This window comes from Rutidosis leptorrhynchoides, chromosome 8 (genome assembly GCF_046630445.1).
Source record: "Rutidosis leptorrhynchoides isolate AG116_Rl617_1_P2 chromosome 8, CSIRO_AGI_Rlap_v1, whole genome shotgun sequence".
NCBI classification, from domain to species: Eukaryota; Viridiplantae; Streptophyta; class Magnoliopsida; order Asterales; family Asteraceae; genus Rutidosis; species Rutidosis leptorrhynchoides.
This window is the reverse complement of record NC_092340.1, coordinates 125,057,278-125,129,366: the sequence shown is the minus strand read 5'-3', so window position 1 is coordinate 125,129,366 and position 72,089 is coordinate 125,057,278. Positions and strand designations below refer to the sequence as shown.

Here is a 72,089-nt window from a genome sequence, read left to right as displayed (position 1 = left end):
AAGATGTTGTTAAGAAAAAAATTATTAAACTGCTCGATGCAGGTTTAATTTATCCAATATCTGATAGTCCATGGGTAAGCCCAGTTCAATGCGTACCTAAGAAGGGTGGCATGACTGTCATCACAAATGAAAAAGATGAGCTTATTCCTACTAGGACTGTAACAGGATGGCATGTCTGTATTGATTATAGAAAATTAAATGACGCCACTAGAAAAGATCACTTTCCCTTATCTTTCATTGATCAAATGTTGGAAAGGTTAACTTGGAATAGTTACTATTGTTTTCTTGACGGTTTCTCCGGATACTTTCAAATTCCAATCGCACCAGAGGACCAAGAGAAAACCACATTCACGTGCCCTTATGGTACTTTTGCTTACAAACGCATGCCATTTGGACTTTGCAACGCCCCTGCAACCTTTCAAAGGTGCATGATGGTGATTTTTCACGACATGATAGAAGAATGCATGGAAGTTTTCATGGATGACTTTTCAGTCTTCGGTGATACTTTTGAAACATGTCTAGTTAATCTTGAACGAATACTTATTAGATGCGAGCAATCAAATCTTGTACTTAATTGGGAGAAATGCTATTTCATGGTTAGAGAAGGCATCGTTCTTGGTCATAAAATTTCAAAGGAAAGAATTGAAGTGGATAGAGCTAAAGTAGATGTAATTGCTAAACTTCCACATCCCACCAATGTTAGAGGAGTTAGGAGTTTTCTAGGGCATGCCGGTTTTTACTGACGTTTCATAAAAGATTTTTCTAAAATTGCCACTCCTATGAATAAACTCCTAGAAAAGGATGCTCCATTAATATTTTCGGATGAATGCATCAAATCTTTTAATATTCTTAAAGAAAAACTCACTAATGCGCCAATCAAACTCCAAATTGGAATCTACCATTTGAACTCATGTGCGATGCAGGTGATTTTGCAATGGGAGCCGTTTTTGGAAAAAGGATTGAAAAATGATTTCAACCTATTTATTACGCTAGTAAGACATTACAAGGAGCACAAACGAATTACACAACTACTAAAAAAGAACTCCTTGCTATTTTCTTTGCTTTTGACAAATTTCTTTCATATCTCGTTCTAGCTAAAACGGTGGTCTATACCGACCATTCTGCTCTTAGATGCCTATTTTCGAAACAAGATGCCAAACCACGATTAATCCGTTGAATCTTACTCTTACAAGAGTTCGATATCGAAATCCGAGACAAAAAGGGAGCAGAAAATCTCGCCGCTGATCATCTTTCTCACCTTGAAAATCCCGAATTAGAAGTTCTAAATGAATCGGCTATACAAGACAACTTTCCTGATGAATATCTATTGAAAATCGATTATAATGAAATTCCATGGTTTGCAGACTTTGCAAACTACTTAGTATGTGGATTCCTTGAAAAAGAGTTGTCGTACCAAAAACGAAAGGAATTCTTTAGTGATATAAAATACTATTTTTGGGAAGATCCACATTTGTTTAAAAGTTGTCCCGATGGAATAATACGCCGATGCGTATTCGGAGATGAAGCTAGTCAAATCTTGAACCATTGTCACACAGGACCAACATGAGGGCATTATGGGCCTCAACTCACAGCAAGAAAAGTCTACGACGCTGGATTCTATTGACCTACAATTTTTAAAGACGCACACCTTCTTTGTAAATCCTGTGATGCTTGTCAAAGGGCCGGAAAAATAAGTCAACGTGATGAAATGCCACAAAATGTCATTCAAGTATGTGAAGTATTTGACGTTTGGGGTATTGACTTTATGGGTTCATTTCCAAAATCTCATAATAATCTCTACATTCTCGTTGCCATTGATTATGTATCTAAATGGGCGGAAGCATAAGCTCTCCCAACTAACGATGCACGAGTTGTAGTCAACTTTTTAAAATGTCTTTTTGCAAGGTTCGGAACACCGAAAGCTTTAATAAGTGATCGGGGTACTCATTTATGTAATAATCAACTTGAGAAAGTTCTCAAAAGATATGGAGTAACTCTTAAAATCTCAACCGCTTATCATCCACAAACAAGTGGACAAGTTGAAAATACCAACCGAGCATTAAAACGTATTCTAGAGAAAACTGTAGGATCAAATCCGAAGGAATGGTCCATGAAATTGGAGGATGCACTCTAGGCTTTTAGAACAGCCTACAAAACTCCAATTGGAACCACACCTTTTAAACTCGTTTATGGAAAAGCATGTCACCTTCCAGTAGAAATTGAGCACAAAGCATTTTTGGACTTTGAAGACATGTAATCTTGATTTACATGAAGCTGGACGTCTACGGTTAAGTTAACTAAACGAATTAGAAGAATTAAGACACGATGCATATGAAAATTCGTTAATCTATAAGGAAAGGATGAAGAAATGACATGATAAAAGAATCAGAAGTTCAAAAGAATTTAAGGAAGGAGACAGAGTTCTTCTTTTCAATTCACGATTCAAGCTATTTCCTGGAAAGTTGAAATCAAGATGGTCTGGACCATTCATAGTTAAAAGAGTTTTTCCATATGGAACAATAGAGTTAATAAATTCAAATGGGATTGAATTTAAAGTTAATGGTCACAGAGTTAAACATTACATACATGATCCAATGGAAATTGACAATGAAGTTAATCATAATTTCACCACCCAAGAAAACCCTCAGAATGAAAACATAAATATGTTGTCAACGACATATGAAAAGCCAAAATTGGAAGACGGGGGAGGCTTCAAATCGGAGTGATGAAGAAGAATTTCTATATAAACCTCCCATTCTAAGAAACGAAGAAAAATGTGAATAAGAAGTTCAAGTAGAAGTGAAAGAACCAAGAAAAGATCACCCGGAAAAGGTTAACAAACCAACTCTACTTACTAAAGTAGGAGATCCAGGTGAATTTATCATTTCTTGTTTGCTTAATGATGGTGCTATGTATAATGGGCTCGCAGATTTAGGAGCAAGTGCAAACGTTATGCCTCTTTCCTTATACAAAAGATTAGGTGCGGGTAAATTAAGACCAACCAGAATAGATGTTCAATTATTTGATCAAACCATTAAACACCCAGTTGGAATAGCCAATAATTTACTTGTTAAAGTGGAAAGTTTGACCTTTATTGCAAATTTCATAATTATTAATATGGAGGAAGACCTTTATGTTTCTCTAATTTTAGGTCACCCATTTTTAGCAACCACTGAGGCATTCTTTGATATAAGAGAAGGTAGAATGACACTTAGGGATGGTGATAAATCGATCACCTTTGTGAATCAAAAGTTTCAATCTTCACCAACCAAAACTGTTGAACCAATAAAAACACCTAAGTGTGGGGAAGATGAAGAAACACCCAATGATGACCCGATAACAAAGAACCCCGTTGTTGATACAAAATTAGATGACCTGTTTTTAACAGTTCAACGAAGAAACTTTATAAACGGATTCAAGATGCTAGGATTAAGGGGAACTTTAAGTTATGTAATCGATTAGTATCCAATTTGTCGCCTAAAGAAAAGGCGATGTTAATTGAATTTGTGAATGTTACAGAGGAAATCAACAAATGGCTTGAAGCAAAAGTCAGAGATATACAAGTTGTTGATGTTCCAATTGAAGTTAATAATGAAGTTAATCACAATTTCGATACCACAGCTAACTAAGTGTGGGGAGATTCAAATGTTTTATAGGATAATATAATGCTGTCTAGGGTTAGATTTTCTGTTTTCGTGTAGTTCTCGAGAATGAAATCCGAATGGTCTTTCCCTCGCAGACCCTAAAGAACTAGTCTTCTCCCTCCATTCTGAATTTTTATTTCTTTTAGGTTTTACGAAATGAAGAATTCCTTTAATCTGAACCATGGTCTACTACTACACGCTATGATTACTAAACGTAATAATAACATCTTCCCGAGTGAACTAGTATCATTCATAAGAGGCAAACTGGACGAAGTAAAGAGAGAACTCAGGAAGAATCATCATAAGATACATTTTGGTAAAGGAAAATCGAAATCCGCAACAAAAAGAAGAGCACGACACCTTGAAAGATGTCATGAATGCGGAAAATGGTCACACGAAGGGAAATGTTCGAACAATCAAACACATTCCAATACAGAGTTCGTTACTCTATGCAGAGAAGGACCATTCATATGTTTAGAAGAAAAGTTATTGAAAAATCGAGGTTACGCTTATGTAGCTATGGAAAACTAAATCGAAAGACTCTCCTATGAGTCGACTAAAGCAGGTCTCTAAGAATTCTTTCTCATAGGTAAGTATGTACAGTTTTTATTTTATTGCTTTTAACCTTTTGATAATAAACGCTGAATCGTTCGCTATAAAGTATTAAATTGATATTCAATAAAATTAGGTATGCGAAACCGAAATTATTGATATCATACAAAAATTTAATGCATCACTGCGAAATTTACCGTTTATTCATAAGGTATAAATATCTTTAATCAATCAATTCGAAATATTTCAGAAATTCGTCAGGAGTAAAACTAGGTAATATAGCCGAAATTACTTTACCCAAAAAGAGGGACATATATTTTTGTAAATATTTGATTGATTAAAGTGGGGTAAAAGACCAAAAATATTTTTATTTTATTTTTACCCTGTTTTTAAAACCAATATATAATTATAATATTTTAAATGAAAATTTGTAAAATTACTGTATATAAATATTATTAATATTTATATGAAATTTTAATATGCATTTTAAATTTAAGTTTGGTGTGAATTTAAAAACAAAAATGTACTTTATTTCATTAAGTTAAAAATATGATTTCTAAAATTCATCGTGAGTTGAAGACTAGGTCGTTGAACCGAAATTGCTTTACCCGAGGGCGGGGCGACCAATTTTGTTGTCATTATTTTTAATTTTATTGATCTAAAGTATGTCAAAAACATTAAAAAAAACCTAAATACCTTTGCCTTTAAAACAATCGTTTTGAAATTGAAAATTTTAAAATTTTGGCGAGGGACGAACTAGGTAAACGTACCGAAACGACCTCATTCTAAATATCAAGGAACACAAAATTTTAAAATTAATTAATTAATTGTTTTTATTAATTAAAGATTTATATATAAAAAAAATAGACCCCATGCGATCGCATGGGGTTTACACAGCCAACCCATGCGATCGCATGGGCTGGGAACCCTGGACAGGTCAGGATTATAAAATTCAGTCGACTGCTTCTGCTTCCACACAAATAACACACACACAAACATGAAAACACCCCAAAATTCTCTCAAAAATCTTCATTTTTTTCACCAAAATCATCGAAATTTCTTGCTATAATCCGTTCCAATCATGCCTTTCTTCAGATGGGGAAGCAAAAAGGTAAAAATTTCACCCCTAAACTCCTAAATTTCCTAATTTTTGTGATAATTATAATTAATTGTCCTAATTTAATTTTGATGATTACTAGCTTAATTAGAGTTAAATTGTTAGTATATTATACTTTTATAACCTAGATTGATGCTATTTGTCATGATTTGAAGCCTTAAACTTCAAATTTTTTAAAAATCTAGGGTTTGTGTTCTTGAGCAATTTAGGGCTTTTTGATATAAACAGGTTATGGCCGATTTTTGTCATGAATTATTGCTAAATTAAGTAGTGTAACATGTTTAGGTTGCTAAATGATCCAAACTTTAATCCTAAACATGATTTTTGAACATCAAAAGTGGACTTTTTAAGTCTAAAATTCTTGAACTTGATTAAATTGATGAAATTGTCATTTGAAACTTGTTTAATTGCTAGTAATGGTTATTTTAACATGTTATTTGAGTTGAATGCTTATGAACTTTGCATACCTTTTCATATATGCTTATTTGAAAAATTGTAGAATTGATAAAAATATGAAAATGAGTATAAGTTTAATATGGATTAAACATGTTATTGTAATTATTTTAATTTGTTATTTTGCTAACACTAATGCATATTTGGATGCACAAATTTTGTGTTTAATGTGTTTTGCAGAGAAATACAGATACGGACGGTGCATCATCGTCTAGACAATATGAACAAGAATCTGAACAAGAACCTGATCAAGAACCACAACCGGAACCACAACCTGAACAACAACGACATTATGATCAACACATGCTATATTATGAGCCGGAACCACTGTTTTATGCTCATTATCGTCAATTTCAGCCTCACTCGAGGATTATGCACCCACTTATCGATGACCAACAGTTACATCCCAACCTAAGATTCGATCGTTATTGGATAGAATACCCGAAATTTCAAAAGAACTTGCACATTCTTTACCGCAAAAATATTGAAATGCCTCCGGTAATCGATTGGGAGCCTTTGGAAGCAGTTCACCTAGCCGAACCGGTTAGGGATTTACTAGTTCAGAGGTATGGTAACTCTGCATTTAACGATTGAATCCGCTTATTTACTACACGTAGAACTATATATAGAGAATGGTGTGTTGAATTGCTTAGCACTATAGAGTTAAATAATGAAGTTACTATGATAGGAGATAAAAGTTTTATTAGATTTCTTTTAGGAGGTACAATGTACAAAATGTCCATGTTGGACATGGCTAGAGCTCTATTAATCTACACCCCCGCTAAGATTATTATACCTGATTGTAAAAGTTTAATTACTGAAGGTGAAAGAGTAGATAGGAATTTTGATGCTAACGCCATATGGAGGCGTATGTCCAGATTTAGGGAATTTACGCGGGGTGGAAGACACTCCTACTTAGATATTGATAGAGCAGAGCTCCGGATAATACATAGATTCTTAGCTAACTCGATTACACAAAGTGGTAGAAACAAGGAAAAAATGACCCTAAACGATTTATTTTACCTTAAGTGTATTCGAGACCCGAGGAGCTTTGTTAACATTCCTTATTGCGTAGGCCACTATTTATCTAAAGTTGTTGAGGGTATGCAAGCAGGAAGCATTATAGGGGGAGGTATTTTTGTTACTCCCATTAGAGAGTACTTAGGTGTAGATAAAGAGCATGGGGGTCCGATGGTAGAAATTGAGGAACAAGCCGAGAGCATAGGCTTGCAGGTTTATCAGGGTGCAAAGGTACTAAAACAGAGGCACAATATACCAATACCATATCAGGGCACCCATCCACAGGTAGAGAGGGGTTCAGATGAGGATATGGAGGAAGTAGATGACATTAGGGATGTCATTAGGGATAGTTATACTGATGTCTTCCAGCATGTAGATGAGGTGGAAATGAATAATCAGGCTAGGCATCATCAGTATGAGTAGTGGAGAGCCGCGTATGAGTATGAGCAATCCAGGCAATGCTAACACAATAGCTGGCAAGTTCATCAGCACCAGATCATGAGCCAGCTATCATATCAGGTACCACATAACTACATCCCGACTCGGCCTGCTTTTTATCCATCACATCAGCCCGACATGCGACCACCCTTTGACCTGTACGACCCCAATCAAGCCTACCAGGACACCTATCACCAACCATGGAACCCGAGCGATGATATGAACTGGAATCCCAATCCAAATCAATAGTGTTCCATTGGTGATTTCTTATCTTTTATTATTTTTATCTATTTATGTTAAACATTTAATATTTTGATACTTTTATGTAATGTTTAACATTTTTATTATTTTGTACTAATATTTCATTTTTGTAATTTGAAAGTGGGATATTAAGTCCCATTTCAAAATACCATACATGTTTATATTTGTATTGTATGTACACAACAGAGTAAAACAGCGCATTTTCAAAGACTGGCATTAAGTTCAGCAAAAACAACTAATTTTGACGACAAAATGCAAAATATATGTGAAATAACAACTGCAGGAATGAACAAATAATGTGCACCATTTATCATTCAAACAAACAACAATATGTTTGGAAACTTTGATAAAATTTAATCATTTTTCTACGCTAATCACCCTCAATAATTTAAATTGTTACCGATTTCTTGCAAATGAGGGCATTGCAAGATCTTAAATGTGGAAAGGGATTAAATTCTTTTGGTAATTTTTTTTTTACTTATACACTTGGTTTAATAGCCACCGTTAAACTTTACTAGTAACGCAGTAGTTGTATTAGAATCTAGTGCTCTCTGATAATAAAGAACAGCCATAGTCTTATATACTGACTACCACTTCTAGTAAAATTTTTAAAATTTTTTCAACTAAATGAATTCAAAATCATGTTTATACATATTTATGAACGATAAAACTAGGTGTTAACACCGAAATTATTGTTACCTCGGAAAGGACATAAATTGAGAAACAACCCAAAACGCTTAAATTCATTTAAAATGGAATAGAAGAGAATAAAAAGGCAAAGAAAGAAAAATAAAAGCCAAGTGTGGGAAAAATTTACCAAGTTATATATATCACATATTTTTGTACAAATAATTGAAGATACTTTTATTTTGGACGATATTAATCAGTTTTACCCAGTTTATTGTAATATAAATAATATTTAAAACGAAGTAAAGTCTTCCGAGAAAAAGACACGCGCTTCTTGATTTAAGTCAGGAAGTTGTCGTCCAGACCAGTTGTAGAGTCTACGAAAAACCTTGAAAAGTTTTCTCGAAAATCAGCTGGAAATTCACGGACCTCAGCATCGAACAGGGTCGCCAAGTGGTCAGACTTATCCTATCCATGAGAGGATCCGTCTCGTACAATGGGGGGCACCGTGCAAATTAGCTTATAAGACTAATGAATCAGATCCCCACAAAGGATAATCTCCTTAAAGATCAAAAATTAGCTTTTAAGCCTGATATTACTCAATCCTTGAGATTGACTTTAAAGATTGAGAATTACAAACTCATGGAATTCGATGATATCTAAACTCGAGCTTGAACGAGAAAATATTTTGATCAAATTACAAACTGATTTGTTTTCCGAAAACCTATTTTCAATGCGTTCATTACCATTGAACGTAAAATCCTAAGAATTCACCGGAATTTATTAGGTCACCTGAACCAAATCGGGTGTCAACCGTAAGAATGGTGGTTGCATAGCATGGTCGAAGACAGGACCTTGTGCTAGACCGAAAAACTATAGGGTGATCTTTATTACTGCTCCTACAAAGGATAGTAATTGCATCCGACACGTTATGGACCATGAACATCTGCATGTCATTAGACATTGCCTTAACAGTTGCTTGTTCAACGCTTTCCTTTACAACCGGACGGTAGTTTACTGAAAGGTAATATACGAAGCAAGTATACTGGACGTGTTGCTTTCTCAATACAAGGTTAGCAAGTGGGTGACACAAAACCGCAAGTTTTGAGCTAAAATTTTCAAATCTGAAACCCACAAAACCCACAAAAACATTTTGTAAACACCAGTGAAGGGTTATTCCGGAAAACTTATCTAGGGTAAACAACTAGATTGAATTTTCAAAAGATCAAATGTTTTCATAAAGATCCAATTTCCTAAAGGATCTAAATTTTTATAGTCATGTGGAACTGTAAACCACATCGTTACTATCATTGTTCATACCGCCATATTAAAGTCACTGATGTACATAGTGTGAAGAATAAAGAAGTGATTCTAGTAAAGCTATATTCAAGTTCTATATTGCTTGAGGACAAGCAACGCTCAAGTGTGGGAATATTTGATAATGCTAAAAACGAACATATATTTCATAGCATTATCCTTCAAGAAAGACAAGCTTTTAGTTGCAATTGTTCTATTTACAAGTGATATTCGTTTAAATAATAAAAGGTGAAGACAAAAGACAGATTCGACAATTTGAAGACGCAAACGACCAAAAAGCTAAAAAGTACAAAGTACAATCCAAATGGTTCAATTTATTGATGAGAAACGTCTAAAAATTACAAAAGTACAAGCCGTGAAACGCAAAGTACAAGATATTAAATCATACGAAAGGACGTTCGAAAATCCGGAACCAGGACATGAACCATATATCAACGCGCGACTCAACGGAACTGAAAGTACAAGTCAAGTATGCACATGAATATAATATAATATATATATAATTATATAAAATTATATATATTATATTATATTATTAAAAACCGTCGGCAAACAAGAAAAAACAAAAAAGATGTGAGCTGTCTCAGGTGGCCATGCGATCACATGGCCTGGAGGAACAAACTCCATGCGATCGCATGGAGTAAAAAGTTAGGCCAAGTGCTATAAATTGCAAGTTTGGGCGACAAGTTATTTACACCTTCATTCACTGATCTCTCACTCTCTCAATATATATTTATATTTATTTTAATTATAATTTTAATATTAAGTTAATAATAATAAGGTTATAGTGGCGAATGTTCTAAGTTTGTAAGTCAAAATTCTGTCCGTGTAATACTACGCGATTAATACTCATTGTAAGTTATGTTCAACCTTTTTAAATTAATGTCTCGTAGCTAAATTATTATTATGTTTATTTAAGCCGAAGTAATCGTGATGTTGGACTAAATATTAAGACGAGGTTATTGGGCTTTGGACCATAATTGGGGTTTGGACAAAAGACCGACACTTGTGAAAATTGGACTATGGGCTATTAATGGGCTTTATATTAACTAAATGATATCTCGTTGATTTAATATATATATTTATAATTTGACGTGTTTATATATAACTACATACTCTTGACTGGGTACGGTGGGCGGGATATCTATAAATACTAATAATTGTTCATTTGACCGGATACGGGGATGGATTAATAGTCACTGGACTCATTAAAACAGGGGTGGATTACATTCAAGGGTAATTGGTGTAATTGTTAACAAAGATTAAAACCTTAGATTACACGTAGTCGATAACCTGGTGTATTCATTAAACAAAGTATTAAGACCTTGTTACAGTTCGAACCCCCAATCACTAAACTCCCATATGGGAAGTCTAGTTACCACAATTTTAATTCAATACTTTCATTATTTATTATGGGGTTCCATGTAAATGAATGAAGACATGATTTCCAATTTTAATGGCGGTTTTGAGTGATTAATAGTGCTAGAATGAGAAGTAATACTGGAAGATCCAGGCCAGAGAAGGATAACAACTATTATTTGAATTATTGAAAAATCTCTTGGCTCAATTAATCCCAAACATTAAGTTCCAAGTAAGAAAGGTCACCGCTGACTGAATAATATGCCCAAAACAATAAGTCCAATTAAAACATAAGTAAACAAACCCTTAGTTTCATAGTTGGTGTGCCAAAACCAAAAAACAGACCCTCTCACTCGTTCTTCAAATCTGGCTTGTTTTTGTTTCCTTCACGGCTTTCTTTCTTCCCTTTGGTTCTTTTCTGGCAGTGAAGGCCTTGTGCCATTTCCCTCCATCTCGAACTCATCTCTGGTTCTAGAGCTACTTCTTTGTTCCTGTTAACTTCTAGGTTGTTGCTCATAACGGTTCAAGGTGTTTGACACATGTACAAAATGGCAGTGGCGGAGACAGTAGGGTGGCTTCGGGGTGTTCTACCACCCCTAACTTGCTCATTCGAAACAGATATTTAGTATCTTAATTGAAGAAAATTATCTTAACCAATCAGTCCAATAGTCTATGAGTAATCTTTTTTTTTTATATTATGAATTAAGCCTCTTTTTATAAAAGAAATGAAAGGAAAACTCAGGGACACACAATTAAATGAAAGGAAATAAAAGGAAATGAAAGTAAACATTAGGAAAATGAAAGTAAATATTATGGAAATAAAAAGAAATAAATGGAAATTAATAATATTTTGTTTTGATACGCAGAAACAACCCAACCCGTAATCAACCAAAAATATTTTTTTTTAAATTAATCAACCAAATACGCCCAAAATAATTGGTTACATAACGTAAACCATTTCATACAACCCACTTGAACGTATAATATGTTTAAAGTTTACATCACGGGCACGAAGACCCTTAATCAAAAGTAATACAAGTTCGACCCATATTTGATAGTTTTAAACCAAACGACACTCGAGCATGGTTTGGGGCTAAACTACCCAAAACGCTAGGTCGACTTCCAAAAAGCTTCCACAAGCATCAATATTGGAACATCTAATTCCCGGCAACCCCTTTCCCTTTATCCGCGTTCGAACCTAAAAAGTAAACAACGAGAGGGGTAAGCAAAGCTTAGTGAATGCAATAATTATACATATACGTATATAACTTACCCACTTGCAAACACTTACACAAATCCGCATACATACGAGCATTTCAATTAGCATACCATCTTAAAGTATAACGCTAAACCTCCGATAACACACGCGAGTATAGCAATATCATATAATCACACGCAATATAATATGCTATAACACAATACACAAACATTGATGTTCACAACATCCATTAGTACTTAAATTCCAAGGCTAGCCCTAAGAATGGTATCGTCAACATCGAACTTAATCCCTATTCGTCCCAATAAATGTGGTATCGTCGACATCGAACTTAAACCCACATATGAGGTATCGTCAACATCGAACTTAAACCCTCATCAACTAACGTCACTACAATAGTGGTATGACTTTGTCAACATCGAACTTTAAATCCATACATGAGGTATCGTCAACATCGAACTTAACCCTCATCAAAATGAACAAACAATATACTCTAGGATATGGTATCGTCAACATCGAACTTTAACCCATACCCACAAGCAAATAAATCATATACCTACATATATAATTATTCCACTCACCTAAACACATCGGTGGTGATTTAACACTTTCGTATGATTCGAGCAAGGTACCTAATATATTAAGTACACATTCAATACACAACTTGTGGAACTAACCACATTACTTACACTTGAGCATTTAATGACCCAATTGCATTAAATAACTCAACTACACCAAAACCGCCCATAAATGGCCAAGACTCATCTTAAATCACTAAATGTGACGACCCGAAAATTTCCGACCAAATTTAAACTTAACCTTTATATGTTTCCGACACGATAAGCAGAATTTATAATGTTGAATCTTAAAAAGTTTGGAACTACATTCATGTAATCAATTACCATTTGACCGTGTTCGACGATTCACGAACAATTATGTGTATATAGATATGTATATATAATATATAATATTAACTGAAAACATTAACAAAGTATTAGATATATGATACTTTACATGAACATATTTGTTTTGATATATTTATCGACAGAATTAAGAGATAATATCAAATGATTGAATTATCATATACATTATGATATGATTACGGGCCTATGTTATGAGGTCCACTGTGATTTAAGAAATCTATTCTTTTTGACAACTCATTACTTAACCAGTATGATAAAGATAACGATATTTATATTTTATTTTATTAAATATATATAACGATTTAAATTAATATTATATATTTTTATACGCGTATTATACGTACATAGTTTTATACTTTTACTATACTTTAACTTTACCTTTACTTTACTTTTACTTTACTTTAACTTTAATAATTCATACTTTAATAATTCACTTTAATAATTCATACTTTAATAATTCACTTTAATAATTCATACTTTAATAATTCACTTTAATAATTAATACTTTAATAATTCACTTTAATAATTCAAAAATCTATTATAAATAGAATTCAATAGGTTTCATTATTTCATAGAAACTTGAAAATATATTTCTCTAAACTCTCTCAATCGAATTACATATATATATATATATATATATATATATATATATATATATATATATATATATATTTACTTAGTACTATTTCAAGATATTATTAGTATACATAAAATACTACGACGGAGTTATATTCAGACGATTTCAAAATAAGTTTTTAAATTGGATATAGCTAAGGAAATTATGGGTTATGGCTATGAAGGTTATGGGTATTAATCGAGGGTATTGCTCGTGAGGTCAACCTAACGTTTATCATTTTCGTTGCGTCTACGTACTTTCCTGCAATATTGAATCACAATATTGATACGTGAGCATTCATATCTTATCTTTTATATATTAATAGTGTATCCCTGACTAGTGCTCGAGTATATATGATTATGCATGTTTGTATGCTTAGTTTCGTCGTTAAATAGTTTATGATAAATCACGAATTTGATACATATGCTACTGAGATAAGTTATATGATATGCATGTCGTTGAAAAGCTAAAGAAAAAAATTAATAACTTTTCATTTAGAAATCGTGTGGTTTCGATGAACGGATTAAAAGATATGGTCAACTGAATTATCATTAATTTTAATATTATTATTAAAACGATTATTATAACTGTTATCAGTTGATGTTATTACTAAAATTATCTTTATTACTAAAAATTAATATTTTTATTGAAACTATCATTTTATTATTTTTATCATTATTATTATTATCAATATTATTTTATCAAATAAATATGCGTATAAAGATATTTTTACCACACGTAATGTAATTACATTAATAATACATACCACTATATTTTTATGATATTAAGTGAATTTTATAAATTTTATTACTTGAGATATATAAAAGTATATTTTTATCATATATGAATTTTAATATAAATTTTTATTTATTAATAAATGACTTGTATTATTTAGTATAATAAGATCTGATAAATATATTTAAATATATAAATAAAACTACTATATATAAGTTATATAATAAACATGTATAGATTTTGAAAGTCATTTTGGGTTAAGTTGACTTTTGTTGACTTTTGTATGTCGGTCTCGAGCATTAGGATTGTGATACACTACGACTTGACCTAAATTGTTAGACAGATATTGACCAACATTTAAATATATATACTTAATATAGGTTCGTGAATCCGAGACAAACCCTGCACTTGTTCAGTGCCGTCATATACATAATTGCTACGAAATACAGTATTGTGAGTTTCATTTGCTCCCTTTTTATATATATTTTTGGGCTGAGAATACATGCGCTGATTTATAAATGTTTTACGAAATAGGCAAAAGTACTAAAACTAATTCTATGTGGGTTTAAACCAGAAATATACCCTTAGCTTGGTAACATTAAACTACTTGTCTACGTACGGTAGGCGCGAATCCTAAAGATAGATCTATTGGGCCTGACAAACCCCATCCTGACTATGGGATGCTTTAGTACTTCGAGGTTATTTTAAACACACCTGATCTGGTGTACTTCAGAGGGTAAAACATGAACGTTAAGGCTTGTTACCGGGTGCCTACAACTTATAGAATACTTTTATACACTTGCGAGTGTACGGATATTTATAGAAACTGAAATCTTGTGGTCTATTACTATTACGGAAATGATGGATTATGATAAACTAATGAACTCACCAATCTTTTGGTTGACACTTTAAAGCATGTTTATTCTCAGGTATTAAAGAAATCTTCCGCTGTGCATTAGCTCATTTTAAGGATATTACTTGGAGTCATTCAAGACATACTTTGAAAGACGTTGCATTCGAGTCGTTGAGTTCATCAAGATTAATATTAAGTCAATTATAGTTGGATGTAATATGAAATGGTATGCATGCCGTCAATTTTTGATGTAAAGAAAGTTTGTCTTTTAAAAACGAATGCAATGTTTGTAAAACGTATCATATAGAGGTCAAATACCTCGCGATGTAATCAACTATTGTGAATCGTTTATAATGTATATGAACGGGTCCTTTCACTAAAGCAAGTGATTTAAAGTCTACTAACCTTAGCTAACACAAATTTAGAGTATTTCATATCCATTTCACCCAATTAGGTCAACTATTACTCATTTGACTCATTTTGACACTTACTCTTGCAATTTTAGTCAAACATGACCCATTAACAATTCTTTCATCATTTACAAGTGTATTAGTGACTAACAACACCATCTAACACTTAAAACCTCAAATCATAAGACCAAACCGTAGATTATAGCTATTTAGGGTTTCCATTCGTCATTATAACCCAAATTCACCCATTTAACCCCCAAATAGGTCTTACAAGTCTTAAATGGCCCAAACCCTAGCCATAAATTAACTAAAACTTAAAACATGGAGTTAAGACTTACCAACACTATTGGGTCGTAGCTAAGAACAAGGAGAACAACTTTACTTCTTGCTCCAAAGATCGATTCACAATTCTTCACTCTCAAATCTTACTTTTAATTTAAATAGGTTTTATGTTTTGAGAGTAAATAGAAGAAGAAAAGAGAAAAGAAATTGAATAAATGAGATAAGTGGTTGAGGTTTAAAGCTCCAATCAGATTCATACGCGAAAAGACAAAAATACCCTTGGACCACCCCTTTTTAAATAGGAAAAACGGGTCAGATCTGCAGCTTTATCGCGTCGCGACCTCAATTGTCGCGGCACGGCAATGCACTGAATTTTCGAGCTGTCTTAAACCACTCCTGACTTTAATTTGCTTTATTTGTCGCGGCGCGCCCAAGATCTCCACGGCGCGGCAATGGCTTTAAACCACTCCTGAATTTCCGACCAAATTTAAACCCTAATCTCTATATGTTTCCGACACGATAAGCAAAAACCCTAATATTGAGTCTAGAAAGTTTGAAATCTATATTTGGATGATTAGATACCCTTTTGACCAAGCCTGACGATTCACGAACATCTATGTGTATATACGATATGTATTAATAGCGTTAACAAAGTATTAGATATATAACACTAGGTTTCGATATCAGATTATTATATTTATCGGCGAGGGTAAAAGATAATATAGTTTTATAGATATCTAAAAATCTTTTTGTCAATTATCAATGAGTCATTGTAATAAAATAAAGGTTTTAACGTTATCTTAAAAGTTATAATTTTCTAGAAACCTTTTGACAAATTTTAAATGTTAACGGTCCGTGATTTTTATAAGGATAAATATTTAAGTAAAACGTATTCATTATATATATATTTATTTTACAAAATGATTAAACATATTATTTAATTAAAAACATTTTGGATATAAATACACTTTGAAAAAAAAATAAAGAGACATTGAATTATAAAAGTAAACGACCACAACACTCAAAAGATTAAGTTACATTTTGAGTGGGTTAGTTTTCTATAAATTTAGATCTAATTTTTGACAATGGTACGAGTCACTAAACTTAAAAGGGTTAGTTTTTTTGACGTACGAAACTTTATTTGGAAAATCGGAACCGGGACTTTAGTTGAGTGACAACGTAAAAGTAAATTTTGTAAAAATTATATTTTTACCATTACCGTAAATATAATATAATATTTAATTAATTATTTAAATTTAATAAATAAATATATATAAAATTAAAATCTTGTGTCGGTCGAGAAAGACAAAATTTGAGCTGGAACCAATCATTTTCACAAACTCCCTATTTAATTCGATGTTTCTGTTTTCTGATTTAATAAAAAAAAACACACATGCATACATGTTGTAAACTTACTCCGTATTACCAATTCCTATTACTATTATTTATATTAGTTATAAATATTTAGATTAAAGATTAATGTTATCATTAATTTTAAGATTAAGAGTGTTATAAGCACTAATTAATCATAAAATACTAAGACGAGGCCCTGCCCAAACATTTCCAAAAATGGTTCCATGAATGGGATAGAACTAAGGAGATTATGGGTTATAGCTATGGAGGCTATGTGTAATGCCCAGGGGTTTTGCTCGTGAGACAAACTAGTGTTTATTATCTCTGTTGCGTCTCCTTATTTTTCCTACAATATTAAATTTCAATATTTATACGTTCGTGAATCGAAGGCCAACCTTATAAGTGTTCAATGGTGTTATATGTATTTTTACTACAAAATACATTAGGTGAGTATATAGTTCCCTTTTAAACTCTAAATATTTTTGGGCTGAGAATACATGCGCTGTTTTTATAAATGATTTACGTTATGGACACAAGTGATCAAAAATATAAATTCTACGTTGAGTTGTACCATGGCATATCTCTTTATACTTGGTAGCTAATATTTACGTGAGGAATCCTGTTGATAGATCTATCGGGCCTGACAACCCCAACCGGGCTGGACGACCAGCATTTAACGGTTGCACAGTACTTCGTTTCATTACTACACTTGGTACGGTGTAGGGTTTATTTAAGAGTATGCTGCTGTGATTTAAATGTTAAGTATGGTTACCAAGTGCTCAACGTCTTTTCTATACACGAGGAGTGTATTATGTATAAACTTTAAATCTTGTGGTCCATTGTTATAACGCTGCTAGCATCAAACCTATATATCTCACCAACTTTATGTTGACATTTTCAAGCATGTTATTCTCAGGTACGAATTAAGTCTTCCGCTGTGCATTAGCTCGTATTAAGGACATTATTTGGAACCATCTAGGCCATGATTCAAGAACGTTGCATTCGAGTCATTGAAGTTTGTAGAGATTATTATTAAGTAAATGGCAAATTAGGTCATTTGGATGTTATGAGATGTTAGGCGAATATGAAAACTCTTGATGTAATGATAGATTGCCTTTTAAGTATAAATGCAACGTTTGTAAAATGTATCATAAAGAGGTCAAGTACCTCGCAATGTTATCAACTGTTGTAATTCGTTTGTAATCGATATGGACTTCGTCCGGATGGATTAGTTTGGGTTTTCACAGTTGGTATCAGAGCGTTGGTCTTAGCGAACCAGGTCTGCATTAGTGTGTCTAACTAGTAAGTTGTTAGGATACATTAGTGAGTCTGGACTTTGACCGTGTCTGCATGTCAAAAGTTTTGCTTATCATTTCTAGTCGAAAATCATCTACTTATCATCCTTAGGGAATTACCTGCTTATCATTCTTAAGTCTAGACACGTTTTACTGCATTTAGTGCATCGATAGTGTATAGACAAAATTCGTATCCTAGCGTATCCGTTACTATAGACATTGCCTGACGAACTTCAAAGATTCTCCGCAATTCATGGGATTTTGAGTATTATAAATACATATGTAAATTATGTATTGAAGAATACCAAACCCAACTCCTATAATCTATTCCAAACCAAAAATTCATTTCCCCGACTATACAAGATGGATTCTTCATCCAGTTCGAATTCCTCCGACTTCGATAGCTACGCCGATATGGATTTCCATTCGAGCTCCGAGAACAGCATCACCGGAATGGATCAACCAATTTCCCATCATCTATTCTGGATGAATTGGGGATGGGTTTGTAATATACTAAATTTCTGGAGACAAGAAGAAGGTGATCCATTCCATCCACCAAATTGTCCTCTTAACGATGAACCTGAAGCACTTACCGGCGAACCTATACGAAACACCATTTTCTCGCTCATTTCTAGAGTATCTCGTCATGATTACATACTATCCCATATTTCAAATCTTGTTCATTCGCTCGTTCCAACCGTCAATCATCCCGGTATAATAGAAGAAGTCAACGAGCTTCGCGCTCGGGTAGTGGCTTTAGAAAATACGGTGCGAAGGTTACAAACACCAGCAGCACCAGCAGCAGCATAATCTGTATCACCATCATCAACGTCGACAGTACTTTTATCACCCCCAAACCACAACCACACCGTAAATCTTAACATCACAAACTGTATCTCGGATATCAACATCACATACCTCAAAAACCTCATCGGAACTTCTAGTATGATCTTCGTTCTATATATCGTTCTACATCGATTATCTTCGATTTATGTATCGTTTTACCTCATTTATCTTCGTTCGACCTGGCGATTATGTAATCTCTAATGCTTTAGAAATTATGTAATCTAGTATTAACGATAAATCAAATGAGTTTAATATCTTATTGACTCATTAAATCTATGATTACATCTGAAGAAAATATATATGCAAGTATATTTTCATAAAGATTGTAATTAAAAAAAAAAAATAAAAAAAAAAAAATTTCCTTCGTACAAACTATTAATGATGAAAATATTTTAACGGGTGGGTAGTACCCGAGGAATATTTAGAATTCACATTAATAAGTTATACTGTACATTCTTCGAATCTGATTCAACGATCATTCACTATCCGATATACGTATCCGTTCACCACAGAATAACCATTTCTATTCAAAATTTCATATTTGGATTTTGACCTATCAGAATCTAACAAGTGGCGTAACGAAGAAAACATTGGACAAAAATAAAAAGTATTAGAAACAAACAAATTAATTAATTGAAATTGCGATAGGATTACACGCTAACTGTTCCGGCTAACTGTTCCCAACTGACTGATTAACATTTAATTTATCGCAATTTACATTCTCGCAATTTTAATTTCTGCACTGTACATACTGTCGGGACACATGTACAACAATACGTCGGATTAATTCTGAGACAACACGTTGTATAATGGGTCATGATATATATTTATTTATTTTACGCATTTTAAATAACGGGACACGTATACAAGGTTTCAACTTATCATATTGACCCATCTATATATATATATATATATATATCGGAACAACCATGGACACTCTATATGCGAAGGTGGGAGTTGGCTATACAGGGTTGGAGTTGATTCCAAAATATATATATGGTTTGAGTTGTGATCGACACTGAGACCGGTACACGGGTCACGATACGTATTAATTAATATTAATATATTAATATATATATGATTATATTGAACGATTGAACAATTGGACTATTGGACTGCTAACGTTGGACAATTAAAATGAATTAAAATATTGATTATAACATATGGAACTAAACAATTCTTCAAGTTTGCCACTTGAATTCATCTTAAACCTCATTTGTACCTCGACAATTATAATCCTCGTTCAAATCTTTTCATGATTCTTGAAAACACCTCGATCGAGAAGTTGAACCAGCCGCACCTCGTCTACGGAAGAAAGATTTATGCATACAATTATGCACCTGAAAAAAAAAAAAAAACTTTCTAAACCAAAGTTATAGTCTAACACGTATTTGTGTCAGATCCTTTGGCATTTATTAGCAAAAACAACCTTATGACTCCTTTTCAAAGTAGCCAATTTTGTCACAGCTCCACTTCAACTTCTCAGTAAGATTACTCTTAGTATAACCTCAATATATATACATTGTTCTTTCGCTATAGTTACCGGAGAATCTTTTATATCCCATCATATTACCATCAGTGCTTAATCATCTAAAAATACAATCCTCCTGAAATCATCTTGGTTTGATAACCGATGATCCAGATCCGATAACTTTGAAAATGCTGATGAAGCAGCATGTTGTAGATGGTCTTAATGACCAAAAGTTGATGATAAAAGAAGGAAGTGTTAGGAACGCTTGATAGAAAATTTGGTACTGAAAACCAGATTGAGCAAACCGTGAAGGAGACTCTGAACAAATTACAAGGACTAAACTTGTACATAAAGAATCATGACGATTCTGTAGCAAACACATTGTTTCTGAATCTAAACCCTTACAGGTCAATCTTCATCATCATCCTTCGACATTAGAAATTTCAAGATATTATCATATCTTTCATGATAAATATCCTCAATATTTCTGAAGATATTTTCACCACTATCCTTATCTGAAATCATTTACTTCTCCGTAATATCAGCGTTACAATATAAAAGAAACTGTGTTAGTTTCTAAGTTCTAAAACCTTCGAGTTTAAAATAGGAATGTTCTGAAGCAGTGTTGGGAACTGATGCATGAATTAGTATAATATAATGAAACTTGATCAACTTCATTATATTACAGTAAGTCATGTTAAGTTCCTAATGGAAGGTGATGATTCACAGTACCGTCATCATGTGCCATGTTACATGACTCTTACATTCTATTCAACCTCCAAACATATTAAGAACATATCGTCTTAATAGCTCAATCTTTTCCAGGATATTCCGGTAATTTGACAAATCAAATCGTGCCATTACCAATTCTTTCTGATAGCATTAGCTATGTTCATTTCAAATTTCATACATACGAACTCTGGACCATTACTCGCTTGGCTCGAGGACAGGAAGAAACTCGCTTGGCTCGAGGACAGGAAGAAGAAACGAAGGGACAAAACCCCAAAATAGAAATTGGAGTATAAACTACAGCAAATTGGAGAGAGTATTAGCTGTGGATGACAATAATTATGGAAGACAGACATAGGGACATCGAAGTATAAGGGAAGATATAAAACCCAATAACAACCCTGAAACTACAAACCGTGCATATCAATACGTATTGCCACGTAAAAGCATGGGAAGATTAAAAACACTATAACCCCAAGAAAATAGTAGAAGTAAATAAAATCTTCCGGTGGTAGATGGAAGAGAAGAATGACGGATGTAAAAATTAGGAGTATATCAAGAATCAGAATTGGATGAAGCATATCAACGAATGTTTTAAAGTAGAAAAGTAGAAGATGTGAGTTGTGAAAAATAAGGAAAACGAAGGAGTTGATTTATAGCAAAGTATCTGACAAAGAAATTGAAACAGATTTGCCACATTAATCAAAGAAGATTCTGATTTTCTAAATCGCCGAAGAACCAAATCTTATTATGTAAGATTTTCTTTAAATCCCTTAAATCCCGGAAGTCAATAATAACCACGTCATCGGTTAAAACGAATATATTTATTTATTCATTTCACTCTTTTGTGATAGCATCACTCGTTCGCTTCACATAATCGAATCGTCTTATCCATATCTTTCAATAATGATAAAACTCTATTATTGCCTTATATTCGTCATGAAAAACATTCCTATTGTTATTTATGACAACCTCTACCAAATTTCGGGGACGAAATTTCTTTAACGGGTGGGTACTGTAACGACCCGGAAATTTCCGACCAAATTTAAACCCTAATCTCTATATGTTTCCGACACGATAAGCAAAAACCCTAATATTGAGTCTAGAAAGTTTGAAATCTATATTTGGATGATTAGATACCCTTTTGACCAAGCCTGACGATTCACGAACATCTATGTGTATATACGATATGTATTAATAGCGTTAACAAAGTATTAGATATATAACACTAGGTTTCGATATCAGATTATTATATTTATCGACGAGGGTAAAAGATAATATAGTTTTATAGATATCTAAAAATCTTTTTGTCAATTATCAATGAGTCATTGTAATAAAATAAAGGTTTTAACGTTATCTTAAAAGTTATAATTTTCTAGAAACCTTTTGACAAATTTTAAACGTTAACGGTCCGTGATTTTTATAAGGATAAATATTTAAGTAAAACGTATTCATTATATATATATTTATTTTACAAAATGATTAAACATATTATTTAATTAAAAACATTTTGGATATAAATACACTTTGAAAAAAAAATAAAGAGACATTGAATTATAAAAGTAAACGACCACAACACTCAAAAGATTAAGTTACATTTTGAGTGGGTTAGTTTTCTATAAATTTAGATCTAATTTTTGACAATGGTACGAGTCACTAAACTTAAAAGGGTTAGTTTTTTTGACGTACGAAACTTTATTTGGAAAATCGGAACCGGGACTTTAGTTGAGTGACAACGTAAAAGTAAATTTTGTAAAAATTATATTTTTACCATTACCGTAAATATAATATAATATTTAATTAATTATTTAAATTTAATAAATAAATATATATAAAATTAAAATCTTGTGTCGGTCGAGAAAGACAAAATTTGAGCTGGAACCAATCATTTTCACAAACTCCCTATTTAATTCGATGTTTCTGTTTTCTGATTTAATAAAAAAAAACACACATGCATACATGTTGTAAACTTACTCCGTATTACCAATTCCTATTACTATTATTTATATTAGTTATAAATATTTAGATTAAAGATTAATGTTATCATTAATTTTAAGATTAAGAGTGTTATAAGCACTAATTAATCATAAAATACTAAGACGAGGCCCTGCCCAAACATTTCCAAAAATGGTTCCATGAATGGGATAGAACTAAGGAGATTATGGGTTATAGCTATGGAGGCTATGTGTAATGCCCAGGGGTTTTGCTCGTGAGACAAACTAGTGTTTATTATCTCTGTTGCGTCTCCTTATTTTTCCTACAATATTAAATTTCAATATTGATACGTTCGTGAATCGAAGGCCAACCTTATAAGTGTTCAATGGTGTTATATGTATTTTTACTACAAAATACATTAGGTGAGTATATAGTTCCCTTTTAAACTTTAAATATTTTTGGGCTGAGAATACATGCGCTGTTTTTATAAATGATTTACGTTATGGACACAAGTGATCAAAAATATAAATTCTACGTTGAGTTGTACCATGGCATATCTCTTTATACTTGGTAGCTAATATTTACGTGAGGAATCCTGTTGATAGATCTATCGGGCCTGACAACCCCAACCGGGCTGGACGACCAGCATTTAACGGTTGCACAGTACTTCGTTTCGTTACTACACTTGGTACGGTGTAGGGTTTATTTAAGAGTATGCTGCTGTGATTTAAATGTTAAGTATGGTTACCAAGTGCTCAACGTCTTTTCTATACACGAGGAGTGTATTATGTATAAACTTTAAATCTTGTGGTCCATTGTTATAACGCTGCTAGCATCAAACCTATATATCTCACCAACTTTATGTTGACATTTTCAAGCATGTTATTCTCAGGTACGAATTAAGTCTTCCGCTGTGCATTAGCTCGTATTAAGGACATTATTTGGGACCATCTAGGCCATGATTCAAGAACGTTGCATTCGAGTCATTGAAGTTTGTAGAGATTATTATTAAGTAAATGGCAAATTAGGTCATTTGGATGTTATGAGATGTTAGGCGAATATGAAAACTCTTGATGTAATGATAGATTGCCTTTTAAGTATAAATGCAACGTTTGTAAAATGTATCATAAAGAGGTCAAGTACCTCGCAATGTTATCAACTGTTGTAATTCATTTGTAATCGATATGGACTTCGTCCGGATGGATTAGTTCGGGTTTTCACAGTTCTAATTATTAAATAAGTACCTTAAGACACGTGTAAAGAAAATGGGATGGTACAACTCTCCCCCACTTGAATCGGAGCGCGTCTTCGCGATCCAAGCTGCATGACAAGCCGGAAGATACACCAATACAAATTCTTCGGGTTCCCATGTAAATTCAGAACCTTTACTACGACTCCATTGAACTTTAAAAGTTCTCACCTCTTTCTGTCTCAACCTCTTTACTTTTTCATCGAGTATAGCAATCGGCTTCTCAACATACTCTAACTTGTTGTTTAGCTCAATCTCATCTAATGGTACCCATGAAGAATCATCCGCAAGACACTTACGGAGATGGGAAACATGAAATGTATTATGGATCCCCGCAAGCTCTTCGGGTAATTCCAAACGATACGCAACTTCACCAACATGAGCTAAAATATTAAACGGACCAATAAACTGAGGAGCTAACTTTCCTCGTTTTCGAAACCGAATAACACCTTTCCATGGCGAAACTTTAAGCATCACCATGTCGCCTTCTTGGAATTCGATCGGTCGCCTTCGTTTGTCGGCATACGACTTTTGTCTTTCTTGAGCCTTTTTCAAATGAGCCCGAATCATATCAATCTTACTATTCGTCTCTAGAACCAAATCGGTACTCCCGATTTCTCTCTGACCCACTTCACCCCAACAAATGGGAGTTCGACACCTTCGCCCATAAAGCATCTCATACGGTGGCATTCCAATACTAGCATTATAGCTATTATTGTAGGAGAATTCCACCAAAGGCAAGTGCTCATCCCAACTACCACCGAAGTTGATAATACACGCCCGTAACATATCCTCCAATGTTTGATTCGTACGTTTGGTTTGACCGTCCGTTTGAGGATGATACGCCGTGCTCAATTTCAATTGTGTACCCATATCTTCATGAAACTTTTCCCAAAACCGAGATGTGAAACGGGTATCTCGATCAGAAATAATAGATATAGGAACCCCATGCCTTGATATCACTTCCTTGATGAACAACTTAGCAAAGTCTCCGACGATATCACTTCCCGAATGGGAAGAAACAAGGCACACTTCGTTAACCGATCAACTATCACCCAAATCGAATCAAATTGGGTTCTCGCCGTCCTTGGTAACTTTGTAATGAAATCCATGGTAATGTGCTCCCATTTCCATTTCGGGATTTCTAACGGTTGTAACATACCATACGGCTTTTGGTGTTCGGCCTTAACTTGCAAACACGTGACGCATTGTTCAACATACTTAACAACATCACATTTCATGCCCGACCACCAATACTCCTTTCTTAAATCAAGATACATTTTCGTTGCGCCCGGGTGAATGGAATACTTTGACTTATGCGCTTCATCAAGTAGCACTCATCGATTATCACCCATTTTAGGCACCCACACTCGTCCTTGAAAGGATAACAAACCATGCGGGCCTAAGGTAATGAAATCCGTTTGGCCCACGATTCGCTCCTCATGTTTGTTGTTAACAAAAGCTTCGATTTGAATCTCACCGAGCTTTACAAGAAAATCGTTAGTAATAATCATGCGTAACGATCCTACTCGTATCGCCGGATGTTGACTCTTTCGACTCAACGCATTCGCGACTACAATCGCCTTGCGTGGATGATAAAGTATTTCACAATCATAATCTTTTACTACATCCATCCATCTACGTTGACGATAATTCAAATCTATTTGATCAAAAAGATGCTTCAAACTCTTATGATCCGAATAAATCGTACACTTAACACCATACAAGTAATGTCGCCAAATTTTCAACGCATGCACAACCGCCGCCAACTCAAGATCATGAGTCGGATATCTCGTTTCGTGTTCCTTTAATTATCGAGAGGCATAAGCAATGACTTTACCTCTTTGCATTAGAACGCACCCGAGCCCATTTAAAGAAGCATCACAATAAACCGTCATGTCTTTTACCCCTTCCGGCAACACTAACATCGGAACTTGACACAACTTCTCTTTTAACAATTGAAAAGCAATTTCTTGCTCGTTCTCCCAATTAAATCTCGTGTTCTTCCTCGTCAACTTCGTCAATGGAGAAGCAATTTTAGAAAAGTCTTGGATAAACCGACGATAATAACCGTCCAATCCGAGAAAACTTCGGATTTCCGTAGGCGTAGTCGGTTGTCCCCAATTCTTCACCGTCTCTATCTTTCCCGGATCTACTTGAATACCATCTTTGTTCACAATGTGGCCAAGGAATTGAACTTCCCTTAGCCAAAATTCACATTTGGAGAATTTAGCATACAACTTCTCCTTCCGCAATGTCTTCAACACACCCCGCAAATGATGTTCATGTTCCTTCATACTCTTCAAATAAACAAGTATGTGGTCAATGAACACAATTACCGACTTGTCCAACATAGGTTAGCACACTCGGTTCATAAGATCCATGAATGCCGCCGGTGCATTCGTAAGACCAAAAGGCATAACTAAAAACTCAAAATGCCCATAACGCGTTCGAAAAGCCGTTTTCTCAATATCTTCCTCGCAGACCCGCATTTGGTGATAGCCGGACCGTAGGTCGATTTTAGAGAAATACGTTGCACCTTGGAGTTGGTCAAACAAATCGTCAATCCGAGGCAATGGATAACGATTCTTGATCGTCACTTTATTCAACTCCCGATAATCGATGCACATCCGCATACTACCATCCTTCTTTTTCACAAATAAAAACGGAGCGCCCCATGGCGAAGCACTCGGTCGAATGAAACCCTTCTCAAGAAACTCTTGAGTTTGATTTAACAACTCTTGTATTTCCGTTGGTGCTAAACGATAAGGATTTTTAGCAATGGGGGTAGCCCCCGGAACCAACTCAATACGAAATTCAACTTATCTTTCCGCCGGAACACCCGGTAACTCATCCGGAAAAACGTCTTCAAATTCACTTACCACCGGAATTTCACGAATGGATGGTGGTTCATCTCGCGTATCAACAACATGGGCAAGAAAAGACATGCCACCACTAACAAGGAAACGACATGCCCGTGCAAAAGTGCATATCGGCACAAGTCTTCTTCGTTTATCACCGTGAATAATTAACTCTCCCCCACTTGGGGTTTTTACCCGAATAAACTTATCATGGCATGCAATATCGGCTCTATAACGATCGAGCCAATCCATACCAACGACGATATCAAAATCACCCAAAGTCATCGGAATGAGATCGATTTTAAAACTTTCGGCACCAAACACAACATTACAATTTTTACACACATCAACCACTAGCGCCGTCTTGCCATCTGCTATTTCAACTTTTATCGGATAACTTAACTTGACTATCAGTTTATTTAACTTAGGCACAAATCTTGGAGAAACAAACGATAAATTAGCACCACTATCAAATAGGATCCGTGCCAGATTAGAGTTAACCATGAAAGTACCTGAGACAACTTCGTTTGATCGCTTGGCTTCATCATTCGTCATCAAATAATTTCGTCCTCTAGCCGTACCTACCACCTTCTCTAACCATTTAACATGGTCGGTGTTCAAGTCGGGACACTCCGACTTTCGGTGCCCTTCTTTGTTGCAATTAAAGCAAGTGAGCTTGTTTGTTGAAGGAGGCTTTGTATAATCCCGAGCCAAATGACCTCGTACCCCACAATTGTAGCAAGTAGGGATAAAGTTCCCGAAACCTCCTTTCTTCACACTATTTACACTTTCGGAACCTTTCTTGTTTTTCTTGTTTGAAAAGTTCGATTGACTCGAACCTTCGAATTTTCTCTTCGAGAAAGAGAAGTCGCTTCTTTTTGGAACCTCCGGATCAAAACCCCGAGCCAATTCAAATAAATCATCAAAAGACTTAGCCATTCCCCGACTAATCTTACCCTTCAACTCATCGTTCATGGTACGGTAGAAATCTTGCATCAACTTACGATCGTCACCAACATACTCTGGATAAAAACGAGTCTTTGCCAAGAAGGTAGACTTGAGAGTAACCAAGTCCATTGAACCTTGTCGCAAATTGTGCAACTCGTCCTGGATTTTATCAAGGTCGGAAGGAGTTCGATATTCTTTGAAGAATTCCTTTTTAAACTCTTCCCACGTCAAGCTCATGCATTGCTCCTCCCCATATAATTGGATTTTATCATCCCACCACATCTTGGCCTCTTCACGTAACATGCTAGAACCGTACCTCGTCTTCTTCTCGGGAGGACATTTCGCGGTACGGAAAGCCCCCTCAATATTGGAAATCCAACACGTGCTTTTCAATGGATCCCTTACCCCGTTAAACATAAGAGGTTGAGCATCCTTGAAGTTTTTGTAATGGAAGTCCCGCCTTCCATTCCCACGGTTACCATCACCCCATTCACCACGAGGATGAATGTTTCTAGCTTCTAATGCCTCCTCGATCGCGACATTCATTCGCTCATTTATCATTTCGGTTACTTGCCCATCAACCGATTCTTGGAAAACCTTTCGGACATCGTCAAGAAATTCCGTTTTTAGCCTTTTAAAGATGGCCTCAACCTTGGCCGTGAGTTCAACGTGCTCGCTCGTGCCTCCTTCATTGGTATCATGTCCATTTCTCATCTTCATTCTATAAAACGAAGTAAATTAAATAACGAACGAAAAGACATGACACAATATACATGAACACCACACCGTCCCATCTTGCTCAACAATCATCGTACATCACTTGTTCGACACGATTTGAACCCGTAACAATGGTAGCTAATCATTGTTACGCGATCACGTCGCATTAACTCGTTAGTACAACGTCTATCTCGCTTGATGATTGCAAGACACAACACCAAAACAATAATCACATAGTTAGTTCACCTAAAACTAGGCACTAACCAATCCCCGGTCCGACCTGTCTCCTACAAGTCCCGCATAACGCGCATACACAATAAAGTCTAAGTCTAGGCACCTATCTCAAGTCGCCTAAATCCCTTAGACCATGCTCTGATACCACTTGAAACAACCCAACCCGTAATCAACCGATTTTTTTTTAAATTAATCAACCAAATACGCCCAAAATAATTGGTTATATAACGTAAAAAATTTCATACAACCCACTTGAACGTACAACATGTTTAAAGTTTACATCACGGGCACGAAGACCCTTAATCAAAAGTAATACAAGTTCGACCCATATTTGATAGTTTTAAACCAAACGACACTCGAGCATGGTTTGGGGCTAAGCTACCCAAAACGCTAGGTCGACTTCCAAAAAGCTTCCACAAGCATCAATATTGGAACATCTAATTCCCGGCAACCCCTTTCCCTTTATCCGCATTTGAACCTAAAAAGTAAACAACGAGAGGGGTAAGCAAAGCTTAGTGAATGCAATAATTATACATATACATATATAACTTACCCACTTGCAAACACTTACACAAATCCGCATACATACGAGCATTACAATTAGCATACCATCTTAAAGTATAACGCTAAACCTCCGATAACACAAGCTAGTATAGCAATATCATATAATCACGCACAATATAATATGCTATAACACAATACACAAACATTGATGTTCACAACATCCATTAGTACTCAAATTCCAAGGCTAGCCCTAAGAATGGTATCGTCAACATCGAACTTAATCCCCATTCATCCCAATAAATGTGGTATCGTCGACATCGAACTTAAACCCACATATGAGGTATCGTCAACATCGAAATTAAACCCTCATCAACTAACGTCACTACAATAGTGGTATGGCTTCGTCAACATCGAACTTTAAATCCATACATGAGGTATCGTCAACATCGAACTTAACCCTCATCAAAACGAATAAACAATATACTCTACGATATGGTATCGTCAACATCGAACTTTAACCCATACCCCACAAGCAAATAAATCGTATACCTACATATATAATTATTCCACTCACCTTAACACGTCGGTGGTGATTTAACACTTCCGTATGCTTCGAGCAAGGTACCTAATACATTAATTACACATTCAATACACAACTTGTGGAACTAACCACATTACTTACACTTGAGCATTTAATGACCCAATTGCATTAAATAACTCAACTACACCAAAACCGCCCATAAATGGACAAGACTCATCTTAAATCACTAAAGCAAGTGATTTAAAGTCTACTAACCTTAGCTAACACAAACTTAGAGTATTTCATACCCATTTCACCCAATTAGGTCAACTATTACTCATTTGACTCATTTTGACACTTACTCTTGCAATTTTAGTCAAACATGACCCATTAACAATTCTTTCATCATTTACAAGTGTATTAGTGACTAACAACACCATCTAACACTTACAACCTCAAATCATAAGACCAAACCCTAGATTATAGCTATTTAGGGTTTCCTTTCGTCATTATAACCCAAATTCACTCATTTAACCCCCAAATGGGTCTTACAAGTCTTAAATGGCCCAAACCCTAGCCATAAATTAACTAAAACTTAAAACATGGAGTTAAGACTTACCAACACTATTGGGTCGTAGCTAAGAACAAGGAGAACAACTTTACTTCTTGCTCCAAAGATCGATTCACAATTCTTCACTCTCAAATCTTACTTTTAATTTAAATGGGTTTTATGTTTTGAGAGTAAATAGAAGAAGAAAAGAGAAAAGAAATTGAATAAATGAGATAAGTGGTTGAGGTTTAAAGCTCCAATCAGATCCATACGCAAAAAGACGAAAATACCCTTGGACCACCCCTTTTTAAATAGGAAAAACGGGTCAGATCTGCAGCTTTGTCGCGTCGCGACCTCAATTGTCGCGGCGCGGCAATGCACTGGATTTTCGAGCTGTCTTAAACCACTCCTGACTTTAATTTTCTTTATTTGTCGCGGCGCGCCCAAGATCTCCGCGGCGCGGCAATGGCCTGTAACTGGCCATTTTGACAACTTAACACAACTATCAATTTATTCGACTTGTACACCTCGTTCACACTTCCTACATACGTTTAAACTTTGTCTTTAAGTCTCAAATGACTTAACACTATCAAAACCCATGCATATACTTATACATGCATACATTCTCAAACATATACATATGAATATATCCCGTATACATCGAGTTAACACTTTATATCGTTTAATCACATAAACAAGCGAAATATAAACGGTATAACGATTAAATAAGTACCTTAAGACACGTATGAAGAAAACGGGATGTTACATACGCTACATCTAATAAAAATAAGTCAACTAGAAAGGAATACTATGTTATTTCAATGTAGAATATAATGTTTATTGTTATTCTTTATAAATAAGTCGAGCATCCCTTAATTTCAAATTCTAGTTTCGCCTCTGCAAAAGGGTTTTTGGGTGATTGTATACATTTCGGCGACGTCGCTTTCCTTCTGGCATCCGGTGTGGGCCAACTTTGGGGTGATTGCAGGATCAAAGTGGTGTTTTTAGTGGCTTTTTCAGGCGATGATCGGGTGATTCCTTGTTCGTATTTGATTGCGGTTTGCGGTGGTCTAGTCGTCGTGGGTATTACCTTTCGGTTGTTTCATTGGATGTCGTTTCATGTGGCGATTGTAGATCGGGTCTTAGTTTAGAGTGTTGCACGTGTTTTATGTTTGTTCAATTGGTGTGTCTCGTCAATAGAATGATAGATGGTCTATTAGTGTGTTTCGTTCATTAGAACGTTTAATGGTGTAGATTGATGCAATGGCTTGTCGTATGTGGTTGTTTTAGGGTCTAGGTCACTATGGATACACGCACACGAGATCGTTGGATCTCTCAATCAGATATTGGTCTGACTTATCTATAATGTTTTTAGATTTTCTGATCTATTTTCAATTTTAATTATCGTATTTTGCCAATAAAATAATAATAATAAGTAAGAGTAAATAATAAATGAAACAATGTTATCTCCTCATCATTTTCACCAATTATCATGTTGTTATATCAATGCTTTACTTCTCAATAGGTTTGCAATCACACACTATATAGTTTAAACCCAACTCTCGAGTGATTATTTCTTAAAACTACGCTAGTTAGTTAGTGTGTTGCTTAACGTTGAGTCTTGACTCCCACGCTGATTTATGCAGAGTTCCAGCGTATGAATGTATTATTAGATCATTGTATCCGAGCTTCTATTGTTGAAATTTACAGAGGTTCATTGATAATTTGCCCAACACTACACACCTAATAAACCAACTAAAACTGATTTTATTAGAGCTAAATTTGTTCAACATAGGATAAGTACGTTTTGGCATAACATTTTTGATTTTGGTTAAAAGACACCGAAACTTAAAAGGCTTACGTCGCCCAACGGATTAATACTTGCAGAGGTTTAGATCATTGCAGAAACTGTTGAACTTCAACAAAACAACTGAATTTTATTATATTAATAAATAGATATAAATAGTATAGAGACACAAGGACATATCTTGTTTATACTCTTTCAAGCCCAAACTAGCCAGAAACTAGGCCATTAACTGGTATTAGTAAAAGGCCAAAGTGATACCGTCAATAGGCTCATTTTTGTAGTCAAATCACACACAAATTAACAAATTAGGGAAAAATTGTGGAAGATATTGTCTCTGAATAAATTTGGTTCTGAATGAGAATACTTTGTTTAATAATTATTTTAAATAACGATATAAATTAGTAAAATCACCTTATTAGCGTGTTAAATAACTAAAAATCAATATGCTTTTTGTTAAGTGTTTTGGATACATTACTGAAAATTCTGGTGCTTAATGGTTAAGTGTTTTCAAGCTCTAAATTGCTCAACACTGAATGATGAACATCATTGTACGTCATTCAGATGTCAGAAATAAACGCGCTGAATTTTGAGTGGTTCAACATTCACGTCAGACTATTCAATTAAAAGGTAAATAAAAATAGTCTTCGGACATGTTTACTTTTCTACTTAATGGTTTCTGTACAGCTTTTAATTCAGTAAGTAAAATTATTTTTTTCTTTCTCACTTAATATGTTACTTAATCTAAAAATTGGCATATATCTAGAAGACATAAAATTACACACTCCTCTCAAACAGAGACATGGAAACATGACTTGATACTGAAAAAAAGTAAATAGCCCCTAGACTAATGCATGTGATCTTGAAAAGCGAAGGAAGGTATGAAAGACTTCATGTCTTCATACATCGAAGGAAGGTATGAAAATTGAAAACACTATACAATATACAATAATCTCTATGAATTGAAATAGGTTCAATCACAAGGACATATCTTTTAGAAGAAATTCTCTTTTAAGCCTAATCTAGCCAACTACTAGGTCATTAACTGATATTTGCAAAAGCCCAAAATAAGTCCATCAACAGGCTCATTTTCTTGTTGCCGATTCACACACAAATAAGAAACAGAAAATGTGTCAAAGATAGTGACAAGCTAATTAAACTTGGATGCATGTGATCCTGAAAAGCGATTTGGCATTCACGAATCTAGACATCTTTTCAGAGTAGTTACAACAAGAGAACAAAATAGATCTTTCTTCTTCAACTTCATAAACATTTCATGTAATTATTAACTAGAAAAATAAAGTATTTAATTAAAAATCATAATCATCCTATATAGGATTTTAAAACATTATCTGCCAAACAAATTAAGGAAGATCAGCAACACTAACATTTTGATCAATCTTCTTCTCCAACATTTCAGAACAGATCTGGCCCATCATGTGATAAAACAGATTTAAATCAGATAACTGCTCAATTGACATCTTCCCCATTACAACTCTAGCCAATTTCTCTCTTTTTTCATTCAACTTTAATCTCTCCATGTATGATGATGCATTCCTCACTGTTGCTCCCATTTGCTTCAACCTATTCTCTTGTTGAACACTCAATGCTATATTTGACTGAAACAAATCCCATATCACACAATTAAATATCAAAACAAATAAGATAACGATTAAAAATCAGACTGTCTATCGGTATCGAGGTAACCCCTCCAACTGAAAGGTCGTGGGTTCAAGTCTAACATTGAACATTTGTACATGTTCGTGAAAAAATTCATATAGAGTGTGTCAGTTTGCCTTTAAAAAAAAAAAAAAAAAACAGAAAAAAAATCTGACTGTTGTGTAGCGCCTTAGAGGGTTAAATCATTTAATCATACCTCGAGAAATTCAGCTCCTGGTCTAAGATCAGACTCTTTAAGTTGTCGAACATTATCGCCTCCTTCATATAAGTTTCTCGCAAGAGAGAAGCTACGAACGATAACATTTCTCTTTTTCTCCAATTCTTTATCAAGTTTTAGCGATTTAGGCACACTAGTTGCACTATTTAGCTTCTTTTGGTACGCCACCACCGCCTTCACAAATTCCTACAACCATTACTCAACTAATTCACTACATGCTGTGATGTTGGCCTATAAAAATGTCCTAAAAAAATAATAGACGAAATATCGGGGTCCATGTGGTTTGTGTCGGATTACACTCATGGTCCCTATCTTTTTTCCGTCAAGAATGGTTCCCGTGATTTGCATTTGTGGTCCCTGTGGTTTTATTTTTTGTCAATGATGGTCCCTATGGTTCGCACCATATGAAATATTAGTGATTCAAGTGCAAACCACATGGACCATCCATAACGGAGAAAAGTACAGGGACCACCGGTGATTTCCGATACAAACCACAAGGACTATCCTTGATATTAATAATACCTACAAACATAAAAAAGCTGAATAATTAGAGTTCCACCTTATAAGCAGCAGGACAACCAGGATAATCAAATTCATCAGAATTCGGTTTCCTCATTCGTTCAGGATGAAACTGCAACCCCATAATAAACTTACCCTCTTCGGGATTATACGCATCAGGATCATAAAACCCTTCAACCAAACCATCCGGTGCAAACGCCATGGGCTTAAAACGCTGCGCGAGCCTCTTAACACCTTGATGATGATAACTATTAACCATAATCTCCATATTATCATCTTCTAATGACTCCTTAAACCAATCATGTAAAGGTGTTTCTTTCACAATCTCAACCACATGCCTATGCCCATCATAATTATCATAATCCATATGCACAACTTTTTTCTCTTGTGCACAATTTTTACTTAATTCCTTACCAATATCTTGATAAAGTTTACCGCCACATGCTACATTTAGAACTTGTGATCCTCTACATATTCCTAAATAAGGTAAGTTTCTTTCTAAACATAGTTTAGCTAGCGAAAGTTCGATCGTGTCCTTTTCTTTGTCGATAGCTGTATCGCTTGCGTGCAACCGTCGAATTTCGTCCAACTCTTCTTTCGATAAGTTGGTTTCTTCGTCCTCGTATAGCGATGGGTCGATGTCTTCCCCTTCGCATAAAAGGACGCCGTGGATCGGTTCGAAACTGTGTAACAACGTGTGGACCCCGGTCACACGGGGTACAATCACCGGGACAGCTCCATAGCCGACTATTAGGTCCAGATGATATTCACCTAATAAATAAAATAATTATAACATTTTATCAGTAAAATAACACACACATCACAATTACAAAAATTCACGAATATATACTAAAATCCACGCATATATACAACTTGTTCATCCCAGTTTTTAATCCTTGATCACCTCGATACAGCTAGAACAATGACCATTCTAGATTAATTAATGTATATATATATATTTTATGCTTTCTATAGCATAGTTATATGATAATAATAAATATTGTTTATGAAATCAAAAATTTAAGGCTATTATTATTTTCTAGCAATATCAAAATATTTAATTATATATATAATATAATAATATAATATATGGAAAGAATAATCCCGTTCATAAATATAAAGATATGATGTTAATTAAATTAAATGAAAATGAATATGAAGAAATTAAAGGAAGATGAAATTAGTAAACGTACCGACGAAATCAACAAACTTGTTCTTGCGAAGGCTTCGACGAGAAACGATGATAACACGAGGTAATATGACGGCGAGATCGGAGGTAGACATTTGGGTCGGTGGGTGTTTTTGTGTTTTACGAGGATTAACGTTAACGGGGCGCCGCGTATGCTATAGTTGTGGAGTCTCGTTTGTTTGATTTATTTGAAATAAAATAATAAATAAATAATGAAAATGAATAAATAATAAATTAAAAATAAAATGAAGATGGCACGGATGCTAAGAAAAAGATGATGGGCATATATATATATATATATATATATATATATATATATATATATATATATATATAGGAGCTGAGGTAGGATGTGGAAGCCACGTGGAAAGTCAAAGGGGGAGTTAGTTGGGAGAGACACGTGAGTCATGGGATGCGGGAACCCGGGAGTGATTGATGAGTAGGATATGACTGGGGAGGGTCAAAACTGAAGGCACTGTGACGAGTGAAGGTTTATTCTTAAATTTAAAAAAATATACATATATTTATTGGAGAGTGATTCGTACACCACCAGTTTTTAGCCGTACACCACCAAACATGCACTAAAATATTGTGCTGTACAACACTGTAAAGCATGTTTAGTGGTGTATGGCTAAAACTTAGTGGTTTACGAATCATCACCCATATTTATTACGTAGTACTTTTTTTTAACTTTAAAAGTTTTTTTTAACAATAACCTTAAGAATTTGAGTAAAAGGTCATTCCGACAAATATTATTAAATGTAATAAAAATGATACATGAAATTTGAGTGTTACAAGAGAGCTTTGCAATCTCACTAAAAAACAACCCAAACTCACATAGAGACAAACAAATTACATTTGACTCTTAAACTTCAAAACTATTATATTTTAACCGATTTGTCATGCCATCTTCATCTTAGTTACTTGATTAGAATCCGTTTGCCGAATCGACACCAGTCTTAACCGAACCGTTGCATACACCACATCATATAGCTGGTTCGAATTGCAAATATTTCCTTTAAAGAGACAATTGTGCTGTTCCTGTCATATGAAGTAAATAACTGCTGTAAAAACAAGCTTCGCTTCCACCACTCTTACCAAATTTCAAGAAGCAACCAGACACAGGTTATCAACAATGGAATTCCAATCTCTGCTCAATAACTATATTTGAATAATAGCCAATAACTTATTCCACACAGCTACCGAATATACGCATTCGAAGAATAGGTGTTTATGCGAGTCATTACACATTTTACACAAGAGTTGTCATTAGAACTTTCTAACTTTAAATATTTTGTATTTGTGATATATGAAGTCTAATATTTAATAAAAATAATTATATAAATAAAATTGAGTTTTATATATATTTTCATTAGCATAACGTTTTTGAAGTATTTTATAACTCAAATAAAAAAAATTAAAATCAAAGTTAAAAATTAAACTTTAAAAGTCACGGAACACTTACATTTTTGACCTGCAAGTAGTTTTGAACATACACATGAACGCTACATAATCTTTTCTATATAAAATATACTACTAAAAAATATAATTAAAGTTGAACTATTGACTAAAACGCTCATTTTTCAAACGAACTATAATAATTCGCCATCAAAATAGGAAAATTGTCAAAATGTCTTCGCAAGTCGCAAGGTGCCTTGCGAGCCTTGCGACCTTGCAACTGGATGACAATGCGAACTCCGGGTCGCAAGGTGCTCTTGCGACCTTCTGACTTGGAGCGGTCGGACACAGACGAAAATTTTCAGATCTCTATAACTTTTGATTCGTAGCTCGTATTTAGACACCTTTTTTTGAAAGTGTGTTTTTTAGAGATCTATTTTTTTTACATTAAAACCAACATCCTAATTTCTTTTTCAAAAACGACTTCATATTGCGGGTTGTATTTTAATGTACAAATGTGTGATTATCGATTAGTATAATGCACTTCAAATTGATTGGGGAAATTCATTTAGTTTTAGTCAATAATGGTGAATAATTAAAGTAATCACATTTTAGAAATGTTATATTGCAATTTCTGGGAGGTAAAGTGCGTTTAAAAGGCAAAATCAACGAAAAACCCCAAAAAATCGAAGGTTTTCGAGACCGAATTTTGAAAATTTTCGCGGTTTGCCAACCAATAGTCTCGAAAAAATACACGTATAATAAGATGGAGTCTAAATCTGAGCTACGAAAACTAAGATATGATGTTTCAAAGTTTAAAAACCTTATCCCATTTCAACGTCACATTACGACCTTGCGAACGCATGATTTAGGCCCAACTAGCAAGATCGCAAGTCAAAAAATACAAGTATCAGACAGTCCAAGAAACACAAGCACCTTGCAACTTGATCACAATCGTTTACAACCTGAGTTTTCTCGATGATGATTGGGTATTGCCCAAGTTGCAAGGCACCTTGCGACTTGGTAGACCATTTGGCAATTTTTTTTTTGAACGGTAAATTTTTTATTTTGAAAAAAATTATTATATTTTGATCAATAACCGATTAAAGTTTTAAATTTATCCTCAATAATAACTCTTAATCACTTAGTTTTTGAATAAATAAATTCAGTTAGATGTAACTTGACCATAAAGTTAAAATTAACATTTATTTAAATTATCTTAAAATTTAATAAAATTTGTAATTGATAATTTTTGAGCTCAAAGGGTAAATGCCTAGTTGATGGAAATGGAATTTATTAATACGGAATAAAATTAATGAGAAATTGTAATAGATAATAATTAATATAATCTAATCATTAATTTTTTAGTAAATTTTACTCGTTTTTATTTTTATATATGCCACTAGTAATTACTAGATGAATATGCCACCGGTGGAGGCTTTATCCATTTATTGTTTTTGGCTATACTTACATTTGGGGATTGGGAACTATTAGAGTTTTCCTGGTAATTAAATATTAAATATTAAATATTAAATATTAAATTAAATATTAAATATTAAATATTAAATATTAAATATTAAATATTAAATATTAAATATTAAATATTAAATACTTATATCTAAAAGGTAAACTCGAAATAAATAGTACTATTTATTACTCTACTTTTTGCAAACTTCACCCCCTAACTTTTATTAAAATACAAATCGATTCCTCCACTTTATACATATATTTTTCTCCAAATTTCACAAGCTTAACCCCCTAACTTTTATTAAAATACAAATCGAACCCCCACTTTACTAACTTTTTTTTTACTAATATTCAATTTTCACAAACTTAACCCCCTAACTTTTATTAAAATACAAATCGAACCCTCACTTTATACGTATATTTTTTCCCAAATTTCACAAGCTTAACCCCCTAACTTTTATTAAAATACAAATCGAACCCCCACTTTACTAACTTTTTTTTTAAAAATAAAACCCGAACGCTAAAAGAAGCAACTTTCACAAAAGGAACAATCCTTCAATGTTATGTCGAAATTTTTTTTTTTTTACAAAATAGATCAAGACTTTTTTTTAACTCGCATTCAAAACGGAGCCCCCGGCGCGAAGCGGGGGCTCCACAACTAGTTATATCCATTTGATATCGTCTCTATCATTTTTCTATATGTCGGTTTACGTTACATTTTTTCCCTGCAATAATTATTTTAATAGTTAATATTTACGTTAATTCCGGTTAACTTACGAACTCCCTTCCTTGAGATAAAGGACCTGAAACGAAAGTTAATATCAATAGTATTTAGTTTTTTCTTAACATTAAATTTTATTGGAAAAACTTACAATTTTAAAATGCTAAAACACAGATTACAATAAAACCGGGCAAAAATGGTAAAACTTTATTTGATCAATCCATATACCGGTTGTCCTGCATAACTCAAACGAAAGCGGACAAAGCACCATAGTTACACATTCCTAAATATATTAGAATTAGATAATATTTTAATTTAATATATAAAAATGATGATGATATGTGTAATATAATATTGCACCCATCGACCGATTAATATACTAATAAATATATGGAATTATCTAAAATGGACAATGGTCTTAGGCCTAAGATTTAGCTAACGCAAAAATCATTCCTAAATATATATTTATCATGTATCATATTTTAATAAATTAATTAACAGAGCATATTCCATCTCATACTTTGTTAAACTTATCATCTACGACCATCTCCATAATGAATTATTGCCTACTATCATCCAAATCACTTAATACTATACCAATTTTTTATTATACTCGTGTTCTTTTAAAATACGTCCTTCGAAACGTGTTAATCACCGCGAATTACAACTAAGCAATCTCAATGTTATCGTACTTTTTTCTTAACGATCAAAATTTGTATATTAATCAACACTCTTTAGCAATGCGCCAAAGAAGAAATTACAAAGGAAAAGACAAATATGTATTTCAAATGGAAACGACATGACCTCTATTATTAGTCAACGAAAAGAAAATAATTTAATTACATTAAAAATGTTATTTCTACTAAAAAATTGTTCGTTGAACACGATGCCGTTTTTAAATCGTCAGATCACCCAAAGCAATGTGATGATAACCGCAACGATCCTTTTATTATTACTAGTTGAAGTAATAATAAACATGACATATTACGTATGATACATAAATGGTTTATGATTAAAGACAATCTGGAAAGTAATGTCTTAAAAGATATATAATGTTCAAACCTCGGTAAGAGTATATATTATGGAGTAGGTGGTTAGGAAAAAAAAAAGGTCAGAAACCACATGATAACTCGGTTAAACTACATCTCTCTCTCTCTCTCTCTATATATATATATATATATATATATATATATATATATATATATATATATATATATATATGAGTAAAATATATATTAACTAGAAAACACTATTATGCTATGTAATTGCTTACCATTTATATCTTACAACATAATTTCTAAAACATTCAAGAAGTTTTTGATGGTAGTCGTAGACGTGGTGAAATTGATCTTTTGTTAATAGTTAAAACGAAGTTGAAATAGAGTAATGCTCTTTGTTGACTCTTTTGATCTTAAGTAATCTTTCCATTTACATAATTACATTACATATTTTCTCCTCATACCCTCTAGTTCCATTAATTCTTAAAACGGCCCTAGATGTTTGGCAATTAGTTCCTTAGATTGCTTCTTGATAGTTCATACTTAAAATGAAATTAATTGACGAGTAGATTGATGTGTAACAGTCGGGAGAAAATTATTATTTTAAACATCCTATTTTAATTCACTATATTACTCTATATTCGAGAAATCCCGAAAATAATAATTATAAATAAGAATTAATATGTTGGTCTAGTGTTGTCAGGTGGTCCAGTAGTCCGGTAGTTTGGTGGTCCGATGATCAGGTGGTGGTGCAGTGATGGACCGGTGATTTGGTGGTGGTCCGTTGGTCCGATGCTCCAATCTTACTCCGTTAGTCCGGTGGCGGTTCGTTGGTCCAATGATGGTCCGGTGAATTCCCGAAATTAATAATTATAAATAAGAATTAATATGTTGGTCTGGTGTTGTCAGGTGGTCCAGTAGTCCGGTAGTTTGGTGGTCCGATGATCAGGTGGTGGTCTAGTGGTGGACCGGTGATCTGGTGGTGGTCCGTTGGTCTGATACTCCAATCTTACTCCGTTAGTCTGGTGGCAGATCGTTGGTCCAATGGTGGTCCGGTGGTGATCCATTTGTTTGGTGGTGGTCTGATAGAGGCCGATGGTCGGGTGGTAAACCGTTGGTCCGGTAGTGGTCCGGTGGTGGTCCAATGGTGGGTCGTTGGTCCCGTAGTGGTCTAGTGGTGATTCTCGGGGTTCGATAGTCCGGTGGAGGTCCGGTTGTCCTATGGTGGTCTAGTGGTCGTCCGTCTATCCGGTGGTCCTGTGCTAATCTAGTGGTCGTCTGTTGGTTTGGTGGCAAACTGTTTGGTGATGGTCTGATTGTAGTTTGATAATTGTTCGGTTGTCCGGTGGTGGTTCGATGGTCCGGTGGTGGTTCGATAGTCCAGTGGTGGTCAGGTGGTTGGTGGTAGGTAATGGTGGTGGTGGTGGTGCTGGTGAATGGTTGTAACACCCCGTTTTTCAGTTACGAGTTATTTTGAACGTCATTTGAATTACAAGGCATGTAATCATATATTTCGACCCCAAATAAAGTTTGAGTTAATGTTTTAGAACCTTACTATTGGAAAATAGACCTTATTACGTTTCCAACGATATTTGATTCATAAAAAACGGAGTTATGGTCTGAAAGTTAAGACCAAAATAAGTTTCACCAAAAATGCTGCAATGGGGTACATTCCGTTCGAGAGATTTTAATCGCGATCGCGAGATTCGAGCCAGGAAACAGCTTTTAACTCGTTTTTTGGGGATTTTTAAGGGGTGTTTTGATCCTTTCACTTTGGGGTCAGGTTTTTGGCCACAAAATTGACCCAAGGCTCATCTAGAGCTCATTTTTTATCTATTCAAACACTCCCAATCTTAGAGAGAGAGAGAGAGAGAGAGAGAGATATATAAGGGTTTCTAGAGAGAGGAAGCTTGAATGGGTGAAGATGGTGGTGATTCTTGCCCAAATTGGAGTGGATCTTGGTTCTTGTTGGTGTGTCTAGCTTCTTGGTTTCGTTTTGGTGCTAAGGTAAACCCTAATCCGAATTGTAAGTGTTTATTTCTCATTTTGAGTTAGGGTTTGAGTTAGTTAGGGTTATAAACCTAATTTTTGTGATATTTAGGGGTTTTGATGTATTGTTGTGTAAGTGAACCCGATTATTGTAAGTTTAGGGTTTAATGAAGAATTTGGAAGTATTTGTCATGGTTTGGGTGTTAAAACACTAGGTTGTAAGTGGATTGGTGATTTTGATGTTCTTAAGAACAAGTTGCTAGTCAAAATGGGTGTTGACTTTGGTTTGGTGTCAAAATGAGTTTTGAGTCAAGTTTTGGTGAATCAAGTATGTAAATACTTAATTTAGGTGGTAATTAATGACTTGGAAATATAATCACTAGCCGTTAGTGATTTTGAGCGTTTTTGGGACTAATGTCAAAATGGGTAAGTTGATTGGGTCGAATTTGGTAATGACACTAGTTTTGGGTCAAATGGATGTTTAAACACTTGTGTTAAGTGTTAAATGACGTTTTTGGAAGTAATTATACATGTGAAGTGATTTTGAGTCAAAGCACTGTTTTAACAAGTCAAACGTAGTCAAATGCAATATGGGTCAATATTGCACGTGTTGTGGTTTATGTGTAAATGGTGTTTGAAATGATCACTACCTAAGTAGTAATCTAGTGTCGGGACCTAGGTTGGTCAATTTGATGTCAAGTATAATTTGGGTTAAATTGTACTTTGTAGTGTGGGTTTGAATTACCACCCGAAGTGGTAATTGAATTGTGTCCATCAGGTGTTAAATGGGTGGGTTTTGGCGAGCAAGGTGTGATCCCTCGACTAAGGGATGATTGTGTTGGATTCTCTTTTAGAGAATGTATATTTATGTGTATATTGTGCCTATGTGTAATATAGGTGGCTACTTGCTCAGATTTGAGGACGGAGATCATGTTACACATGACTTGTACGGGCATTCCAAGGTGAGTGGAATAATTATATGTGTACGTATATAGTGTATATGGTATGAACCAAAGAACCGGTAGTGCCATAGCATGTGCGAGTGTGCTATGATGTGAACCAAAGAGCCGGTAGCATCGTAGTACATTTGTTATAGTGTGAACCAAAGATCCGGTAGCACTATAGCACGAGTTGTTAAGGTGTGAACCAAAGAGCCGGTAGCACCTTAGCGTGAGTATGACTTAAGTTGTGATGTGAACCAAAGAGCCGGTAGCATCATGACAAGTGCGTATGGTGTGAACCAAAGAGCCGGTAGCACCATGACGCGAGTATGGTTAACCATATTGTGTGTGTTTTATTTATTTAGCATTTATATTGTGATGAATATATGCTATTGGTGATGTTAGCTTATTGATAATTGCGGATATTTAGATTATGCATTGTGATTGCATGGTTGTTGAATTGCTAGCTCGTATGCGGTATTTGTGTAAGTATTTGCAAGTAAGTAGATTATATATGTATATGTATAATTATTGCATTCACTAAGCTTTATGCTTATCCCTCTCGTTGTTAACCTTTTTATAGGTATCGTTCATGCGGAGTTACCTAGTTGCTAGACTAGGGTTGATAGACGTTGTTTAAGGTTGAAGGATTAGCTTTTGAATATTTGAACGCGGATTGGGGATTTGGTAGTCTCCGAGATTATGCTCTTGGTATCGGGTTGGGTTATTGAGTCTTAACCCGGTTTGTAGTGTAAATGGGTCGAAATTACCCACTTGTTGTGTAACGGGTCAAAAGGCGTCGAATTGTATGTTTTGGATTTAGTCACATGTTAAACATGTATTTTGTTGTATATTGGGCATGTTAAAACTATGGTTAAACGGATCTTGCATTATGATGTATTTAAGTTTATCTAACTTATAAAAATAATAGTGCTTCATTTTCGGTAAACGAATTTGGGTTGTTTCAAGTGGTATCAGAGCATAGTCTAAGGGAATTAGGTGACGTTGGAATAGGTGCCTAGTCTTAGACTTATTGATGGTTGTGCGTTATTTTCCGGACTTGTAGGAATACGGGCCGGATTGAGATTTGTTAGTGCCTTAGAGTATGTGACTAACTAGGACTTGTGTTTGTCCAAAGTGTGATTATGTGGGGCCTTATTTCGTGTGTCGATTAGTGCCTTAGTAAGCTAGTGCCTAATGTAAGTAGGCAGACTTGGAGGTTTTTTTGCTACTAGTCACCTAGGGAGTAGGTTGACTTGTTATCGCGTTGTACGTATATGCATATATTATTATACTATATGTATAGTGTATGGTGTCGTAGTGATGAGTCCAATGGTGGGTGATGTCACCACAATGATATGGCCAAAACGGACGATTTTATTTGTGCGATGTCGTCAGGTCGCAACGCGTCAGCTTTGACTATCAAAGGGGATATTAGTTTTAAATTTATATTTAGCGGGACCTAAATCTTACTACTCCTTATTTTGAGTAAGGGAAGTATGACCTAGAGTCGTATTTTTGAGATATCAGTAGAATCGAACCTATATCTAAACTTAAGATAATTATAAGGTGCAGGAGTAGTGGATGATTACCTAATATTGGGTTTTCTAGATTAAATAAATAAAGTAAAGTACGATAGAATTTGTAATTCAGATAAAGCTAAAACAAGTGCATGTTACGATTTCCTCAGTTACTTTGCCGATATAATGGAATGCTGGCTCATGGATAGGCAGTGACCTTGTATTTACTATACTAGTCCTAAACGCCCATGTCAGAAGACATGTCACTGGGTAATGCGATAGGCTTGAAGATTCTGAATAGACAGCAACGTCCCTTACCCCCGACGCCCTTTCATTCTGACTACAGGCATACACGTTCAGACGGCTCATCCAATTGAGCGACTCGGTTGGGTGACGAATTAACATTCCGAAATGGTCTAAAATTTCTTAAGTATAATAGAATACATGGTTTTCCATATCCGAGAGACGCGATGTATCTTATTGCTTTCGTTAGTGATTGGTTTAAAAGATAGTTAGGCCCTTAAAAAGAGTTCAACCTATAAAGAACACCATGGCCAAGTCAAGCTGACTTCTATGAATACGTTCGGTTATCCTAACGGTCCAATCCTTTATGTGTTCGAACAAACAATTCCTTAATTAACTAAGAATCCCTCAAGTGGGGTGCAATGCTTGAGACCGTGTTATGGTGAAGTGTAATAGTCAATACTAACCGTGTTCCATGGCCTTACTTAGTAGCGGTACAGCTTACAATAACCGTTGTGCTTCAGCTTGCACGTGCGAAGTTTATATGCCTGCTGACTACACTAGCATGGTCTGGGACCGACAATGTACTGGGGGTCTAGTAAGATGTTTCACTACAAAAGAGTCCTCAGTCGAAATCCAGCGCTCGGTGGACTTACTAAAACCGGTGTCTGTAGTGACCCGGAAAATTTCGACTAATTTTAAACCAAACTCTCGATACGATATTATATTTTTGACAAGATGAGCAAAGTCTGTAATGTTGAAATATCAAAACTTTGAACTATGTTCATATAATCAATTACCCTTTTACTGTGCTCGACGATTCACGAACATTTATGTGACTAGACATGTATATATATATATATATATATATATATATATATATATATAATAAATGTTATTAATTTTTTGTATGAAATTGTTTTTATAAATAAATATGTAAAATAATATACTAAGTAATGAAATATATATATGAATATTATATTGTAAAAATATAATAATTTAATTTAATAATTTAATTAAAAATTTAAAATTTAAAATAATATACAATTTAATTGTTAGAAATAAATATGAAAAATGATGTAAGTGATAATAAAATTAGATTAAAATAAATCTATATAAATAAAGTATATTAAATATATATTTTGTGATTTCGAATCTATTTAGTAAACGACAGTAACATTCAATTGTCATGCGATTGATATTAAGCAAGTTAAATTCGAACTTATGTGATTTTAAAATAAACGGTGATCCGAAAATGAGTTTTATAAATTGTATGTTTATTATTAATATATTTAGTAGTAATTTGATAAATTTAACACTAACTATATTTTACTTGGGGAGTGAATAGTTAATTTAATATTTACTTAATATTTAATGACTGAATTTTGTACCAAAATGACTAAAATAAATAAAGCTATTTAATTTAAAAATATGAAATTTTTCTGAAGACCTTTATTCGCTACTGATTAACAACGGAGTACGAATTACTATTCTTAATAAAACTGTCGTCAGATGAATGTCAAAATTATGACTGCTCACTATTTCATTTTCAAATTCACTTCCGCATGTGTTTATAGATTGTATTATTTTATTATTATTATTAATTATTATTAATATTAATATTATATTATTACTTTAATTTATGGAATGTATACCCGTGATTTGAGAAAGCATGATTTGAGTTTTTGATGTTCTGTTTTCTTTTACTCTTTCTCACAACTAAATTATACGGAGTAATATAAGGATATATCTCTGCATCCCCACAAACCCACTAATCCATCTATTTATGTCTTTTACTAAACTATCTATCTTTTTCTAAAAATTTATATATATATATACATATGCAACTGTACATGATGGAAAACACACACAATCATATACACAATCAACATCTCCGGTAACCAACTAACCATCTCTATCATTAGCACCGGTCACCTTGTTCTACGATTATGAACCCATGAAAACACTGATGTTGCACTCGCTTATTCAACTTGATACCCGAACCATCTACACCACCATGCTATCCACGACCACCACACATCACTCTATTTATCACCACCGGAGTACCATCGTCACCTTCCTCCTTTTCAACCCACCTTTTCCAATCACGATGACAACTACCATAGCCCAACCTTCGAACAACTATTATTATATCTTTTCTGTTTTAATCGAAAACACCAAGACTACAATGACAACATCTTGATTTTTGCTGCTATAATAACTTCTGTTTTTTTATATGATCAACCAATCCATCACCAAAGCTCCACCACCCGTCACTCTCCCTCCTCTCTCTCTAACCTCTCTCTCTCTCCTCTTCGTAAAATACCATGAACAACCAAACCATCTCCAAATTTTTCTGTTTCGGTTTCCTGACTTCCTGTTTCTGCTTTGGGATGACGAACAATCACTCAACACCATCTCATTAATAACCTACGCGACCATCATCCCTTTTCACTGTTTCTCTCGCTATCTCTCTCTCTTTACAAATCCTTGATCTTGAACCACTCCATGAATCATCAACACAACAACCATTAAAAAAAAAACATTAACCTGCTGCTGTTTCGGTTCATCTGTTTCCACGTTTTTTCTCTGTTTAAATCCCCACTCAACGACACCAATCTTAAAACTATCGCTACTGTAAGTTACGTTCTGTTTCAAATAAAGGTGGATAATATTTATGACTCTACTTGAATAATTATTTAAGTATAAAAATCTTGGGTTTTAGTGTGTCGGCAAACTTATCTGTTAATTGATAATGGTAGGGTCTTGTTGTGGTATGATGAGTTGCACATGGAAAAATTCGAATATTCTATAAACTGAACAAACTCAGAATAAAGTATGGGCCGATTGAATTAGGCTAAGATCCAAGTGCGTGTTGGGCCAAATTAATACAATTGAAGTGTTGGGCCATGTATCTATGGATTGTTGGGCTAAAGAAACTATATTGGGCCGTATTTTATGAGTCATGAAATCGTTTATGATTATGTTGGTGAACGAGATTATGATGTTGGATATGATATTGATTATGGTAATGATATATGATGATAAGATGATGATGACGTTAGTTTAAGATGATGATGTGTGAATAAGATGTATGATGATAATGATGATTGCATGATGATACATGATCATGTAAAATGATGAGGGTTAGAAGATGAAGAATGAGATGACAGAAAGAAAGGGGTAAAAGATTTAGTTTAGGTATTAAAATAGAAAATAATAAACAGGATTAATATAATAAAGATGTGGTAATTATCAGAAAAACGTTGACAGTGGAATGGTTAGGAGTTAGTTCGGGTTAACGGGAGGTCATGGGTTCGAGTCTTGTATGGGACAATTCTTTTTAGGATGGCTTTTGAAAGGGTATACACTCCCACCATTTTTTTTTTTAATATTATTACTATCATTATCATTATTGCTATTATGTTAGTCATTAATATTAGCAAAATGATTATTAATATAAACTATGATATCATTATTATTATTACTAGTATTACAAATTTTATTATTATTATTATTATTATTATTATTATTATTATTATTATTATTATTATTATTATTATTATTATCATCATCACTAAAATGAGTAGTAGGATTATTATCATTACTATTGTTATTATTAATAATATTATTATTAGTGTTATCATTAAATATTAGTATTAATATTATTATTGTTATTATTACTAAAAGTATCATTATTTTTAAATTTATCATTTTTATTAAGATTAGTACTATTATTAAAACTAACATTCTTATAGAAATTATCTTGTTTTATCATGATTATTATCATAATTAGTATTATTTTTATCATTATTACTGTTAGTATTACTAATATATCAAATAAATATTTTTCTATATAAAAATATATTATTAACATAAAACATAACTATAATGAGATTTTTGTGATAAATACTAGTTATCTATTTAATGTATATAAAAATAAATATATCTAAATAAGTTAGTAATGGAACATATAATCTATTAAAATAATAACTATATCAATAATAATACGTAAAATTTGTTTGATTACCATTATGTGTGTTAATATATATATAAATGATATAGGTTCGTGAATCCGAGACCAACCCTATACTTGTTCAATGCCGTTATATGTATTTTTACTTCAAAATACATTAGGTGAGTTTCATTTGATCCCTTTTACTCTTTACATTTTTGGGACTGAGAATACATGCGCTGTTTTTACAACTGCTTTATTAAATGCTTTTGAAATATATTTTGAACTGCGAATACATGAAATGCTTTTATAAATGTTTGACGAGATAGACACAAGCAAAACATTCCTTGAATGAATTATTAAGCAGACAGAAGTTCTGCGGATTATTATTGAATTATGTGGACATGATAATTGCCACCATTGAATTATGTGAACATGATAATTGCCACCATTGAATTATGTGGACAAGATAATTGCCACCAGTTGATGTGAATGTTATATATCGAGAGAATGATTTTATACACAGGTTATGTGTATGTTATTTTTGTACACAAGATATGTGTACGGTTACTATGATTTATGAAAATGGTTTCGTACACGAGAAAGATGTACTGTATTTAAAAGATATCGCATGTACATTACAGGTGGGTATAGGATTCGGCCCATTTGTACCATGCAGGATTTAAATCTCGTGGTCTATCAAAATGATGAATTTTATTGTTTTATAATAAACCTATGAACTCACCAACCTTTTGGTTAACACTTGAAAGCATGTTTATTCTCAGGTATGAAATAAATCTTCCGCTGTGCATTAGCTCATATTAGAGACATTACTTGGAGTCATTCATGACATATTTCAAAAGACGTTGCATTCGAGTCGTCGAGTTCATCAAGATTATTATTAAGTCAATTATAGATGGATATATTATGAAAGGGTATGCATGTCGTCAACTTTCGATGTAAATGAAAGTTTGTATTTTAAAAATGAATGCAATGTTTGTAAAATGTATCATATAGAGGTCAAGTACCTCGCGATGTAATCATGTGTTATTGTATTCGTTCTTATGGATTAGGACGGGTCTTTACAGTGTGCCTCAGTCAAACTTACGTTGTATCCGATAGATTTCTCTTACCAAGGGGTGACACAGATAATGTACTATGAATCGGGGTTCGCGACTTCCCAATAACAGAGCCAATAACTACGTTCTATTAGTTGAAAAAGCGATTGAGTTCAAAGCATAATCGAAAGAATTTTGATAACATACACAAACCATAATATAGTTTCGGCATTATAACTGATTACGTCATAACATACACTAAAGACAACTACTCCCTAATCATGGTAACAGTATCACAAAGCATAATAATGAAAGACATTATATAAAGACAAGGGATAGAAGTACCAGTAGATTAAACGAGTTTCGAATACAAAAGTGACAACTTCAAGACTCCAGACCGCTCCTAATACAATCTTCGGCGTTCTTCTCTGGGTACTAGGTTTCCCGTACGGAGTCGAAGACCTTGAAAGTATGACTAATATTGTACAAGAGAGAGAAAGAAGTGAATTGAAGTGTGTGTTGGAATGAATGAAAAAGACCCTTTAAATAAGCCAAAAATTTCCCTGCAAACGGCTGGCAGGCCGTTTGCAGAGGCCGTTTGCCAGACCAGGCCGTATGCTTGGGCCGTTTGGCAGGCCATTTTTGAGCCAGGTAAGCCGTTTGGCACGCCGTTTGGCACGCCGTTTGGCAGGACGTCTGGATTTCCTGGTCAGCTGGTTTTCCTGGATCGTAACTTGATTTCTTATCTTTCACCGTTTTCGCTCTAGAATCTTCGTTTTATCTCCGATTCTCTTGATTCTTTTTGCACCGTATTCGTAATTACTTGTTCTTCAATTCTAACCGACGAAGTGGGTATTTTTCCGAAAAAGTTCGAATCTCTCTTGTTTTTGGGCCTTAATACCGGGATGAAAACGTGACTTTTTAGACGATATCAAATATCCCACACTTAGACTTTGCTTGTCCTCAAGAAAACTTCTCGTTTTTTACTTCAAGAAATCTTTTCAGAGTTTCTTTTCTAATAGCCTAAGGGGTTTGCTTTTTATTACAAGAGTGAAAGATAAGGTGAGTCATCTATGTTAGGGGTGAAACTATCTCTGCAAGCATGCGAGGAGGTTACATGACTTAGGCTAGCTTTCACGGGTCACTCAAATCACTCAAGTGTTTAAGGTTCCCTATTGATCTAAGAAATGAATTTCACTCATAGCCAGTCATGTTGTACTCATCGTCATAGGCTTGTTAAAGACTCAAATCCTTGATACTAATGTGAAAACGGTAGTAACCATAGCTTCCAAGTCATTTGTCAATAATGGAAAGGAATTATGGAGTAGTGGTGAAGTTGTTTTAAGGGGTGAAAAAGGGTAACATAGTCTCAAAAAACTTTTATTTCGGAAAACTTAAGATAGATAGGAGTGCTGGTATTTTTGAGAAGCACTTTTGAACTATTCTTCTTTTTGAAGTGATAGGCATTTGTGGTCAAGTTCTTCTTCGGCGTTTCTCTTTATAAGTTTTGCTCCTTTTTTCAGAACTTTGAATATATATATATATATATATATATATATATATATATATATATATATATATATATATATATATATATATATATATATATATTTGGAGATTTCATCTCGAGAAACTTTTTGCCGGTAAACTTTTTCAAGACCTTTGCCATGATACTTGAGAGGTTCATAACATTGGGTTTACGGAAGGAATCTCATTTTCTAAATTTTTGAGTGATAGTAAAGATGATGTGGATGAGGTGGTGTGGTAGAAGTAGCGGAAGTGTGAGAGGATTTTGACAAATGGCTAGCTCTTCTGATTGTAACCGAATCACATTTCGTTACCTGGAAATGCAGATCTAAAGCAAGTTCTGATTCCGAGCACAGACATCGGCACTCTCAACGAAAAATAGTGAAGCATTAAAGATGAATGCTGGTCTTATTTGGGGTGCCTCACCATAATCAATTTAGGTCGATAATGCCTAGTCATGCAATGCTCTTTTAGAGATTCGGTTCGTCCTAACAAGATTTCCACCTTATTTAAGTCTTATTTTTTATTTACAAACGTTTCAGGTTTTCAAAAATACTTTTTCGAAAAGGCTTTCTTTTGTTAAAAGTTTGAAATTTGGCTTAAAAACTTGGAATCTTTGTAATGGGTTATTTTAATACAGCGTAAAAAGGATTATACCAACATCCCACACTTAAACGAACATTGTCCTCAATGTTCCTCGTGTATCCCACACTTAGGAGTTTTAGTTGAAAATTTGAGATTATTCGTTTAGTGTTTATTTGGGTTGGGATCCCATACTTAGTGGTAAGCTTAGGATGTGGCATAAAAATTTGAGCTAGTAGCGGAAAGAAAGGGTACCCCCAGCAGACGTGGTTGCTTGTGAAGAGCTGGCTGGTTTGGAAGTTTCGTCCTTTATTCATCGGCTCACTTGTCATCCTTTATTCTTCTACTCTACCTTATTACAGGGGTTGCCTCCCGAGAAGCGCTTTTGTTTAAGGTCATTGGCTCGACCTTAGTGATGCTCAAAAAGTAGTCATTACCCTCTGGTAGTTGTGATCTTGGTCTTCTCGAGGGAATGTGAGTCTTGGTGGATAAATCCTGAGAAAGTGTCGAACCAAAAGTGGTAACAGGTCCGGTACTTCTCTTGAAGATCTTCTGAAAGAAAGATAATGTGCGGTTTCGGCTCGTGAAAAATCTTGAAGTCCGATAAGAATATGATCCACTGCTCTGCGGATTGATCCATGAATGTAGATCATTGAGGCAGTGCTGGTGGTGATTATCTCCCTATTAGGATGCTAATTTCGGAGATCTTTAAATAGTGTCAGAAATTGTATCTTCAGTATTTCAAAATCTTTTGATCGGTGTTCTCCACAGTAGGAGTCCGTAGCTTTGCACAGCGTAGTCAAAAGGCGAAGCTGAAAAGAAGTGAAGAGCAGCCCTGACCCAAGCATTAATGTCACCTTCTTTGAGTATATCTCCCTACATCCATCTTTGAATGTGAAACTAGGATTCGTGGATTCTTGGAAGATACGTGCTATCTGCTTTGTAACGTAGGTGGCAATGTTGACTCGGTCTGGTTCAAGATGAGAAAACGGATTGTTGCGTCTTACTTCCTCTATGACTGCGTCTTGTAACTCTTTGATAATTAGATCGGTGTGGTGATCAATTGTTACGTAAATTACTAGTCTCTCTGGTGTGCTTTCAAAATTATCCCTCTCCAAGAGGGCGAAAAAGCTGTGAATATCCTCGATCATTTGCAAATCAGAGTGATAAGTCGGGCATCCGGTGGAAAGATCCAATTGCTTCCGGATGAGAGTCAGTAGTGCTCGTTGGTTTGCTGAGAATGGAAGTGCAGATCCGGCTAAGGCGTTGTAAACCTTGGAGTAAATGATCTTCTGATCTCGACAAAATCTCGTCTCTAGAATAGTGCGAACTACTGAGTCGTGCTCTCGTTGCCTTTCTTCGCGGTAGATATGATCGTGAAGGGTATTGATAAAGTCTTGAATGCGTTCTTCTAGGATTTCAGCATTATTGTCTTCTCTCTGGAGATAACGATCGTATTCGTTCTTAATCCATGATTCTCTCGGTTAAGCCTAGCGTGTAGTTAATTGTTGATTTATGGATGGCTTCGAGAATCTCTTCAAATTCATCGGTGTCATTGATGAAGGTTATCATGTCGGCGTGAGTAGATATTATTGGAATTCGATCTGAAGAAGAGTCCGGCTCCTCCTGATCTGGTTCGGATGGAGAATATGAGTTATCCAAAATGTCTTCATGTGGTTCTTCCTCGTTATCATCGGTTTAATAATCGTCTGTAGATTCATCTGATGAACGGGTTTCTTCAGTATTCTGGTTCTTCACCTTGACACTTTCAGGATCAATTTCTATGTCCTTAACGTCAACCTTATCAGTCTTCTTCTTGAAACGAATGATTAAACTGTGATCTTTAGTCTCAAGCCTCATTAATTCTTCATGACATTCTAGGCTTGGAGATGGTATCATCGCAGTTTCTTTTACGTCTTCCATTTCCTCTTCCTCCTCAGGTTCTTCCTCTTCCTCCATTTCTTCGCTTGGATCCTCTTCTTCCATTTCTGGGTCGTCAACAGGCTGTAACTCGACACACATCTCGATATCTTCGGCTGGTGGTGGAGACTCATCATCGGTAGTAATCCGTCTGGTGGAAATAGCAAACATCTCTGCCTGTCCAGAAAGATCGGTAGGTCGGTCAATTTTGAAGGTAACGCTCTCCCCATGTGATCGTAAGATCAGGGTTTGATTGTACACATCAATGACTGTCCTAGCCGTATTCATGAAAGGTCTTCCTAACACTATTGGTGTGTGTAGGTCTTCCTGAATGTCCATCACTACGAAATCCGTAGGATACAAAAATTTGTCGACTTTCACCAAGACATTCTCAACTATGCCCTTAGGATATCGAATTGTGTGATCGGCAAGTTGGATTGTCATTTTGGTTGGTAACAAGTCTCCTAACTCTAATCTCTTGTAGAGAGAGTAGGGGATTAGGTTGATACTTGCTCCTAAATCTACTAGAGCATGAATGGTTCCAGATTGGTAGATTGAACACGGGAAAATGAAGGGGCCCGTATCTCCTAGCTTCTGTGGTAGAGAGTTTCTGAGTACTGCTGAGCAGTCTTCACTCAGTGGAATTTTGTTAGAATATGGTATCTTTTCCTTTGTAGAGAGAAGCCTTCGGATATATCTCTTTTGATTAGGCACTTTGGACACGGTGTCCAGGAATCTTCCATCAAGTTTGAAAGAATCAAGCTTAGATGGTTCCTCCTGTAACCTTCCAGGATAGGGTACACGAACCGGAGTTGCGGTGGACAACTGCTGAGTATACGTCGATTTGTTCTTGATTCTAGCTGACCTTCTCCGTGGTTCTTCTCCCGGGATTACTGAGTCCATTTGCTTAGCTTCCTCTATGTGGGGATTTTGGATATTATTACTAGGTAACCTTCCCTGGGGTCGGGTTTCAAGGCGTTGTGATAACTGTCTGAGCTGTGTTTCTAGACTTTTGAGAAGAGCCAGTTAATTTCTCATTAGTATCTCTGTCTGGTCTTGTTTAGATGCAGTTCTCTGATTTAACTGTTGTTGTCTTTGAATGAACTGTGTCAACTGATCATCAGTTCCGAGAGTGGGGTTAGTTACTTTTGTAATTTGGATGGTTGGAGAATTTTCCTCAGCTGGTGGACCAGTGAGGAAGTGATTGATCGTAGGTCAATTGAGATTGTTGGGGTGGGCAAGGTGGGTAACGATAATGAAAAGGTTGGTTATTTCTTTGGAATTGGTTAATCCTAGGTTGTTGATTGAAGCCGGGATTTGATTGACGAGCTGGATATTGAACGTAACAGACTGAACCGTCAGGGTTTTCGTACTCAACTTGATATTCTTCAGTGGGTTGAGGGTTGGTACAATTAACACAGGCCTGGACCTGGTTAACTTGCTGTAGCTGTGACGACCCGGAAAATTTCGACTAATTTTAAATCAAACTCTCGATACGATTTAATATTTTTAACATGAGAAATATTAATTGTAAATAAAATAATATACGATGTAATGAGAAATATTATTATATATAAATATAAATATATATATATATATATATATATATATATATACATAAATATTAATTGTAAATATATAGGATTAAATATTAAATTTATTTATTTGAAAATATATATTTAATATATATAGTTATATAATAAAATCTGATATTAAAATGTATTTATATATATACATTTAGTATATTGAAAATAAATGATTTCGAGCTTAATCAGTAAACGGTTGTAATACTCGGTTGACGTTTCTTTAGTGTTCTTACAGATCTAATACATATTTATGAAGATTTAAAATAAAAGTTAAACTGTAAGTCTATTACGAAGATTTTAGGTTTGATAAAAATAATTTTTTTCCTTTTTAGATTAAATTTTAGTACACCGTACATATTATTTGAAACAGAAAATAAATAATTAATTAACATTTTTGATCAGATTTCAAACAGTTAATGATTGAAATAATAAACTATATTTAAGCTAAAAATCTGGGATTTTTAGGAACACTTTTATATGTTAATTGTTTAGCAACGGACTACGAAATATTACTCCGAGAAATAGTGTCGGCAGAGTTATAGTAATATAACCCGTGAATATGTGAAATATCATTTAAGATCACTGTATTGTGATCATACTTTTCACTGATTGATATCTTTTATCATTTATCATTTATATATCTATATAAATATAGCATACATGTACTCCACCCTCACTCTCCTTCTTCTTCTCCATCACCCACTTTTGAACCTTAATCACCATTGACAAACCACCATCCCCAACCCACCATCGACACCCTCATCATGTAACCTACACACCTACTCGATTCCTTCCCTGTTTTAGTGACAATCGAGCTCCACCACCATCACACGTTTTCCTTTCTGTTTCCTGTTTCTATTCCGGTTTAACGCAAGCCACAACCATCACCATTTTAATACTACTATGCGTTTCCTGACCAATTCAAAACTAGAACCTACTTAATTGTTAATGCTCTCTTCTATTAATCACCACAACCCATCACCCATGTCTTCTACTACTGTTTTCTCGATCGAACACCACCCCGAAACCCACTTGTTTTCTGTTGTTTGCAGTCGTACGCAACACCATATAAACTGCTACTTTTATCACACAACACCACCATTAGTCGATCACCACCACTTGCAACTACTGCTATACTTATGTTCTTCCTGTTTCAAATGAATTCAGACAAACACCTTCTTCAACCTCGCTAATCTACTTTCTATTTTTTGTTTCCATGTTAAATCGCCATTTTACTTGTGGTTGCTGTTACCATAAACACCAACTTGAACCTCCAACTCCCGCCATCAACAACCATCGGTCTCATTATTATTTTTTTCCTTGAAACCCACTTAAATATCACCAATCTCATCGCCATACCTGCTATACCTGCTGTTGCAGTGTTTTTCCTGTTTCAATCCAAGGATGACCCAAACAAACCCCACCTGCAACTCGCTTTCTACTGCTATTAGTCATTTTCTGTTTGACAGCCAACACCCACGACAACAACCATATGATTATATATTTTTGTTACTTGTAGGGCCAAACCCTAATATCCATTTATTGCTATATTTCTTTTGTTTCCTAAACCGAACCCAAAAATCCACCTCATATCCGACTTGCTAGTTAATGAAAATGGTGGACCAAGATTTATCCCTTCTAATGATATGTCTGTAAATGATTTTTTTTATTTCTAGAACCCAGGCCGCAAGCCTTTATATTATGTGTTGGGCCAAGATCTTAATTGTTATTGGGTCGTATTATATTTTGTTGGGCCGTGATCCAAGTTTCTGCTGGGCTGCTGCTACGATAAATATTAAGAGGTGATTATGATTGGGATGTCATGAGTGATGAGGACGAGATGAGCATAAAATGATGATAATACTATTCGTTATATAAATTGATGATTAGATGATGATATTAAAATGATAATGAATCGTGATTTATTGATCTTGATGATCATAATGAACGATGTGTAGTGATGATAATATGGGCGAAAACAATATGATGATGATGATATAGAATGATAAACAAATGATGATAAGGATAACTTTACAATAAAGAGATGATGATAAAGTATATACGGGTTAAATAATTTAACACACGGTTATTGGCAGAATAGACTAAATAGTTCAATGGTTGATAGGTGTTTGGGTTGATTGAGAGGTCTCGGGTTCGAGCCCGAGTAGTGACAGTTATTGTTTTTTGGGAAGCTTATGAATTCTTTTTAAAGGTTCATGAATCCGAGGGTAACCCTGCATTGTTCAGTTCCATCGTATGCATATTTTACTACAAATATCGTATCGTATGAAAGAAATCTTTCGCTGTGCATTTGCTCATTTTAAAGATATTACATGGAGTCGTTCATGGCATATTTATGTTAGTACCTCGCAATGGGACCAAATGTTAATGCGTTCGTCCAGGTGGATTAGGACGATCAATCACAGTTGGTATCAGAGCGGTGGTCTTAGCGAATTAGGTCTTGCATTAGTGTGTCTAACTGATAGTTGTTAGGATGCATTAGTGAGTCTGGACTTCGACCATGTCTGCATGTCAATAGTTTTACTTATCATTTCTTGTCGGAAATTACCTGTTTATCATTCCTAGTCTAGACACGTCTTACTACATTTATTGCATCGAAAGTGTATAGACAAAATTCATATCTTAGCGTATCTGGTACTATAAACTTTGTCTGACAGCTTCCGAAGATTCCTCCGTAACTTATGGGATTTTGGTATTATATATACATACGAAAATTATGTATTGAAGAATACCAATCTAGGTCCTATAATCTATCCCCTATCGAAAATCATTTCCTTGACCGTACAAGATGGAACTCGCAACTAGTTCAAATTCCTCAGATTCCGATAGCTCTTCCGATATGGATTTCCACTCGAGCTCCGAAGGCAGTGTAACCGGAATGGATCAACCAATTAGCTATCATCAATTCTAGATGAATTGGGGATGGGTTCGTAGTCGACTTAATCAATGGAGACGAGAAGAAGGCGATCCCTTCCACCAACCGAATTCACCTCTTGGCGATGAACCTGAAGCACTTACCGGCGAACCAGTCTGAAACACCATTTTCACTCTCATTTCCAGAATATCTTGCAACGATTATATAATATCTCGAATTCTAAATCTTATTCATCTCCTCGTTCCAACTTCCAATCATCCCGGAGTAATAGAAGAAGTCAACGAGCTTCGCGTTCGAGTAGTGGCTTTGGAGAATATGGTGCAAAACTTACAAGCACCAGCAGCATCACCGGCACCAGTACCACCAGTATCGGCACCAGTACCACCAATAACACAAGCCTCAACATCACACGCCTCAATATCACCATCTGTACTTCGAGTATGATCTTCGTTCTACATATCGTTCTACATTGATTATTTTCGTTCTACGTATCGTTCTACCTCATTTATCTTTGTTCGACATGGCGATTATGTAATCTCTAATGTTTTAGAGATGATGTACTATAGTTCTAACCGTAAATCATATGAGTTTAATATTATATTAACTCATTAAATCCATGATTACATCTGAACAAAATATATATGTAAGTATATTTTCATAAAGATTGTAATTAAATTTTTTTTTGTACAAACTGTTAATCGTGAAAATATTTTAACGGGTAGGTAATACCCGAGAAATATTTAGATTTCACATTAATAAGTTACACTGTACACTCTTCAGTTCTGATTCAGCAGTCATTAACAATACTGCTCAAATCCGCACATATACGTATCCGTTCACCAAAGAACAACTATTTTCATTCAAATTCAATTTCATATTCGGATTTTGACCGATAAGAATCCAAGTCAAGATTTGACAAGTGGCATAATGAAGAAAATAATGGACTTAGTAAAATTGATTAGAAACAAATTAATTAACTACGTAAAATTTTAAACCTATACTAACCAAATCCTAGCTAACTGTTCCTATACCCGTTATGACTATTTCCTTATTACATTTTATTTATTTATCGCAATTTTAATTATCGCAATTTATTTATCGCAATTTTAATTATCGCAAATTATTTATCGCAATTTTAATTATCGCAATTTTAATTATCGAAATTTATTTATCGCAAATTTAATTATCGCAATTTATTTATCGCAATTTTAATTATTGCAATTTATTTATCGCAATTTTAATTATCGCAATCGCAATTTATTTATCGTCATTTAAATACTGTTATTTATTTTACGCACTTTATTTATCGTCATTTAAATACTGTCATAATATACTAGTCTTGGTTAATCTCGAGACAATATAATATAATATTGATTAATTCTAAGATTATATATTGGACCATTGAACTATTGGACTACTAACCTTGGACAATTAAAAGTATTAAAAGAGTAGGAAATATTAATTATAGCACATTTTGATTTAAAATATCGTTAATAAGTTACATCTTCTACAGTTGAACATTTCTTCAAGTTTGCCACTTGATTTTATCCTAAACAATCATTCGTATCTTGACGATTACAATCTGCGTTCAAACCCTTCGAAATTCTTGAAAACACCTCAAATTGAAAACCAATGATTCAAATATGGTGACATTGAAGGCTGATGAAGAAGCAAAAGTTGTAGATGGTCTTAATGGCCAAAAGTTTGATGATAAAGAATGGAGTGTTGGAAACACTAAATAGAAATTGGTACTGGAAAACGGATTGAGCAAACCATGAAGAAGACTGTGGAAAAATCATAAAGACTAATCATGTACTTACAGAATCCATATGATTCAGTATCTGCTTAAATCTTTAGCGAATACTTTGCTCATTACTTATTCTAAATCCTTGCGGAAAAGTTCTGCAACATCCTTTGATTCTAGATATTTTAAATTCTAAGATATCATCGTATCTTTCGTTATAAATATCCTCAATATTTCTGAAGGTATCTTCATAAATATCTTTGTCTGAAATTATCTATCTCTTCGTGCTATCTATGTTACATCATAAAAGAAACTATTTTAATTTCTATCCTTCTGTAAAATTTGAGTTTAAATTATGAATGAATTCCTGGAGAAGTGTTGGGAATTGAAGCATGAGTTAGTATAATATAATGACACCCGGCCAACGTGATTATATTACAGTAAGTCATGCTGAAATTTCTAGTGGAACGTGATGATGATTCACAGATCATACTCTCATCATGTGCCATGTTACATAACTCTTTCATTCTATTTAACCTCTAAACATATCAAGAACAAATTTTCTTGATATTTCTATCTTTTCTGTGATTCTGGCAATTTGCCAAATCAAATCGTGTTATTACAATTTCTTTCTTAGAACCTTAGTCATGTTCATTCAAAATTCAAAATCTAGTCTACAAATCCGAGATGTCTTGATCACTTTACTTTAAATCGGGAAGAAAACAAAAGCATGAAACTTCAAAATAGAAGGAAGTAGAGGAGTGGTGAAAATAATGGAACGGAAGAAATGAATTTATTGTAAAATATCAGGCATACCAATCGAGGCAGATGACCGCATTTAATTAAAGAGGATCCTAATTTCCTCAATTACCAACGAATCAAATCTTATTTAGATTATGAAGATTTTCTATTCCTTGAATTCCAGAATTCAAACGTGTCTCTGTCAAAAGTTAAGACGAACCTTTAATTTCTTGTTTCACTCTTTTGCGATAGCTTCACTCATACTCTTCACGTAATCGAATTGTTTTATCCATATTACTCAATGATGATAAAACTCTATTTATCAACTCATATTCGTCATGAAAACATTTTTAGCGTTAGCCATGACGACCTCATATTCGTCATGAAAACATTTTAATTTGAAATATAATTTGAAATAAAATACGATTTAACTGCTAGAAAATAAATATGTCAAAATAAAATAATATATGATGTAATGAGAAATATTATATATATATATATATATATATATATATATATATATATATATATATATATATACATAAATATTAATTGTAAATATATAGGATTAAATATTAAATTTATTTATTTGAAAATATATATTTAATATATTTAGTTATATAATAAAACCTAATATTAAAATGTATTTATATATATACATTTAGTATATTGAAAATAAATGATTTCGAGCTTAATCAGTAAACGGTTGTAATACTCAGTTGACATTTCTTTAGTGTTCATACAGATCTAATACATATTTATGAAGATTTAAAATAAAAGTTAAACTGTAAGTCTATTACGAAGATTTTAGGTTTGATAAAAATAATTTTTTTCCTTTTTAGATTAAATTTTAGTACTCCGTACATATTATTTGAAACAGAAAATAAATAATTAACGAACCTTTTTGATCAGATTTCAAACAATGAATGATTAAAATAATAAACTATATTTAAGCTAAAAATATGGGATTTTTAGGAACACTTTTATACGTTTATTTTTTAGCAACGGACTACGAAATATTACTCCGAAAAATAGTGTCAGCAGAGTTATAGTAAGTTAACCCGTGAATATGTGAATAATCATTTAAGATCAATGTATTGTGATCATACTTTTCACTGATTGATATCTTTTATCATTTATCATTTATATATGTATATAAATATAACATACATGTACTCCACCTTCACTCTCCTTCTTCTTCTCCATCACCCACTTTCGAACCTTGATCACCGTTGACAAACCACCATCCCCAACCCACCATCGACACCCTCATCATGTAACCTACACACCTACTCGATTCCTTCCTTGTTTTAGTCACAATCGAGCTCCACCACCACCATCAAACCACCACCATCACACGTTTTCCTTTCTGTTTCCTGTTTCTATTCCGGTTTAACGGAAACCACAACCATCACCATTTTTAATACTACTATGCGTTTCCTGACCAACTCAAAACTAGAACCTACTTAATTGTTAATGCTCTCTTCTATTAATCACTACAACCCATCACCCATGTCTTCTACTACTATTTTCTCGATCGAACACCACCCCGAAACCCACTTGTTTTCTGTTGTTTGCAGCCATACGCAACACCATATAAACCGCTACTTTTATCACACAACACCACCATTAGTCGATCACCACCACTTGTAACTACTGCTATACTTATGTTCTTCCTGTTTCAAATGAATTCAAACAAACACCTTCTTTAACCCTGCTAATCTACTTTCTATTTTCCGTTTCCATGTTAAATCGCCATTTTACTTGTGGTTGCTGTTACCATAAACACCAACTTGAACCGCCAACTCCCGCCATCAACAACCATCGGTCTAATTATTAGTTTTTCCTCGAAACCCACTTAAATATCACCAATCTCATCGCCATACCTGCTATACCTGCTGCTGCAGTGTTTTTCCTGTTTCAATCCAAGGACAACCCAAACAAACCCCACCTGAAACTCACTTTCTACTGCGATTAGTCGTTTTTTGTTTGACAGCCAACACCCATGAAAACAACCATTTGATTATATATTTTTTTGTTACTTGTAGGGCCAAACCCTAATATCCACTTATTGCTATATTGCTTCTGTTTCCTTTCTGTTTCTATTTAAAAACTGAACCCAAAAATCCACCTCATATCCCACTTGATAGTTAATGAAAATGGTGGACCAAGATTTATCCCTTCTAATGATACGTCTGTAAACGATTTTTTTATTTCTAGAACCCAGGCCGCATGCCTTTATATTATGTGTTGGGCCAAGATCTTAATTGTTATTGGGCAGTATTATATTTTGTTGGGCCATGATCCAAGTTTCTGCTGGGCTGCTACTACGATAAATTTTAAGAGGTGATTATGATTGGGATGTCATGAGTGATGAGGACGAGATGAGCATAAAATGATGATAATACTATTTGTTATATAATTGATGATTAGATGATGATATTAAAATGATAATGAATCGTGATTTATTGATCTTGATGATCATAATGAATGATGTGTAGTGATTATAACATGGGCGAAAACAATATGATGATGATGATATAGAATGATAAACGAATGATGATAAGGATAACTTCACAATAAAGAGATGATGATAAAGTATATACGGGTTAAATAATTAAACACACGGTTATTTGCAGAATAGACTAAATGGTTCAATGGTTGATGGGTGTTTGGGTTGATTGAGAGGTCTCGGGTTCGAGCTCGGGTAGTGACAGTTATTGTTTTTGGGAAGCTTATGAATTCTTTTTAAAGGTTCGTGAATCCGAGGCCAACCCTGCATTGTTCAGTTCCGTCGTATGCATATTTTACTACAAATATCGTATCGTATGAAAGAAATCTTTCGCTGTGCATTTGCTCATTTTAAAGATATTACATGGAGTCATTCATGGCATATTTATGTCAGTACCTCGCAATGGGACCAAATGTTGATGCGTTCGTCCAGGTGGATTAGGACGATCAATCACAGCGGCTGCGTCTTCAATTCTCTGAGTTGTTTGGCAACAGACTCTATCTTGTCTGTGAGAGATTTGATGGCCTCTGTTTGATTATTGAGTGCGGAGAGTGGTGCAGATGATGAAGTTGTTTCACCATTGTTCCAGTCATGATGATGCATTATCATGTTTTCGAGCAACTCTCATGCTTCATCTACGGTTTGATTCATCAGATTTCCTTGAGCGGTGGAATTAATCGTCATCCTATGATTTACCGTAAGACCATTGTAGAAGGTGCAGATTTGGGCTGACCGTTCTAACTGGTGGTTAGGGAATTTCTTCAGCAGGGTTTTGAATCGCACTCATGCAGTGTAAAGAGATTCATCATAACTTTGTTTGAAGTTAATGATGTCATTCTTAAGTTTGGTTTGTTTAGTAGGAGGGAAATATTTGGTTAAGAATTTAGTAGCCATCTCCGTCCAAGACGTGATGGAATCTTTTTCCAGTCCTTCAAACCATGTATGTGCATGATGAGTGAGAGAATAGGGGAACAAGTATAGCCGGACTATATCTTGTCCTATCCCTGGCTGCTTGTAGGAATTCGAACGAGATATGAATTTATCGAGGTGAGAATTAGGATCGTCATTCGGTAATCCATGGAATTGACAGCCATTTTGGATGAGTTGTATGATGTGATGTTTTAACTCGAACGAGTGTCCTTGAATCTCTGGAAATCTGATTGGTCCTCCTCGACCTTCAATCGAGGGTTTCGTGTTTTCTGCTAAAGTAACGTGTAACGCCATTTGTTTTCTGATTCTTGCTTCCTTGCGTGCTTTAGAGATTATGGCGTCCAGATCAGTTACGAATAACAACGGCCCTGGTCTAGATCGGGTTTGGGTCAAACTTACATTGTATCCGATAAACTTCTCTTACCAAGGGGTGACACATATAGTGTACTCTGAATCGGGGTTCGCGACTTCCCAATAACAGAGCCAATAACTACGTTCTATTAGTTGGAAAAGCGATTGAGTTCAAAGCATAATCGGAAAGCATTTTGATAACACACACAAACCATAATATAGTTTCGGCATTATAACAGATTACGTCATAACATACACTAAAGATAACTACTTGCTAATCATGGCAACAATATCACAATGCATAATAGTAAAAGACATTATATAAAGATAAGGGATAGAAGTACCAGTAGATTAAACGAGTTCTGAATACAAAAGTGACAACTTCAAGACTCCAGACCACTCCTAATACAATCTTCGTCGTTCTTCTTCGGGTACTAGGTTTCCCGTACGGAGTCAAAGACCTTGAAAGTATGACTAATATTGTACAAGAGAGATAAAGAAGTGAATTGAAGTGTGTGTTGGAATGAATGACAAAGACCCTTTAAATAAGCCTAAAATTTCCCTGCAAACGGTTGGCAGGCCGTTTGGCAGGCCGTTTGGCAGGCCGTTTGCAGAGGCCGTTTGCCAGACCAGGCCTTTTACTTACGCCGTTTGCTTAGGCCATTTGGTAGGCTGTTTTTTAGCCAGGCAAGCCATTTAGTAGGCCGTTTGGCAGGCCGTTTGGCTTGCCTGGTCAGCTGGTTTTCCTGGACCGCAACTTGATTTCATGTCTTTCACCGTTTTCACTCTAGAATCTCCGTTTTAGCTCCGATTCTCTTGATTCTTTTTGCACCATCTTTGTAATTACTTGTTCTTCAATTCTAACCGACGAAGTGGGTATTTTGACGATAAAGTTCGAATCTTTATTGTTTTTGGGCCTTAATACCGGGGTAAAAACGTGACTTTTTAGCCGATATCAGTGGGGCTCGGGGACTTGGAGGTTTTGGATAGTACAGTCTAACGATGGGACTTTACATGTTTAAAGGTGATTTTTCTTTGTATTGTGTAAATGGTTCGCTACTACGGGTAAAGTACTTTGCGTGACCATGTGGAAATAGTAAGGTACGCAATTGTAATAGTGACTGATCACCATTATTATGAAAGTGTATCTTGACATTAATCATGACATGACGAGTACCGAACGGAGGAAACGTGGCATGGTTGGGGTAGATTCGGGACGAAATAGGAATCATGTATTGGTTCCTAGGATATAGTGGTCTCGGGTGATGTGCTTGCTGTTACATCGGGTTCTTTGTGAGTCGGGAAGTGTTACAGTGGTTTCGGTTAGCTAAGGTGAGTGAGAGAACTCACGAGTTTGGTGCGTGCTTAGTCACCCTAAGTAGTGAGTACACTATTGAGATTGTCATTGGTTGTAGTTACCTATCATAACTAGGATGACCTATTAATGTGTGCGTGTGTATGCGTAGAGGACTTGAATTCCGTAATGGGATGCAACAAGTCTAATGATGGTGGTATTGGGTTACACTGGGTAGAGTGTGTGGTTAGAGAATCGTATAAGGATTCTAGTTGTGATTCGCCTTGGAATTGGCGAGTCAATGAGTCTTTGGGTCGTTAAACTCATGTGAGTGAGACCCGTATGGCAATGATTGTGTTAGTGGGTGATGGATTATAGAGTAATATTCCTAATGGAATACCCCTCATAGTGGTTATGGCGATGTGTGAAAGGGTGTAAGACTCGGTGTTCCCAAGCATCTATTAGTGTTAGATGAAAGGTTTCGTGAGGCTCTATCGTTTGGCCTTGTGGAAATTGCGGGTAGCGTGTGATTGCTAGGAACTTACGCTAAGACAATAAACTGTAAGGTTTGTCGGGTAGGTATGACTTCGGGTAGGCGATGTCGGGTGTATGGAACCCAAAGATCGAGTTTCTAAATCTTGGTAGATTGCGGTGGAACCCAAAGGTTTGTCGGGTAGGTATGACAACTCAAAGTATATATATTATTTTAGAATCAACCTCGACCCTTTATATGCTAACTCGAGCATTACCATGATATAGAGCGACTTACAGTTATTTTAAATAATATATATAGATGACGTCAATATGATATGTCAAAACATTGTATATGTGTCCCGATTTATCCGACAATATTTAAAGTGCGTAAAATAAATAACAGAAATTAAATGACGATAAATAAAATTGCGAGAATTAAAATTGCGATAAATAAATTGCGATAAATAAATGTAATAAAGAATTAACAGTTAGCTAGGAATAGTTAGCTAGGATTTTGTTAGCGTGGTTTCTTAACAAAATTTCTCATAGTTAATTTGTTTGTTTCTAACAAATTTTATTTTGTCCAATGTTTTCTTCATTATGCCACTTGTTGAATTCTGATAGGTCAAAATCTAAATATAAAATTGAATGAAAATGGTTATTCTGCGGTGAACGGATACGTATATCTGTGGATGTAAGTAGGATAGTAAATGACTGTTGAATCAGATAGGAAGAATGTACATTGTAACTTATTAATGTGAAATCTAAATATTTTTCGGGTATTACCTACCCGTTAAAATATTCTCATCATTAACAGTTTGTACAAAAGAATTTTCAATTACAATCTTTATGAAAATATATATACATATATATTTTCTTCAGATATAATCATGGATTTAATGAGTTAATATGATATTAATCTCATTTGGTTTTCGGTTGGAACTAGAATGAATAATCTCTAAAACTTTAGAGATTACATAATCGCCGCCTAATATTTCTTCAATGAAGTTATAAATCAATACTTCATCGTTGATTTTTATTAGTACTCCCTGGTATTTATGGTGCGTACGACGTTGATGCTCGTGGGACAGATTGTGAAGTTGAGGTTTGCGGTGCGGATGTGGTTGTTGGTGGTATTAATGTTGATGTTGGTGGTGTTGTCGATGTTGCTTGTGATGCTTGCAAATTATGCATCACATTCTCCAAAGTCACTACTCGAACACGAAGCTTGTTGACTTCTTCTATTACTTTGGGATGATTGGCGGTTGGAACAAGCGGATGAATAAGGTTCAGAATTTAGGATATCATATAATCGTTGTGAGATATCTTGGCAATGAGGGTGAAAATGGTGTTTCAGACAGGTTCGCCGGTAAGTGCTTCAGGTTCTTCACCAAGAGGTGAATTCGGTTGGTGGAAGGGATCGGCTTCTTCGCGTCTCCATTGATTAAGTCGACTACGAGCCCATCCCCAATTCATCTAGAATTGGTGATGACTGATTTGTTGATCCATTCTGGTTAAATAACTTTCGGAGCTTGAGTGAAACTCCATATCAGAATCCGAGGGACTTGAACTAGTGGCGAGTTCCATTTCGTACGATTGAATAAAGGATTTTTTGATATGAAATGATTTCCGGTTATCGGATGGTATTCTATTTACATAGAATATCTATATATATAGAACAAAAGATTTCGTAGTTTACGGAGGAATTTACGGAATATGTCAAGCAAAGTTTATAGTAACTGATACAATAAGATATGAATTAATAGATACGCTAAGATATGAATTTTGTCTATACACTATTCATGCAATCAATGCAGTAAGATGTGTCTAGACTAAGAATGATAAACATGTAATTTTTGACAAGAAATGATAAGAAAAACTTTTGACATGCAGACCAGGTTCAAGTCCAGACTTATTAATGTATCCTAACAACTACTAGGTCGAAGTCCAGACTCACTAATGCATCCTAACAACTACTTATTAGACACACTAATGTAAGACCTGGTTCGCTAAGACCACCGCTCTGATATAAACTGAAATGCCCCGTTCATATCGATTATAAACGTTACATAATAATTGATTTCATTGCTAGGTACTTGACCTCTAAATGATACATTTTACAAACATTGCATTCGTTTTTAAAAGACAAACTTTCATCACATCGAAAGTTGACGGCATGCATACCATTTCATAATATATCCAGCTATAAATGACTTAATAATATTCTCGATGAACTCAACGACTTGAATGCAACGTCTTTTGAAATATGTCATGAATGACTCCAAGTAATATCTCTAAAATGATCAAATGCACAACGGAAGATTTTCTTTCATATATGAGAATAAACATGCTTTCAAGTGTCAACCAAAAGGTTGGTGAGTTCATAGGTTTATTATAAAACAATAAAATTCATCATTTTGATAGACCACAAGATTTAAATGCTGCATGGTACAAATGGGCCCGAATCCTATACCCACCTGTAATGTACATGCGATATCTTTTAAATACAGTACACCTTTCTCGTGTACGAAACCATTTTTCATAAATCTTAGTAACCGTACACATATCTCGTGTACAAAATATCATACACATAACCTGTGTATAAAATCATTCTCTCGATACATAACATTCACTTTTCATTGCTTTTATTCGTTGCTTGGTAACAGACCTTAACATTTAATGCGCATCATAAATATCTCCAAAATAAACAGAACTTTCAGTCTGTAATCAATATATATAATCTTCGAAATACTAAATACCACGCCCACTAGCTCTTCCGTCTAGTGAACATTCTGGGTGGGGGTGTTAAACCCAGTAGCTACCTTTAGGATTCGCGTGAATTAGGGGCCATACCCATTTCCTAATTCTTAGGTTACCAAGCTATAATAATCAAGGGAAAATATTCACATCGATTAGTGGCAATTATAACGTCCAACTAATTCAATAATAATTCACAGAACTTCTGTTTGCATAATAATTCATTTGAGGAATGTTTTGCTTGTGTCTATTTCGTCAAACATTTATAAAAGCATCTCATGTATTCTCAGTCCAAAAATATAGATTGTAAAAGCATTTAATAAAGCAGTTGTAAAACAGTTATAAAAACAGCGCATGTATTCTCAGCCCCAAAAATGTAAAGAGTAAAAGGTCACAATACTCTATTTTGTAGTAAAAATACATATGATGACATTGAACAATGCAGGGTTGACCTCGGATTCACGAACCTATATCATTTGTATATTTATTAATATACATAATCTTAATCGATCAATATATATATATATATATATATATATATATATATATATATATATATATATATATATATATATATATATATATATATATATAACTTTATTAGTTATATTATTTTTATATTGAATATATCTATATGTTTCAATTATTCATTTTGTTATATAAAAATATCAATTTTCGTTATGTTATATGTATTAAATATATATATATATATATATATATATATATATATATATATATATATATATATATATATATATATATATATATATATATATATATATATATATATATATATATCATTTGTATATTAATAATAGTAGTTATAATAATACCAAAATAATATTAATAGTGGTAAAAATGATAATAATAATAATAATGATTTTTAATATGTAAAACTATCTTAGAAGCCCATTTTAAAAAGAATAGTAGTTATAATAATACCAAAATAATATTAATAGTGAGCTTAACAATTTATTTAGGACTTGTAATAAGAATAAAATGATTTGTTGTGATGAATTGAATTAACAGAAATTAATTTTAAAAAAAATTATGCAGTAGCAGTTGTTCTTCGTGAATTAAAAAAAAATATATAACTTAAAACTTGATTTAGATCTTTGGACGTTTTTAGGATATAATTATAACATGAAAAAGGTTTTAAATGATCTATAAAAACTTTATGAACTATCAATTTCAACAGAAACGATTTGCAAAACTTCAATTTGATTCAAGAACACAGGTTTGACTTTTTGAAAAATAAGCTTTGATTTCAAAATTCAACATTATATGATGAATTGAAGCTTGAAATTTTACAGAGAGTTTAAATGAATGATTCCTAACAACATTACATTTATGGATTTTAAAATTGATTTCGAATTTGAGCTTAACAGAAATTTAAAACACGAACAGAGCAGACAGTGTCTTCCCTATTTTTTTTTTTTTTTTTAAATCGACAATTGGAAGCTCTAAAATTGCAAATTTATAATGGTAATAGAAGAACTAAATGAGGTGACTCACATTACAATAATTCGATTTACTTTATAGCCCAATTGTCAATATTTAATATTCGATTCAGTAAAAAAATAACAAAAATAATAATCAATTTGTTAAATTCCACAATTTGTACGACTGATTGAGATGGAAAATGTTTTTGGAGACAGGATTAGGAATCTCAAATAGTTTGATCGATACACATAACAAGATTGTACGAGTTGTTTTTTTTATAGTTTTATATGTTAATTAGTAATAATTAATAAATCTATTATTAATAATAACAATTATATTAATAATAATAAATTATAATGTTACTAATAATTATAATAATTATATTATTACTGATAATATTAATAGATTTCTAATAATAATAATAATAATAATAAATACTATAATAATAATAATTATACAACATTAATATTTTAATTTTTGAAACTAATAATAATAATAATGTTAGAGATAATAATAATGATAATTGTATTAATAATAATAAATAGTAGTAGTGATACTAAAATCATAAATTTTACGAGTTTAATAAGTTTACTATAAT

The 72,089-nt window shown here is 34.2% G+C and overlaps 1 protein-coding gene across 1 annotated transcript; it reads right to left on the bottom strand.

Moving 5' to 3' along the window:
• Positions 1-34,016: 34,016 nt before the first annotated feature.
• LOC139862422 (putative glutamine amidotransferase GAT1_2.1) lies at positions 34,017-36,680 on the bottom strand. Its single transcript, XM_071851021.1, has 4 exons — positions 36,449-36,680; positions 35,296-36,026; positions 34,716-34,922; positions 34,017-34,458 (listed from the first exon to the last, which is right to left on the bottom strand). The coding sequence occupies exons 1-4, from the start codon at positions 36,537-36,539 to the stop codon at positions 34,204-34,206; spliced, it is 1,284 nt and encodes a 427-aa protein (XP_071707122.1). The 5' UTR covers positions 36,540-36,680; the 3' UTR covers positions 34,017-34,203.
• Positions 36,681-72,089: the final 35,409 nt, after the last annotated feature.

What these genes read in the sequence shown, in the direction of transcription:
- LOC139862422 (XM_071851021.1), bottom strand. Translation starts at nt 36,539, where the DNA reads ATGTCTACCTCCGATCTCGCCGTCATATTACCTCGTGTTATCATCGTT. An exon ending in CAAGTTTGTTGATTTCGTCG is followed by an intron (nt 36,027 to 36,448) that starts GTACGTTTACTA and finishes TTTATTTATTAG; the next exon opens with GTGAATATCATCTGGACCTA. An exon ending in CAGGAGCTGAATTTCTCGAG is followed by an intron (nt 34,459 to 34,715) that starts GTATGATTAAAT and finishes GATTTGTTTCAG; the next exon opens with TCAAATATAGCATTGAGTGT.